General features: G+C 44.2%; 1 protein-coding gene and 1 long non-coding RNA gene across 2 annotated transcripts; both read right to left on the bottom strand.

Moving 5' to 3' along the window:
• Positions 1–7,680: 7,680 nt before the first annotated feature.
• Positions 7,681–14,192, bottom strand: LOC138739791 (uncharacterized). Its single transcript, XR_011342421.1, has 3 exons — positions 13,911–14,192; positions 10,014–10,138; positions 7,681–8,391 (listed from the first exon to the last, which is right to left on the bottom strand). It is a non-coding gene; the product is annotated as an uncharacterized lncRNA (long non-coding RNA).
• A 22,535-nt stretch (positions 14,193–36,727) lies between these two features.
• On the bottom strand, positions 36,728–46,954 carry LOC138738561 (dentin sialophosphoprotein-like). Its single transcript, XM_069889006.1, has 2 exons — positions 46,828–46,954; positions 36,728–39,517 (listed from the first exon to the last, which is right to left on the bottom strand). The coding sequence occupies exon 2, from the start codon at positions 39,484–39,486 to the stop codon at positions 37,996–37,998; it is 1,491 nt and encodes a 496-aa protein (XP_069745107.1). The 5' UTR covers positions 39,487–39,517; positions 46,828–46,954; the 3' UTR covers positions 36,728–37,995.
• Between the last annotated feature and the right edge of the window lie 25,135 nt (positions 46,955–72,089).

Here is a 72,089-nt window from a genome sequence, read left to right as displayed (position 1 = left end):
CGTGCTCCCGATCGCCATGTATGTGCAGAATTCCCAACCACTCCAGAGCCAGGGAAAGCAGACACAGCTACCGTCACTCCCCCAGCAGCAGTTTCCCCAGTACTACGGAGACCTGACGCTACCACTGGTATCCCCCTAAGCCTGCTGCCAATGTCCCAAAGCCAGAGACTCAGCCAACAGCCCCAAGCATCCAGATTACTCCTCCAGCAGACACAAGAGGCTCTACCAGCAGCTCCCAGTACCCCAGGGTCCACCTTTGCTACACTTAAGGGACCAGAGACTGCGGCTTAGCCATGTGCTGCGACCAGACAGGCTGGAGCTCGACCCCAGAAATCCCAGAGCTGGCACGCACTTCGGCCACTGGCAGAGATGCTTTCTGAATTACGTGGAGGGTGCTGAGGCGTTGGATAAAGAGCTATTAATGCTGCTGTTAGCGCAGCTGGGAGACCACCCTTACTCCCTTATACAGGATACCAGGTCCTACCAAGAAGCAATGAGCATTTTACAGTAAGGGGCTTAGCAAACTCCACTCCTGGTACAGACTCATGACCAGGTCACAACAAGTAGGGGAGTCTGCCAGAGACTTTATACTCTCTCTCTCCCTGGCGAGAGGCCGCAACTTTAAAGCAGTATTAGCTCAGGAGTATGCGGAGGACCTTATTAGGAACAGAATTGTTGCGGGCATACGGTCCACTGAGATGAGACATCGATTGCTGGAGAAAGGAATGGTGGGGCTAGATGAGACAGAGACTATTGCAGAAGCTTTAGAAAGCACCAGGAAAGAATTGGAGGAGTACTCACAGGACCCTGGGGCTGGGACAAACGTCACACTGCTGGACTCTCTAGACCCACAAAAAGAAAAGTTTGCTGCCTCACAGGAATTCACAGCAGCAGCAGAATCTTGAGGGTCCCAAGTGCTTTTCCTGTGGACAAAGAAAGGACCCCAGAGCCCTCTGCCCTGCCAGAGAAAATGTCTGTTCCAACTGTGGAAAACGTGGGCATTATGCAAAAGTCTGCAGAAGCCCCAAGACCACAGCCAAGGCCCATTCTCATGCTAATGAGAGGGGGGAAAGCTTTTCTTTCTCCACAGACAAACAGAAAAAAGAAGAATGCCATGTGCAGCCGGCCATCTTGGACAAATGCTACAGAGCAGAGGACACAGTCTTCAGGAGGTGAATATGACGCCGAGTACTATCGGATGGAAGGACACGAAGGACACGCCAGACTTGCTTCCCTACGCATGAATCAGGCGAGTCCACACAATTTATCTGATGCCACTGTGTGCATCAAAATTAATGATATGAGGGTAAATTGCTTAATAGATAGTGGAAGCACTGAAAGTTTTATTCACCAGGGGTTAGTCAACCACCTTGCCCTCCCCACATGTCCGAGTGAGCACCAGATCCTATTAGCAGCCAGCAGCCTTGCGGCTGAGCTAAAACAGTTTTGCAGGGTTACTCTAGAAATCCAGCGCACAAAATACGATGGGTTCAAATTATTAGTGCTCCCTCACCTCTGTGCCCGGTACTATTGGCATTAGATTTTCAGTGTCAGTTAGAAAACATTACATTAGTGCACAACGGGCCTCACCCCCCACTACGCCTTAAGAAGAAACAACACTGCAGCTTGTCTGTCCTGAACATAGAACCCCCTCCGCTGTTCACACACCTGAACCCAGAGTGCACACCTAGCCACAAAGAGCAGGAGATACAGCCCGAGGGACAGAGCCTTCATTAGGTCAGAGGTCCGCAGGCTACTACGGGAGGGCATCATAGAGCAAAGCACCAGCCCCTGGAGAGCCCAGGTGGTTGTAGTAAAGTCAGGAGAAAAACTGCGCATGGTCGTGGATTACAGCCAGACAATCAACAAATTTACACAACTAGATACCTACCCCCTGCCACGCATAGCAGACATGGTCAACAACATTGCGCAGTATAAGGTGTTCTCCACCATAGACCTGAAGGCAGCATACCACCAACAGCGATTGAATTTACACAGCATTGAGGCAGACGGCAAGGTGTATCAATTTCTGCGACTCCCCTTCAGTGTCACCAAAGGAGTGATCCTGCTTCAGAGAGAAATGGACCGAATAGTAGATGAGTTCCAACTGAAAGCGGTGTTCCTCTACTTAGACAATGTGAGAATCTGTGGCCACACTCAGAAGAATCATGACTCGAATTTAAAACACTTCTTCCAGGCAGAGGAACCTAACATACAATAGGGACAAATGCATCTTTAGCGCCAGGAAGTTACCAATCCTGGGCTACATAGTGCAGAATCGGGAAATCAGCCCAGACCCAGCCTGTATGCGCCCTCTCCCAGACCTCCCAGTGCCACACACGCTAAAAGCACTAAAAAGGTGTTTGGGACTACTACACCCAATGGGTCCCCAACTACGCCGACAGGGTCCGCCCACTTATATAAGCCTCAGTTTTCCCACTGTGCCCAGCAGCCACCAGAGCATTCAGGGACATTAGGGACCATATCTAAAGCTACCATGCGGTCCATTTCTCTCTGAAACAGGGACATTCCATTGGTGACACCAAAGGGGAGTCGATCCCGTTTCAAGTAGAAACGGATGCATCCGATGTGGCTCTCTCTGACAGCCACCCTAAACCAAGACGGACGACTGGTGGCCTTTTTCTCGCGAACCCTACAGGGGTCAGAGGTAAGACACTCAGCAGTAGAGAAGGAAGCCCTAGCCATTGTGGAAGCAATAAGGCACTGGCGACACTATCTGGCGTGCAAACACTTCACCCTCGTCACGGACCAATGGTCTGTGGCTTTTACGTTCGATAACCAGAACAGGGGGAGAATTAAGAACAACAAAATCCTGTGCTGGCAGATAGAATTTAACAACGACATTCTATACCACCCCGGCAATCTCAACGATTCCCCGGATGCGCTGTCCAGAGGCACTTGTGCCATCCTTAACCACACGTCCCAGTTGCAGAGCTTGCACAATGAGCTGGGGGGGCGGGGTCGCTAGACTGTTTCACTTCATTAAAACCCAAAACCTCCCATTTTCGGTAGACGAAGTGAGGTCAGTGAACAAGAGCTGCCCCTTCTGTGCGGAATGCAAACTGCAATTTGACGGCCAGACAAAGCCACCCTGATAAAAGCTACCAAACCTTTTGAGCGCCTCAGCCTTGATTTTAAAGGCCCGCTCCCGTCCAACAATAGAAATGTCTGTTTCCTCAACGTAATAGATGAATATTCCCGTTTCCCCTTCGCAATCCCGTGTTCTGATGGATCAGCAGCCACTGTTATAAAATGCATCCAACCCACCTTCACCATATTTGGGTACCCGAACTACATACACACAGGCAGGGGAGCTGCATTCATGAGCGCAGAAGTACAGCAGTACCTGCACGAGAGAGGGATTGCAACCAGCCGCACTACGAGTTACAATCCCAGGGGGAATGGACAAGTCGAAAGGGAAAATGCCACTATCTGGAAAACAGTCCTCTTGACTTTAAAAGCAAAAGACCTGCCTGTTACTAGTTGGCAAGAAGTGTTGCCAGATGCCCTACACTCTATACATTCTTTGTTGTGTACTGCCACTAACATGACCCCACATGACCGTATATTTTCTTTCACAAGAAAAGCCACGACAGGCACAGTGCTGCCTAAATGGATGATGACACCAGGACCTGTTCTCCTCTGGAAGCACTGCAGATCCCACAAAGTGGACCCGCTGGTGGATCAAGTGGAGTTGAGGCACGCGAACCCTCAGTATCCCTTCGTCACATTCCTAGATGGAAGAGAAGACTCGGTGGCCTCCAGGGATCTCGCGCCGGCCGGATGTGTGAACAACGCGGAGGAAACGCAGATGTCTACGGATCAACAAGGAGCACAGCAGCAGTCACTAGAACAGTCGTCCATCGAGTCACCCCAGAGGACTATTCCACCCACCCCGGAAATCAGGACCCTGGGTACGCCCACCCCACAAAATATCACCACCCTAGACTTGATGGCAGGACCTAATCCCATACAAGAGGATCCCCAGCCAACACGGCCACATGGTCATCAAGTACTTCCCACTCCCACACCTCCACTAAGAAAGGCCGAAAGGCAGACCACACTCCCTACCCCTATACCACTACCGAGGAGGTCCAGAAGGCAATGGAAGCCACGAAAAATTTTGGACTTATGAACTTACAAACAAAGGAAGGAGGGTGGGGGGAATAACAATTTTTTTAAGGCGGGGGGTGACTGTGGTGATATGTAATTACACCACTAGATCACCAGGGGTCATCTCGGTGGCCTTGTCTATAAAGCAGTCCAGAGCTACAGTCTAGCCTTCCAGGTTTGCCTTGCAGAGAGACAAGACCTCTTCGTGTACATATTAGTTTATTAAAGCTGTCTTATACTCGCACTGCTGGTGTGGTTATTGTCAGTAGAATAAGTAAAGGACTCTTCTTCCTCAGTGGATGGACATAAAAGGCAGCTCAACATAAATTCAAAGAACATTTGTTTATCCCTGGTGTTGTGACTGGAATGGCTCAATCGACAGACAAAGGTATCGGGCATCGTCCTAATGAAGCTTTGACCTTCCTGTATGTCTTCCTGCACTGTTATAATGAGGCTCCAGTATAAATGTGAAGAATACAAAAATGCTGGAGGAACTCAGCTGGTCTCGTAGTGTCCAAAGGAGGTAAAGATATATCACTGGTGTTTCGGGGCTGAGCCCTTCCTCAAGGTATGGGAAGAAGGAAGTAGTGCCTGAATAAAATAAATAACAGTGGGAGTAGCACAGACCAATAGGCAAATGGTGATAATTGAATAGGGAAAAGAGCAATGAAAGGTGAGAATTGATTGGGGTGGGTGTGGGGGGGGGGTTGGTCTGTGAATGAGGAGCTGAGGTAAAGGAGAAAGAGGACAAAGAGGGGAGAGAGAGAGAGAGAGAGAAAGAGAGAGAGAGAGAGAGAGAGAGAGAAAGAGAGAGCTATGAGATGAGGGGGTAGGGGTTGGCTAATAGAAACAAGAAAATTTTAAGTTAATGCCATCCATTTGGAGGGTTCCCAGATGGAATGTGAGGTGTTGTTCCTCCAATTTGCAGGTGCTCTCAGTCTGGCAGTGCATGAGACCATAGACAGATATCATCTGCATCTAATGGTCCTATTATGGTCTCCTCTACATCAGAGTCAAGGCACAGACTGGGAGATTGTTTTGTTGAGCATCTCAGCTCTGTCCATCACAATAACGGGGAAGTTCCAGCGGCCAGTCATTTCAAGAATGGTTGATAGCTAGGGATTTTCCTCTTTAGATTAATGGAGGATGAGGGACAGCTTAACAGAGAAGGATAAGATTATGAGAAGCATAGACAGCCACACTTTTTTACCAGAATGCCAATGTTCAATAACAGAGGACATCCATTTAAGGCGAATGGATGAAAGTTTAAGGGAGTCGTCAGAGGTAAGTATTTTACACAGAGAGTGTAAGTATTTTACACAGGAGCCTGGAATGCATTGCCAGGGGTGGTGATGGAGGCTGTAAGAATAGGGACATTCAAAAGACTCTTAAATAGGTACATGGATGTAAGAAGTATAGGGTTATGGGTGTGAGGGAGGAAAGGGTTGATTCATGGAGGGTACAATATTATAGGCCAGAGGGTTGATAATGTTCTGTAATATTCTATGTTGGCAACAATTCATCTTCTAGCTGGGCAAGTTCTAACCTTCTGGACTTGATTAGGAATTCTTCAATGTTTGGTCATGGACCAGCATAGACAGACTGAACTGAAAAAAATGGTGCTGTGGTTAGTATGGAGTGAAGCTTACCAAATTTGGCAGAGAAAGCAGCTGGATGCGGCCAGCTTCAGCTCGGACAGCGGCCAAAGGCCTTTAGGCAGGCCTCAGTTGTCAACGGCTTCCAATGGCTTCAGGGATATCAGATCCAAGAACCGAGGAGGTGCGGTGGAGTGCAAGTACCTGAATATGGGAGGTCAAGCTTGTTGCCCAATCCACTGGACAATAGGCAGGGTCAACGGACAGGAACAACTCCAAAAAGAGCGGCGGAGGTAGTCACATTAGACGAGGCAGAGAGATCCTCAACCACTCACACTATCTAAAGGGACTCTTTGTTTTGTATTTCCTTCTTTCTCTTTGTAAAATTTCATTTCTTTATTTTTATTTCCTTTCTTTTATTATTTCCTTTCTTTATTTTGCAAAATGCCCTCAAAGCACAGCAACTCTGCTTGCCTTTGATGGCACAAGAAAGAAATCTTTTTCCTGTACACCAGTGAATAATTACAGAAATGATGTCATCCTAATGAGGATAGGCGCAAAACATTGTATGGGCAGAGTTCTACACTGAACGAGACCCACTATTTTTATGTTGTTTCGTCTACTATAATTTTCCAACATAACACCACCATTGGAAACCATGAGTCAGAAAGCAGGATGGAGATCAAGAATCTGGTTGTGTGGTGCCAGGACAACAGTCTTGCTTTCAACTTCAATAAGATTCCACCTGCATTGAATTTGCCCATCGTTATTGAATGAAGATCTACCGGGACCAATGCCTGAAGAGGGCGCACAAAATCAGTGAACCGGTGCGGACTCGAAAGGCCAACATGGCCTGTTTCCGCTCCGTAAATGGTTATATGGTTATATGGTTTCCGACTCCGTGATAACATAAGATTCTTGTTTGTCAGATTGTGCATGGTGTTCTATGTTTTCTGCAACCAATCTGTTTCCAAACTACTACTGTAATGAGCATAAGAAATAAGAGCAGTTATCGGCTATTGTGCCCATGGAGTCTGCTCTACCATTCAATAAGGTCATGGCCCATCTGGCCGTGGACCAAGCTCTTTTTGACATAACCCTTCATTCCCCTGCTTTGCAAAAAGCTTTCCATCTGTGTTTTAAATTTATTCATCTTCACTGTTTCCCTGGGCAGAGAATTCCACAGATTCACCAATCTCTGGAAAAAGCAGTTCTCAGCCCTGTCCCTTTGAGGCTATGTCCCCAATTTTTAATTTTGTTTTGCACTTTTGTTAGACATGCAGCAAATTAACAGGCCCTACCAACCCAAGAGCCCATGTCCGCCCCCACCAAATGCACCAATTAACCTACAAATCACTGAATGTTTTTGAAGGGTGGGAGGAAACTGGGGCACCTAGAGGAAGCCAGCATGGAGAACATGCAAACTCCTTACAGACAGCAGATTTGAACCTGGGTTGCTGGCACTGCAATAGCTTTGCGCTGACTGATACACACTCCATGTTTCCCGTATTAGCATTTGATAAAGAAAGGCGACATGATTTTTTTTTTTCCATTTCGTGCTGGGAGGAAAATATTGGCATGAATTCAAATGGATGAATTTTATTTCACACTGTTGGAAAGGAGAGTGAAATAACAAATAATTTTCTATCCATGTATCCGTGCATCACAAACTCTGTTCCATAATTGTTTCAAATAACCCATCAACCATGCACATGGTAAATATCCATCAGTATTCAGCTCACAAATATAGCATCTATCTTCAAATGTGTTAACACAGTCTGGAGAAAAAGGATCAGGTATAACACTAATATTGAAAAGATGAACTTTTTAGAAAAATCAGAGAAAAACATGCATCTGCAGCATTTTAAATAATGGATAAGCCAGTGACCTGGATGGTCCTGATGATAAATGATAATGTCCAAGGCAAAATTTTAATCATGGTCACATACAGATAAATGAGAACAGAGAGTGAGTCACATTTAATGAATCACCTTAGACTAGTCTGAAATCAGCTCCTTTGTGTTTACATTCACCTCTAATTACATTGAAATAAGGATCATTTTCTCATATTAGAATTAAATTGTCCAGTCGATGAAAGGGTGTTGCAGATCAGATCTTTTCAGATACAATTGCCTCCATGTGACAATGCTAATGGTCTTCCCAGCCGAGGAAGTCTTCTGAAAACAGCGCCAGATTTTCCATCTCCAGTGTTCTCGTCTTAATAATAATAATGATCTTTCTCCTTGCTCAAGGAAGGCTGATGTGGATATCAGAAATTGGTTTCCATGTGTAGGGTTCAGGGAGAGTCCCACAGCAGCTTGGTCAATGGAGGAGCAGCGATGCCCCATTGTTCATTCTGCATCTTCCCAAGCTTTCCTGCCATGGGGCACATCTTTCCCTGCCTATGAAGTGAAGACAGGCAGATTGTACCTTTGACACAAAGATTGGATTGGCAAACCTTCCAATTGCCTTTTGTAATACAGAATCCTCGGAGGCAGGCAACCGCTGAGCGTGGATTATTGTTTTAAAGTTCCAGCAGAGCATCACACTTGACCTGGGCACTGCTCAATGCAGGTCTTTGTTGGTGATTGTGGTCCCATTCTGGTGTGCAGCTAGCAGGTCATTCCATTTCTTGATACTCTGTTGACAGTTGATCTTATCTCTGGTCAGATTGGGAGAAAAGAGAGGGAAACAGAGCTTGAAACTTGGCTTTTGCAGATTATTTCCACATAACCCTTCATTTCTTATAAGGTTCTTTATAACTAGTTATTTTACCTCAACTAAATAATAGCCCACGTTTATGAGCCTGCTTTTGTGATTAGGGGAAAAGTTTAGTGGCTTCAAGAAGTAACAATTCCTGGGAACAGTTCATTAACAAATAGTGGTCTTTATTTACACACTCTAGCTTTCCATCTTGGTCAAGGGCCTTCTTCTGCTTGTACCTCCTAATGCACAGGTTCCACCACAGAGGGACAAGACCAGCAAACAAATGGAATCAACCATTCACCACCTGACGCCTCTGTCAGCATTTAGTGTCAGAGTTAAGTCTAGGTTCTGGAGCTCCTAACCAAATATTTGAATTGATCAATGGGCTAAAGACCCCACATGGAATTTCATATTCATTTCTGGTCACCTCATTACAGAAAAAATGTGGAAGCTATAGAGAGGCTGCCTGGATTGGAGAGTCATGCCTTATGAGGATAGGTTGAGTGATCTCAGTCTTTTCTCCTCGGAGTGACAGAGACACTTCATTCTGAATGGCAGCACCCGTATCGGCCGAGTGTGACTCATGGTTTCAGACAGCAGGAAGACCAGCTCTGCCTCTGTGGTCTGTGTGCCCCTTCAGGAATTTTTACATGAGGTGAATAGAACATGGTGAGCCCATTGGTTCCATTCTGCATTCTGATAGAGGTGTATAAGATGCTGAGAGGCATTGGTTTTGTGGATGGCTATACACTTTTTTTCCCAGGGCTGAAATGGCTAACATGAGGGCCAGAGTTTTAAGGTGCTGGGGAGTAGGAAGAAGGGGGATATAAGAGGTAATTTTTTCACAGAGTAGAGGGTGTATCGAATGCACTTTTGGCAACAGTTGTGGAAGCAGGTACAATAAAAGAAACTATTAGGCAGGTATATGAAACTGAAAAAAATGGAGGGAAATTTTAGCCCATTGTTAGAGTAGGTTATTAGATTGTCACAATACTGTGGGCCAAAGGGTCTGTACTGGGCTGTAAATTTCTATGTAAAGCATTGAGTTCACAACTATTTTGGCAAAGCCAGCCTAGAATGGGCAATGTGCTGGTCTTGATCATAAATCATAAAAGAATATCAATAGCAATGTTCAGAAAGCAATGTTTTCATTTCTTTGTTTATTGGTATATTGGAAGGAAGATGGATTATGTCCTGTTGGTACATGGGAACATCAGAAATGTGAGCAAAGGTAGGCCATTTGAACCTTGTACCTCTTCCAAATTTCAGTAAGATCTTCAATTTCAGTTGCATTATCCTTCACTTTCTAATTTCTAAAAATCCATTTGTCTTGTCTTGGACCTGCTGAGCAAACACCTCCTCGAAGGAAGAGGATTCTGAATTCTCTTCCTCCTCTGAGTGAAGAAATTTCTTCCCAACTTCATTCTGAATGACAGCACCTATATCGGCCAAGTATGACTCAAGGTTCCAGACAGCAGGAAGACCCGCTCTGCCTCTGTGGTCTGTGATGCCCCTTCAGGAATTTTTACATGAGGTGAATAGAACACGGTGAGCCCATTGGTTCCATTCTGCACTGACCTGCACAGTTCTCTCATGGATCTCATCTCCGAGAAGATCCAACAAAGGGTATCGAGGAGGCTTGAAAAGCACAAACCTTCAGATTCGAAACACTGGGCAACAATTTTTCTCAAAAGGTTCACTTCCTGAAAAAAATGGGGATTATGATCATCAAGCTGAACACAAAGATAATTTCAGATTTGCTGTATCATGTAGGAAGTCCGAGGAACATTGATTTTCATTCAATTTAGTATGTTTAATGGTGACACATTGTCTTAGCTCAACTGACCTAAATATGTTTTGCTTCTGATTTTCTTTAATACTCAGTATCTGATGCCTCTCGTGTCAGTGTCCAACAATAGTTGGCCAGCATTGATGGATTCCAGTTGCACTGATACCTCTTTTCCATGGTCACAATGTCCTGGTGAAACTTTTCACCATGCTCATTACTGACTGCTCCAAGATCATCAGGGAAGAAGTCCAAGTATGAATGAAATGAATTGTCAATGACATGTTGCACATCATGGTTTTGTATAATTGCAGCATGAGCTTCCATGTCAATGCAATCACAAAGAAGGCTCGCCAGTGGCTATACTTAGTGAGGTATATGAGGAGATTCGGTATGTCACCGAAGACCCTCATTATCTTCTACAGACGTACTGTGGCGAGCATTCTGGCTGATTCCATCACAGCCTGGTATGGAGGCACCAACTCTCAGGACAAGAATAAACTCCAGAGAGTTGCTAACTCGGCCTAAAACATAACATGCACCAGACTTCACTCCATCAAGGATATCTACATGAGGCGGTGTCACAAAAAAAAAGCAGCCTCTGTATTTAAAGACGCCCCACCACCACCCAGGCCATACCCTTTACTCTGCTACCATCAAGAAAAAGGTACAGGAGCACTCAGTGGCACAAGGACAGCTCTTCCCCGCTGCCTGAAAAATCAATGAACCTAAGACACTGCCTTACTTTTTGTGCAGTATTATTTTTATTTTTTTTTATATAGTAATGTTACAAGATGGTTATAATATGAATGTTTTCACTATGATGTTGCATCAAAACATGAATTTCATGACTTGTTCATGACAATAAATTCTGATTCTGAAATATGGCAGGAAATCACAAAAATAGGTTATATCTAAAAAGCGGTATGTGATAGGAAAATTTTAAGGTTATTTTCATGATCAGTAGCCCCAAATCCATAAAATGCAAAGTCTTCATTGTCCAGTGATAACAGCTCATTTCCTGCTGTTATCAGACTCCTAAATGGGCCCCTTATTGGTAAAAGATGATGTCCCTGCACTGTTTTAACTCTTCTTCTTTCTTTGGCTTGGCTTCGCGGACAAAGATTTATGGAGGGGGTAAAAAGTTCACGTCAGCTGCAGGCTCGTTTGTGGCTGACAAGTCCGATGCGGGACAGGCAGACACGATTGCAGCGGTTGCAAGGGAAAATTGGTTGGTTGGGGTTGGGTGTTGGGTTTTTCCTCCTTTGCCTTTTGTCAGTGAGGTGGGCTCTGCAGTCTTCTTCAAAGGAGGTTGCTGCCCGCCAAACTGTGAGGCGCCAAGATGCACGGTTTGAGGCGTTATCAGCCCACTGGCGGTGGTCAATGCGGCAGGCACCAAGAGATTTCTTTAGGCAGTCCTTGTACCTTTTCTTTGGTGCACCTCTGTCACGGTGGCCAGTGGAGAGCTCGCCATATAACACGATCTTGGGAAGGCGATGGTCCTCCATTCTGGAGACGTGACCCATCCAGCGCAGCTGGATCTTCAGTAGCGTGGACTCGATGCTGTCGACCTCTGCCATCTCTACTTTGCAGTAAAGTCTGCACTTTTTTTTGAGCTTTAGATTCTGCCTTCTTGATATTGTAAAATTGCATGCTGAACATTCGTTTTATTATAGCCCTACCTGCAGCACTTAAGTATGGGTTGAATTTCTTGATTAAAATCCAAAACAAAGCTTTTCATTGTACTTCAGTAGATGTGGCAATAAGCAGTTCAATTCACTTCCCAAGAGACTGTAGATGCTAAAATGTAGAGCAAAAAAATACAAACTGTTGGAGGAACTCAGCAGGACAGACAGCATCTATGGAGGGAGATGGACAGTCAACATTTCGGGTTGTAACCCTGCTTCAGGAATGAGGGTATCGGACCTTCTCAGAATGTCCAGGTATCAACTAGGGAGAGTCCAATTTACAAATTCGCTACAGAGTTGAAACATAATGATGGATTGAACTATTGATATACATGGGAGATCATCACAGGGAAACAACATTAGCCTGTGTGTGTGCGTTTTATCCTAGACATAAGACTGTATTCTCCAAGGAACGATCCCTGCTCAGTGACAATGTTCTGCCTGATCTATTAGATGCGGGATGCTGCTCAACTTCAAAAGAAGAAATCAAACTACTCTAGTTAATTTTTCCTCACAATTTCAATTTGTTTTTAGATGTACCTTCTGGCCCACAAATTTATGCTGCCCAATTGATCAACAACTCGCAGTATGTCTTGAGCAGTGAGAGAAAACCTGAGCACACAGAGGAAACCACGCAGACACAGGGAGAATGGTGAAACTCACTACATATACCTGGGATTTGAACCCTAGTCCGGATCACTGGTGCTGTGTGGCACTAACCATGCCACCCCAATTAATATTGGGAAAGATAATACTTCAGGTTGTAAAGCATAATGATTGTTAGTGAACTAGAACCTAAAGGTCTGGACCATTGATCAGGAAATGTACATTCAAATCCCACCATGGCACTTAAAGAATTCAAACTCTTCTTATTAAATATAGATGAAATTTAGAATTGATACCAATGGTGGCAACCAAGATGCAATTTATCACTTGGTACATTCAGGGCAGGAAAGCCAAGCCTCCATCATGCCTTCATGTAATATTGGACCCACCATTCCTGTTGGTCCTGAACTCCCTCATCTGTTCACCACCAAGTGGGCCAGGCAATAAATGGTGTCAGTGGCAGTAGCATGCCAAAGAGAATAATCAACATCAAAGCTACAATGGTCAAGAAAGCTCCAACACCTCTACTTTCTTGGAAGACGAAGGAAGTTCAGCATGTCGCCCTTATTCCTCAGTCATGTTTAAAGAGGCAGCACTGAAAGCATACAACATGCTCTGGATCCTGTTCTGCTCAAGATCAAAAGGAAGTGAATGCAGTTCAGAAGATAACATAAACTTCCCTCTGCTCCATGGACTGTGTCTACATCTCCCGACTGCCTGGGAAAGGCAGCCAACATATCGAGGGGGCCAACCACACCCCCAGACTCACTTCCTTCTCCCTCCTCTCATCTCAGAGAAGGCCAGAGTCCCTACCTGCAGGTACAGTGGTTTCTTCCTTGAAGCTCCTGAATGAACCCAATAGCCCTTGTTTGGTGCTAATTGATTATCATTGCACTCCCACATTCTGCAAATTGTGCTCTGTACGCAGCCGTACATAGGTTAGAGATAACTTTCTGAACTGTTCACAGAAGATCCATTTTCTCTGTTCTAAGTATTTTGTGGCATATAAGCTTAAGCAAAAGATCAATGACAATAATTTGAAAATTTGATTGAAAATGTTAGTTCTGTTCCTCAGGCCCCCGTTGCTGCCAGATATGCTCCCAGTATTTTTTTTTTGTTTAGATTTTAAGCATCCTCCTCACCTTGCAGTTGGCAAAATAGAATTTTCAGTTCACTTTTAAATAAGTTGTTGCATTAGGGGTTACATGGCAGATGCATAAAGGCACTCATTTCCATTTTAATAAACCATCCAACTGCACTCTCCAATCATTTGGTAAATCAAAGAAGACATTTGCTTTTAATTGCATGTTACAATTGATTCCAGGTGTTTGATCTGGACTGGCAGGATATATCACTTTCCTTATGCATTATCTTGTCTTTTCCCTTTTAACGCACCCTGGCAAATTCTCCATGCCTTCACTTCTCTCCTATGCAGTCATTTTGATCATTTATTTAGCATACAGCGAAATGAGAAGCTCAAAAACCAGTGACATCCTCAAGTTTATAACTATGTAATCCCTTTAACATGTAAATTTGCCTCCATGCATTTCACGGGAGCTTTATGGCATCAAAGTCTCGATCCCCCAAAAGAAGGGGCTTGTACAAGAAACACCCCTGGAAATGAAGTTTCATTACTAGTGACATCCAGACAAGAGGATGAATTCTACTTCTCTCTCTCTCTCTCTCTCTCTCTCTCTTCTCTCTCTTCCTCTCCCTCCTGCTCTCTCTCTCTCTCTTCTCTCTCTTCCTCTCCCTCCTGCTCTCTCTCTCTCTCTCTCTCTCTCTCACACTCCCTCTTGGCCCATTTTCATCTCCCTTTCTCCCTCCTGATGCACCATCAATCAGGAGACTATTGTGGAGAAACCAACAGGGTTTAATTCACTTGAGAACATAGCATATCCTTCAGTTGTCCTGCACTGAGTTGCAGTGGGCTGTGGAAAGCAGTCTCCTTAAACAGGAGCCTGTGGTTTACAGTGGTTTACCACACCTCCCTCTCTCTCCCTTCCTTTCTCTTTCTCTTCCTTTCTCCCTCTCTCTTTCCCCCTCTCTCTCTCTCCCCCTCTCTCTCTCACTTTCTCTCCCTCTCTTCCTCTCTCCCCCCCTCTCCTTTCCTTTCTCTCTCTCAGTTTCCCCCCCCCCCTCCCTTTGTGATGCGCTGCGGTGAAGCAAACAAACACAAAACTCGAGAAGACTGTACTACAGGCTTTAATCAGCTTAAAGTTGAACACCAGGTTTCTGTAGCCTCTGCTTCCACGTGCCCAACTGATTTAGAAAGGGGCCGGCTCAAGTCTTGATATGGACCAATGATTGACAGCCAGTATGGTGGGGCCAGCCTCCCAGGTTGCCAACCTGCAGGTAGAGTGGTTGCCCCCTGCAGTAGGTTGGTAGGAGTGCAGCTATAGGAGTGGTTGTATCACCACGCCCTTTCTCTCTCTCTTCCCTTCTCTCTTACTCTATGTCTCCTGAACCTTTCTCATCTCACTCTTTCCCCTCTCCCTCTCTCTCTCTCTCTTTCATTCCCTTCTCTCTCCTCTCTCTCTTTTTCTCCCTCTTAGACTCTCTCTCTCTGTCTCCTGACCCTTTCTCATCTCTCTCTTCTCTCCCTCTATCTCTCTTCTCTCCCCCCTCTCTCTTTTCCTCTGTCTCTTTCTCCCTCTCCCTCTCTGGCTCCTGAACCTCTCTCTCTCTCTCTCTCTCTCTCTCTCTTTCTCTCTCTCTATACCCCCTCCCTCTCTCTCTCTCTCTCTCTTCTCCCCCTTACTCTCTATATTCCAATCTCACACTCTCTTTCTCTGTCTCTCTCTCCCTTACTCTCTCTGCCCCAATCTCACTCTCTCTCTCGCTCTCACTGTCTCACACTAACAGCACTTAAATGTGTTCAAACCTCTGCACAAGTGAAAAAAGTTTGATTCGTTCATTAAAAGTGAATTGCATGCAGAATAAACAGGCCATTGCTATACCCTCTAGAGTTTGAATAATCATTGATTATATGCAAACGTCGGAATTTTGGACATCAGATTTTAGACAGACATTGTGGGCCGAAGGGCCTTTGCTGTACTGTTCTATGCTCTGTGTTCCATGACCTGTATCAGTGAAACATGCAAAATTCATGTGAAGAAAATCTGTAGACACCGTGGTTGAAATAAAAACATAAAATGCTGGAGAAGGTCAGCTGGTCAAACAGTGTCCTTTATGTAGCAAAGGTAAAGATACAGAACCGACGCTTTGGCAAGCAAGTTTAGCAGAAAGCAGAAAAGTCAATGTTAAAGCCATCTGGCTGGAGAGTGCCCAGACAGAAAATAAGGTGCTGTTCCTCCAATCTGCGGGCAGTCAGGGTGGAATTGTACATAAGGGCATGGACAGACATGAGCTTGGAAGTGTGACTCAGAATTGAAATGGTTGGCTACTGGGAGGCCGCTGTTGTTGCGAACGGAAAGGAGGTGCTGAGCGAAGCGATCTCCCTATTTGCGACCAGTCTCTCCGATGCAGAGAGGCCACAAAGGGAGCATATGAAGCTCCTATTCGTGTGAAGCTTGGCAGGGAAAAGGCAGGAAGAATGTACTCCCTGGCTTGAGGATCATAAGGCAAGGGATAAGAGATAATGATAACATGTTTATTGTCATACCCATTGCACAATCCACACATATACCAAAAGACTTGCTGCAGCTGAACAGGTAGTTCAAAAATAACTACATAATATGAATTGAAAAGAGACAGTAAATACAAAAGATAAATATTCACAGTTCTCCTCATGCAAACAAAGAGGTCAGGATTGAGTTGAGGTCATTTCATCACCTGAAGGGTTCTGAATTATTGAGAACGTCGAATGAACCAAAGACTTGTTAGCTCAAACCAAGGCTTTTATCAACAAAAGACTGGAGCGTATTACACCACGGTTGACCAGTCCAGACTGACCTGGGCCTGGTTAGGAGCATCCCTTCATGACCTGCCAGTAGACGTGGCTACGACTTTCAGTCAATCACAACAGCTGTAAGCAAATATATACAAATATACATTGGTGATAGTATCCTGTACTGATGTGTACTAATTGGCTGATGTGAAGGTCAATAAGGGCCTCATCCTGTTTCTTTCACTTGTTAAACCAAGACAAGGTGGCTCAAGCAGCAGGTGAGACACAAAGCTGCTTGGCACAGTGTTCTGATGGAAGGAGGGATCCTAGCTCCTCATAAAAGAATGCAATTGTATCATTCTTTTTTTTTAATACTGACCTGAAGTGAACAGATTCAGCTTTTAGTGTCATGACCCATCTGAATGGCAGAACCTTTGATTTGAACTGAATTGGCTGAATGACTGAGCGCTCAGGTCTTGGGAGGTGGGCTGGAAACATTCACATCTGCTCGGACCTAATGCCTCCAATGTGACTGATCTGAAGGATCACTCAGGCTGTGAGTGACAGGTGGAGTTAGTAACGCTGCCCCCGAACCTACCCAGTGACTGCAGGTAATTGAAACTACCAGCATGGTTCAATGTTGATCATTTTGTTTTTAATTGGGCCTTGCTTAGACCCATAAATCATAGTGATGGCTTTGACAAATGGTGCAAGAGAGTGAAAGCTGTCGGATGATAGATCAATTGCAATTGGTACAATAAATTTGGAAATGGATTTAACACAATAAGCTTCCCTCTGCAAGATTAAACCTGTGTTCAGTAACTACCTTCAACTCCTTCCTTCTCCCTCTTGCTTTAATTTCCACCAGGGTCTCCAGTTCCACAGCTCCAGGTTCCTTGTCAATACAATAACTAGTGTCGGCTGTGTATTGGTGGATAGCATTTATGTTGCTCAAGTTCAAACTCTAAAGTTCAGATTTATTGTCAGAGTACATACATTCATGATTCAAGATTCCTTTATTGACTTTTACAGTTCAGAACATGTAATATTACACAAATTGCCTTCTGCTTGCCATAAGGCAAACAAAGAGTTGCTATTAATGTCACCGCTTGCAGTAAGAGAGAAAGAGAAGCAAAAGGGAGTCCCTTCAGGGTCACTGAGTGTCTATAGATTTGCCTCCAGCGCTTCCACAGTCTCTGGAATCATACAGACCCCCCTCTTCTAACCATTGGCAAACAGACCTGCAGATCCAAACCTCCAGCACCATATGGAACCCTTCAGCACCAGAGCCTTTCTTGCCCTCACCACCCTCTCCAATCCTGCCTCTGATACTTGGATCCCATGAACCAGTCTCCAGCATGACATCACATACAACCCTGAGATCCCTTTTCCTGTGGGCCAGGCAGCATTTCTACTTATTGGTAACTACACAGTTCTCAAGGAAAAGTCATGTATACAAAAGAGAGAAATGTAAATAAAGAAAGAAATGTAAAGAAACTGTGCAATATGGAAAAGAAAGTAAATATTCAGTAATAAATAATCTCGTCAGGTTCATACCAAGCATTGCATGGTAAAGATGAGATAGTGTTTCTCCAGGACCATGGAGAATATTTACATAAATTGAAGACATAGACAGTAAAAGTCCACGGTACACTATCCACCTGTTCTGGGAATTTCCACTACACATCTGTAGAAGTTTGTCAATGCTTCCAATGTCATAACGATACAATGATGTCCGCAAATTCCTCAGGAAGTTGAGGAGCTAATGTGCTTTCTTCACAATGACATGAGTCTGTTGCATTCAGGAAAGGTCCTGAGATAGTGACTCCCAGGAATTTAAATTTGTTCCACCTCTGATCTCCTGATGATCACTGGATCAAACACTTCTAGTATTCCCTTCATAAAGTCCACAATCAGCTCATTGGTTTCAATGACATTGAGTTTCAGGTTGTTGTTGGTGCTCCATGCAGTCAAGTTTTCAGTCTCTCTCCTGTATTCTCACACATTCCCACTTTTTATTCAGCCCACTACTATGGCGTCATCAGCAAATCTGTAGATGATGTTGTCATACTGAGTCACACAGTCGTAGGTGTATAGGGAGTAGAGCAGGGGGCTAAGAACACAGCCCTATGATGCTCCAGTACTGATGGAGATCGTGGAGGAGATGTTCTTACCAGTCCTCACTGATTAGGGCCTGGAGGCGAGGAAATCCAAGATCCAATTACACAGTGGGGTGCTGATGCCCTCACCTGAAGCTTGCTGATCAGATTTGAGGGGATGATGGTGTTGAATGGCAAACTGCATTCAACAAAGACAATAAAGGGCATGTGTCCAGGGCTTTGTGTAAATCCAGTGAAATAGCATCTATCATAGACTGTGTATTGGGAAGGGTTGTGGCTGTCATGTGACTGCACTGTCCCCTCCCTAGCTGGAGGACACACCAGCTGCCAATCAAGGTTTGGTTCTACCCCACCCATTAGTGCACATTTTGCTGTTGGGTCCATGTAAATTACCTGGTCTACACTCACCAGCCTGCCTGTTCTTGGCCTTGGGCCATTGGCAATTTTAATTAGATTAACCCTCCTGCCTCCAGTAACTGATGTGGGCTTGTCCCTCCAGCACTCTAAAGGTGCCACGTGCTCTTTGTTCCTCTCTTTGCCAGCTTGGGACCACCCTGCTTCACTCCCGGCCTAGAAATGCGGAAGGGTGCTGGAGAAACTGTTGGAAAGATGTACACTGTTAAAAGGGTTGGGACCGTTTCATTAATGTCCCATGTCGCATAGAGCCATGCCTGCACTGTGTGTGCGTGCGCACACGCGATCTGCATCAGTTACCATTTTCCCAAACTTGCCTTCTGTAAATAAAATCCTTCCCTATATCAAAACTGTGTTCAGAGGCCTTGCCTTTGAGACCCGACCAAACTGGTTTCGGCCACTCACAACACACCTGTTGCTGCAGAAAGTGAATTAGAACGGGTCCATGTCACCGCTCAGACAGGAGCTGATATGATTCAACACCAACCTCTCGAAACACTTCATCACTGTGGCATCAAAGTGCCAATGGTCAGTTATCGTTCAAGCTGGTTACCAAAGTCTTCTTGGGCACTGGTATGATTCTTCTTCTATTCAATCTTTTTTATTAATCATATTATAGGTGAATAATATACAAGGTGAATTGGAAGACATAACCAAAAAAAAGGAAAAATATCACTATATAACATATTGCACTACACCACAATTAATGAATGTGTTCTCATCTCCTCAAACTGAAATCTTCAAAAAAAATTTTAATTATATAAAACCCGCCTAATCTTTAAAAAATCGAAAAAGACTGGGCAGCCTATCCTGAGAATTTATTAATAAAATTTAATCCTCTGGTCTTCACCAACAAAGAGAAAAGAAATGAAATATAGTCCGGAAGGGAAAATAGTTATACTCACTAAGTCATGCGGGAATAATTTATAAAAGGTCACCGAGTCTCTTCCAATTTAACAGGAGTATCAAATATACGACTCCGAACTTTCTCTACACTTAAACATGACATAACTTGAGAGAGCCACTGAGTCAAGGTAGGTGGATTGGAATCTTTCCATTTCAAAAAAATGCTCTTCTAGTCAGTGATGTGGCAAAGGCTACAACCCGATATGTGAAAGCAGGAACTCGTCTCACTTCAGGAAGTATAATTCCAAAAAGAGCAGTAAATGGGTTAGGTTGCAAACTGATATCCAGAATAGCTGGTAAAGTCGTAAAAAATATCCATCCAATACCTCGCCAACATAGGGCACGACCAAAACATGCGAGTGAGAGAAGCCTCTTCTGATTTACTCAGAGAGTGGTAGACGTGTGGAATGAGCTTCCAGGAGAAATAGTGGCGGCGGAGTCAATTGTATTATTTAAGAAAAGGTTGGACAGGTATATGGATGAGAAGAAGATGGAGGGTTATGGGCATTGTGCAGGGAGGTGGGACTAGAGAGGGGTGTTTGGTTCGGTGCGGACTAGAAGGGCTTAATGGCCTGTTTCTGTGCTGTAAATTATGTTATGTTATGTTATGTTACATCTATCATCACTAGGACTAACGTTAGAAAAAATACGGGCCAATTTGTCTTTCGATACGAGCCTAATGAACCACTTTGAACTGAATCAAAGAATGGCGAGTGCATATTGAAGAGGTAATAACCAATCCAAAGATCTTCTCCCATAATTCCTTTGGAAGATGCAACTGAAGTTCCTCTTCCCAGGTCCTTTTGATTTTATTATTAGAATTTGATGGTAATTTTAAAAACTTATTAAAAATTTTGCCTACAAACCCCTTATGAGAAGTTGGAAATGAAGGCAGTAAAGAAGGCGATGGTAAGATTGAGGCCTGCTTGAAACATTATTTTAAGTTCAAGCCTCACTCCAGAAATCTGTGCAGCAAATCTTTGCAAGTCCAGAAGGATAGGGCAAATGTGGCCAAAGCAAAGCTTCACAGAGATTGAACATGAATATGCAACTTCAACTCACTGCCCCAACTAATGTAGCCAAGAATATTGCACACCATCCTATCTACTCCTATTGCCACTTTCAGGGAGCTATGTGCACCCTAAGATCTCTCGAGAGTATCAATGCTCCTCAGGCTCCTGCCATTTACTCTGTACTTTCCCTTTATATTTGACCTCCCAAAATGCTACACCTCACACTTATCCAGATTAAATTCCATCTGCCATTTCCCTGCTCTTATTTCCAATTGATCTACATCCTGCTTATCCCTTGACAACACGCACAGCTCTGCCAATTTTTATGTCATCTGCAAGCTTACTAACCATCTCCATCTTTTTGGCCTTCTTGAAAATATCTGCATACCTTTCTCTGATCTCACTGACCTCCATGTCCTTCACCTTGGTGAAAACTAATTTAGTATCTCACCGCACTTTTTCTTTTAGACATTCAGATCAGTAACAAGCCCTTCTGACCCACAAGTCTGTGCCATCCAAATACCCCAATTAACTTACAACCCCCATACCTTGTTTGAAAGATAGTAGGAAACTGGAGCACCCGGAAGAAACCCACACCAGCATGGGGAGAATGTACCAACTCCTTAGAGCAGTGTCGGTTCCTTGGCGCTGTAGTCTTCTTTGGCTTGGCTTCGCGGACGAAGATTTATGGAGGGGGTAAATGTCCACGTCAGCTGCAGGCTCGTTTGTGGCTGACAAGTCCGATGCGGAACAGGCAGACACGCTGTAGTAGTGTTGCGCTAACCAATACCCTAACTGCTTTGCTAAGACGTTTTTTTTTCTTACTTCTCTCCTAACAACTACATAAATAAAACATAAACAAAAACAAAATTCATCCTCCATGAGGTGAAAAGAAAACAAGGCTTTTACTTAAATGTGCTGTGGCCCTATGCTCTCCCCCCCCCCCAACCCCCATTGAGAACGGCTGTATTTGAGGATATGCATTTAAGATGGGGGGCAAGTTTTATTACACAGAGAGCAGGGAGTGCCTGGAATGGACAGTTAGGGCTAGTACTGGAAGCAAATTTAATAGTAGTGTTCTAGAGCTTTCTGGAAAGACACATGAACATGGTGAGATACGTATGATGCATAAGCAGCAGAATTTTCATTCAATTTGATCATCATATTTGATGCAGACGTTGTGATTTGATGCAGACGTTGCTCCTGTACTGTTCTATGTTCCATGATCCCTCCTTCCTTTGTACACTCATGGAGTATCTAAATACCTCTTAAATTATACTGTAATAGCTTCTTCCACCTTGACCCCTGGCAAACTTTTCCAGGCACCCACCACTCCCTGTGTTAAAAAAAACCCTTGCCCCACTCTTTTCCGTTCAAAAGAAGGAGAAAGAGCAAATGAGGAATGTCAGATCGGTCTCGATCCTATAGAGTGGTGGTACTGACTCATGGGGGTGAATGGCCTACTCCTTTTCCCAGTGCCTGTCATCATACGAGCAGTCAAATAGTCAAATTGTTTATTGCCATGTGTCCTGAGATGCAGTGAAAAACTTTGTTTTGCATGCTATCCAGGTGAGTCAACCCATACTTAGTTACGGCAGACAGTGAGCATTTAAACAAACTGGCAGAGTGTGGTGTCACACAGATATAGTTCAGTTAAAACAGTGCAAGTGAAACACTATTTAATTAATGCGAGATCCATTCCATAGTCTGATAACAGCAAGGAAGAAACTGCCATTGAATCTGCTGGTGTATGGTTTTTAAATCATGTACCTTTTGCCCAAGAGGGAGCCAGGGAGAAGAGAATGTGACTAGGGCAGGATGGGACTTTTGACATGCTCATGTGACCAGTGGAGGCAACCTCAATAAACATAATGAAGACAGGAGTAGTTAGATGTTTACATAAAATAGTAGGGGAATTAAGGGATATGGGGAAAAGGCAGGTTGGTGAAGACGAGCCTATTATCAGATCAGCCATGATCTCATTGAATGGCGGAGCAGGCTCGACTGACCAAATGACCAACTCCTGCTCCTATTTCTTATGTTTTCCCAAGACAGGGGGGGAATGGAGGAGTCAGAGGAAGGGAGGTTGGTTTGTGTAATGGTGTGAGGGAAGGGGGAGGTGATTAGAGGAAGATGATGGGTCAGGAAAGGACATTAACAGTGGATAAATGAAACACACTGGGGATTCTAGGCCCACTGATTGTGAAAAAGCAATGCTGCTGCTTTTCTTTAATTATTTTACCTGAGGCCAGTGTTTGTAATTATTTCAAGTCCGTTTCATTCAATTTTAAAATGCTTAATATTTGTACTTACTTCAATTCTATTTAACATCTACAACAGGAGATGTCCTCTACCCTCAAGGATCCTCGCCATCAGACCAGGCCCTCTTCTCACTGCTACCATCAGGAAGGAGATACAGGAGCCTGAAGACGAATACCTCCGCCAAAAGACATCTGAGCAGACAATGAACCTCAGACACGGCCTCACTTTCCCTTCTTCTTGCCCTAATATATTTCTTTTTAAATGTAATTCTTAGCAATACAGAAAAAAGTCCAAAAATACAGACGCTATAAATCCAGACTGCCTAAGAATCCATAAACTCTCAGCTGAAATCAGGACGACCCAAGAATCTGGACTTCTTGAAAAGTCACGGATTTTGTGCGTGTGTGTACGCTGACCACTACAGAGACACAGCAACAAGAAGTAACAATTGCAGAAATGTAAGAAAAATATACATTCATTTTTTATACTTGGTATTTTTTTATGAAAAAATGTTTCATTAATAAACTATCAAAATTTATGTTTATTTTCCTTAAATTTGAATTTTAAAAGTACTCCCCGAGAATCTGTAAAATCTAAAAATCCGGAATGACCCAACCCCTGAGCAGTCCAGATTTTTAGGTCTTCTACTTCTGTAAAGCTGCTACAAATTTTGTCACGTGTCATGAGAACTGATTCTGATTCCAAAATGTCAAAGTCGAGTTGCTCTGGGAATGCATGGCTCTCCCAGCCTGTGGGAGATCATCTTTGTCTATCCTAATCAGGTGAGACAGCATGCAGTCTAGGAAGCAGTTCACGCCTCGATTAAACGATAGGTGGTCACCCTGAAGACAACACTGCAGAAAAGCAATGTGGCATTTTGATCGTGCAAAATCAAGATGGTGGCCATGGTTCCCAGGTAACAGAGACTATCTAGCTAATTAAAGCTTGTTGTTGTGGAGGAATGTAAATGGTGGCATAATGAATCGGGCAGATAGAGGGGAAAGAGTTATCGCATTGGGTCTGTGAGATGCAATTGCTGGAAAATAAATATATTACATTTAGCCCTTTCTGCCCACGAGCCTGTGCCACCCAATTACACCAAATTAACCTACAACTCCCGGTATGTTTTGAAGGGTGGGAGGAAACCAGAGCACCCAGTGGAAACCCACACACATGGAGAAAATGTCCAAACTCCTTACAGACAACATTGGATTCGCAGCCTGGTCGCTGGCTCTGTAAAAGCATTGCGCCAACTGCTACCCCAACCTTGCTGCCAAAGAACAAGCATAAAAAGAAATGTGAAGGGATGTGCTACATTTCCTGTCCTCAGCTTTCCTGTTAGTCCCTCCTTGAATTTTGATCCGAGTTCTTGTGGATCATTTTCAGTCCCTGACCTTCACTATTGCAGAATATTCTCTTTATTCCTCCACTGGTGCTGCACCTTTGGAAGCCTCATCAGTTTAACTGTGCAAAGCCCTCGATACAGGGATTTAGGACAAAGGGGCTTCAGCACACCCCATGGCAATGCAAAGTGGATATCAGAGGTTGGAGGCAATATTAACTGAGGCTCCATCTGCCAAACAGTTGGAGATAAGAAGGGTGTTAAAGCTTTGGAGAGGGTGCAGAGGAGATTGACCAGAATAGACTTATGACCAAGCTCAGACTTTTCTCTTTGGATCATCAATCGATGAGATTTAATGGAAGTGTTTAAGATTAGGAGTGACATAGATAGGGTAGACAGCCAACACCTTTTTCCCAGGGTAACAATAACAGGTCCCAGAGGACTTCTGTTTAAGTAGAGTGGAGGAGAGATAAGACAAGAAGACCAGGAGCAGAAATAGGCTATTCAGCCTATCGACTCTGCCCCACCATTTAATCATGAGCTGATCCATTTTCCCACTCAGCCCCACTCCCCTGTATTCTTATCATATCCAATCAACACCTATTGTCTATTGGCCTGTACCCCTCCCCCTCTCACTCTTCACTTTTCATCAGCTTTTTAATATAAGCCTCATGCCTGCATCTTGAGGAAGGGCTTGGGCCTGAAACGTCAGTTACATACCTTTACCTTCTATGGGTGCTGTGAGACCTGCTGAGGTCCCCCTGCATTTCTGTGCTTTTTCCACAATCACAGCATCTGCAGACGTTCGTGTCTTAAGCCCTGAGGATTGATCATTTAGTGTGCGCTTGGTCTCATAAGACGGAGAGACAGTCATCTCGGAGGCAGTGAATGGAGTGGAGGAGTTGGACGTGGATCTTTGCCTCACCTGGCAGGGCTGATTAGGTCCCTGGGATGGTGGTGAGGAAGGAGTTGGAGGGACAGGTGTTGCACCTCCTGTAGTTGCGAGGGATCACGGAGATGTGGGTGGGGAGGGATGAGTGGACCAGGCAGTCACAGAAAGAGTGATCCCCACAGGAGGAAGGGAAGAGTGAAGAATCACCGGTCCATCATCCTTCACCCCTCCTCCATCCACCTATCCCCTGCCGACTCCCGTCTCAGCCCTCCCCCTCGCCTCTGTGCTCACTACCACTCTTAGTCCTGATGCAGGGCCCCTACGTTGCCAACACTTTTTTGTTCTGCAAAGCAATATTTTAGCGAACAATAGTTGACCGATACACGGGAGAGGCAAGAAGTCTCCTGAAATGCTACAAGATTGTAAATCTCCACAAACAAGCTGACAACCACCAGACTTTGTTTCTCAGCAGAGTGCCGCTGTTCGGTGTCGATGCTTGGAAATAAATCAATGCAGAACCCACACCCTATAAAACTGTGACACCTCTGGGCTTCAAGGATGCATTTTGTAACTCAGAATGGCATTGATTCAAATGGTTACAAGCCCATTTCTTTATTCGATCTGTCAGGAAGATTTCACTGCATCTTTATTAGAAATGCTACAACTGCAAGGGCAGACTTACCAACACAAGTGCAGGCCACAAGGCTGTACCATCTGGAGATCTGCGTGTCTGTCTCTAATAGGTTAAACACTAATTACTTTCTTGAGATGATTGATGAAGGAAAAGTGTGGAAAAGGATGACTGAATCCCTGCTGGCAGTAGCTCAGTGTTTACCCCAGCCTTTAGAAGGCTGTGTATTTTCTTGCTTTAAAATGCCTTTCTCAGGAATGGGAAACATTAGATTCAAGAAACCTTGAGCACATGGCTGGTTCTGTCTTCTACTGGACAAAGTGCAGTACTGCAGCCTGTAGTCCGAAGCCCCTTTTGCACAGAGCTTGAAAGGTGGGGATTATCTGCCTTTCAAGCGCTCTGTGAAAGAATTGTAAGGTGAATTGAAGGCGCCTACACTTGCCCGTTCTTCAATCCACCTAGGTAGGTAGTTGCAGTGGTGGAGCATATTTGACTCATGCAGCTGGCTTTGTTTGGTCTGTGTGAACACACAAGCTGGCTTCCTAAAACTGGTCATGTCTACAGGAATACTGCAGCTTTGCAATATAAAAGGGGCGAGAGATTGAAAGGCTCTACTCATCTCTGCTATCCAAGATACCCATCTGAGCTTGTCTCATTTGAAAGCTCATATTCTAATAAACATTTCCTATCTATGTACCTGTTCAAAAGCCTTTGAAATTTGTTCCCATCTCTACCACTTCTTCTAGTGGCTTTTATTGTGTTTTTGGATGTATAGTACAATAACAGGCCCAGTTACACCCAATTAACTTACAACCCCCATACACTTTGATGGGTGGGATGAATCACAAGATATAAGAGCAGAAGTAGACCAATCAGCCCATCGGGTCTGCTCTGCCATTTAATCATGAGCTGATCCTGATCATTCAACCCCAGTCCCTGGCCTTCTTCCTGTAACCCTTGATGCCCTGACAAACCAAATACCTGTTAATTTTTGTCTTAAATACACCCAGCGACATCGCTTCGACTGTCACCTGTGGCAACAAGTTTCACACACTGACGACCTACTGGCTAAAGGAATTTCTCTTCATTTCACTTTTAAATTGACACCCTTTTATCTTGAAATTGTGGCCTCCTGTCCTAGACTCCCTACCATGGGAATCAACTTTGTTATATCTACTCTATTGAGACTATCTTCTTTTATTGCCTGGACAGTATGAAGACGCCGTTGTTTTGACTCATTAAATGAAAAGTCCATTCCTAAGTAGGATAGAGTTTTCCACTGTTTATTAGAACTTTATACGATAAGAACTATGTTAAAACAATTAAAACTATACGTAAAACAATTAATAAAATGGGCAATAAAATGTTACTTCATTAATATATACAAAAGAATGGTCAAAAGAATTATCTTCCAAGAGCCGATAAATGTTGCTCATATGCTAACCCTTTCATTCCTGGTATCATTTTAGAAAATCTTCTCTGAACACTTTCCAATACCAGCAGATCCTTTCTCACATAAAGTGCCAAAACTGTACACAATACTCCAGGTGATGCCCTATAGAGTCTCATCATTAGATAGGAAACAGGACCACCCAGAGGATACCAATACAGACATGGATAGAATGTTCAAACTTCATACAGACTGTGCCGAATTTGATCCTCAGTTGCTGGCGCTGTAACAGCTTTGCACTATCCGCTACGCTAACCATCCATCCCTATGGCCTGCTTGTCCAAACCATACCTTTCAGGTCCCCTTTAAACCTTTCCCCTCATCTATCATCTCCAGTTTCAGCCTCAGTACCCTGTGGGAAGAATTATGGCCATTCACCTGATCTACACACCTCAAGATTTTATATGCCCTCCACTTCTTTCACTCCAGGAAAAATTGACCTAGTGTTTCCAGCTTTCTGGTGATGGTAACATGCTTATGAGTATTTTCTACACCCTGTCTACCTTAATCACACACTTATCTGATATCTACAGCTCATCTGATAAAGAATTAAGGAAAGGTAGAATCAAGACTATTTTATAATACTCCGAAATTAAATGCTGGGGAAGCAATTAATCTTTGGCCATGAAGATGAATGGGTATGAGAATATTGGCCATAGCTTGCACTTATTTTCTTACAATCTCAATATTGATTTGACTGGGGCCAAATATTATTAATGGGGAACAGGCAACACCAGCATGTCTCTTGACATTGGCAAGCAGGCCTGTTTGGTCCTTATCTCTCCAAACGTTTCCTATCCAAGAACAATACAGGATAGAGATTGAGAATCTAGTTGGGTGGTGCCAGAACAACAACCTTGCTCTCAATGTTGCTGAGAGAAGAGCTGATTGATGATCTTAGGAAGTAGAGATTGAGGGTCCATGCACATGAAGGGATGGAGGTGAAGAGAGTTAGAATCTTCAAGTTCTATATTTCCTAGGGGCAGCAGCCATCATCAAGGATTCACACCACCCAGCACACACTCTGTTCTCGCTGCTACTATCAGGAATGAGGTATAGGTGCCACAAGACTCACACCACCAGGTTCAGGAACAGCTGTTACCCCTCCACCATCAGAGTCCTCAACAACAAACTCAGAGATTCATTTAAGGCACCACGAAAAAGGCACACCAACACCTCTACTTCCTCAGAAGTCTGAAGAGATTTGGCATGTGGTGTGCTGCACTTTGGAAGGACAAACCAAGGTAGGGCATACACGTAAATGTTAGGGTACTGAGGAGTGCAGTATAACAAAGGGATCTGAGAATACAGATAGACGATTCTCTAAAAGTAGCATCTGGTTAGAGGGTGCCCAGATGGAAGATGAGGTGTTGTATCTCCAATTTGTGGGTGGTCTCAGTCTGGCAGCGCATGAGACAATGGACAGACACGTCAGCAAGGGAATGGGGTGGAGAATTGCTTCAGTGAGAGCCAGCGGCAGTGTGTGCTCATTAGAATGCTGGCATTTTAACAATGACTGCAGGTTACAAGCTATATTCAGATTTCTGGGCGATATCAACTTGTGTCATGCCGAACTAATTGCTTTGAATTAATGACTATCCTGAGAGGTGATTGGGGTTTTTTTTAATTCCATTAAAGGATCATCGAGAATGTGAGTTGCTGGTTTCTGGGAATGTGAGCAGTTGTGTAATTTAAAAGTTTCTTTCATTTGCCTCCCATTTCTTTGAGGCCAGTTATCGCAGTCGGAAGATGTTTATGGTGAGGAAAAAGGAAAAGCACTAATTGCTTCCCTCTACTCTGACATCAGATCAGCTCAGTTCTGGTGTACCTTGGAAAGTCATTGACATGAACTCTGTTTCTCTCACAACGGACATTTTGGACGCATCCCACATTTTCTCTTTTCATCCCCATTGGTATGGAGCTCAGCGAGACCGAAGAGGACTGAACTAAAATGAGCCCATACTTGCTTTGTACCAGATGTTAAAATCAGCCCTTAATTGAGTCAGTAGAGGAATGAAAAATGGCCACTTTGTTAAGGTGTCAAAGGAGAGAGAGAAAAACAATCAAAAAATAATGTTCCAAAGGTATCAAGAAGGATCAAGATTGAATCTAATTGTTGACCAAGAGAAAAAAATTAACACAATTATCATTAATGAGATATGTATGAGTTCAGACATTAACAATTTCAAATATATATTTATAGAATTTTAATATCTAATATCCAAGAACCTTTGTCATATTAATTTATTACAGCTATTCAGTCACTCATCGCTTACCCTAACTATAATCTGCAACTGAAAAGAAGTTTAATGATGGACAATATTTTGTTAAGAAATTGCCAGGACTGATCACATCCTTTCAAGATACTTGAATCTTTAAAAAGCAAGAGATATTTTTTCCACTGAAGGAGAGTTATGGCAATGCTTTCCTGAATGTGAGAGTCTAATTATTCAGTGGTATTGTGGGTGTTGGTGAATCCTGCTGAGGTAAACTATTTTGCTTCAAAGCTCAGTATTAACAGTATTTACCCTGGATCAAAGTTAAAGGAAAGTCAGTTTTATATTATATTGTTCATCACTCATTCTCAAGTAAGAGCATGACATTTGGGATTTAGAGCTGCAAGGATTAGATCAATCTGGGCTCGAAGGTTCCTTTCACGTAGGTGAGAGAGGAACAGGGATGTTGTAGAATCAGTGATTTTTAATTTTGGAGTGCCCCTTTTCCTCTTTGCTTCCTCACACCCCTTTTTATGTGGCCCACCAAACAGGACGATCCTATTCTCGACAAAGGGTTTCGGCTTAAAGCGTGGACCATTCTTTTTCTCCCACTGACCCACTGAGCAGAGGGAGATCCAACACCTGCAGATTCCTGTCCTTGCTGTTCCCAGTGGTGCAGAAGAACTTAGCTGAAGACGTGCAAATGCCTGGTTTGATGTGGGTCAATTAAACATAAACCCATTGTTTCACATTTGGCTGATGAACGTGAAAAACATCTCACAGTCACGTCAACCTACATTTCCTGAGTGGACCCACTACAGCCAGTGTGATGTGTGAACACGTCTGTTTGTGTAGAAAACTATCCTTTTCATTTCAAACTGACAACTGCTTGTAATTCACATTTGAGCATTTCTTTGTCGAAGGCTGTGTTCTGTGCTTTCTATCCACATAATTCCAGAACTCCCAAGTATTCCCCAACAAAGGGAAGTCTTTGGTGCTTCCTGTAAAAGGAGAGGTTACAATATTTTATTTATCTTGTCTAAGACAAACAGCTAGAGGGTTTCTTCAGACTGCACTCTTCTTCAAGAAACCATATCCATACCCTTCATCTATGTGTGCTAATGAGAAGCACGGGCTTTGCATTTCAAGGTTATATTGCCCTCTGACAAGACAACTTGTAATTGAGATGGTGACTTGGGAGGACAATTGTTGTGTTGACTTGTGAATTGATAACAAATTAAAGATAAACACATGTACAGTTCATCAGCATCATTCTGACACCATAAATTAATTTACAATGTTGTCGAAAAATTAATGTGGCACCAATTTTTGAGACAATAGCTAAAACAATAGCATTATGACTCAATGGCATAAATTATTATTTGAATAGGTAAACACAGGCTCAATTCTGGCATTTAAGAAAAGTTTGGAGGTACATGGATGGGAGGGGCATAGGAGGGATATGGTCCGGGAGCAGGTCAATGGGACAAGGCAGAATAATAGTCTGGCATAGACTTAAAATGCCGAAGTCCTCTTTAGTACTGTAGTGTTCTATGGTTCTGTACATGCACCACTAATGGGGTGCTGTCTGTCAACTCTACCTTACAAGTTCAAATTCAAGTTTATTATCATCTCACTCTACACATACAACCAGATGAAGCACCATTTCTCTGGACCACGGTATGCACAGACCTGAATACACTATTATCACCAGCCCATGTAGCGGCTCATCAGAGCCTAAATCGAACCAGCTTGGAACATGAGACATCACAATGCGAAGACATCATTTGGAACACGTACATTCACACATAGTTGGGTTTGATTTGACTAATGTGTTATATTATTAGTAGTTATTAATAAATAAAGTGTTTTAAAAGAAAAAAATAACTCTGCCTTGGTGAATTTCTATTGCTCCTGGTCCACAACATAACACAATATACAGCACATACTAACCACATATATGCAGAAAGATATAATATATAACTATATAACATATAACAATTACAGTACAGAAACAGGCCATCTCGGCCCCTCTAGTCCGCACCAATTTAAGTGAACTCTTCTAGTCCCACCTACCCGCTCCCTGTCAACAACTCTCCAATCCCCTCACGTCCATATACTCATCCAATCTTCTCTTAAATGACAAAATTGACCCTGCTGCAACCAACCACCTGTTCTAGAAGGTCATTCCACTCAGCTACCACTCTCCAAGTGAAGAAGCTTCCTTTCATGTTACTTCTAAACTTTTTCCCCCTAACCCTTATCTTATGGCTCCTCGTTCCAATCTCACCTACCCTCAAGGAGAAGATCCTATTCACATCTACTCTGTCTATTCCCCTCATAATTTTACATGCCTCTATCAAATCTCCCCTCAACCTTCTACACTCCAATGAATAAAGACCCAGTCTACTCAATCTTCATCAAAGATTTTCTCTGGACGGGTTTGTGTGATAAATAACTATTTTGGTATAATTTACTAATTTCATTAATAGAGAGCCGAGGTTACATGATACCATCTGTCAATCTTATAGCCTGTGAGAAGACACTATTTCTCTGCCTGGCAGTCCTGATTTTGATATCACTCTACCTCTTTCCTGATGGGCAGTAAGTTAAAATTCTGTGTGATGGATGGAAAGTGTCCTCAAAAATTCTTTGAGCCCAATTTAAGTATCACTCCCAGTGAATGTCCTCAATAGAGGAAAGGGAGGCTTGAGTGATCCACTCTGCCACTTTAATGATATATCACGACTGAGGGATACTCTGGTCTTCCAGCCTGTTGCCACCATGTGGCTATTGGCTGCATGTTATATAGTTCATCAGGAAATAAGGATAATAAAAGCAGGAATGGAGAAGTCGCTCGAGCCCACCTGTGCTTAGTCATTCTACTCTCCTCTGATTCTCGTTTCCAAAAATCTATCAGTGTCAGTCTTCATACTGAGCACCTGCAGACCCCTGTCTTATAAAAAATAGAACACAGATTATCACAGCACAGTAAGGCCCCTTGGCCCACAATGTTGTGCTGACCTATATTTTTTAATTGTCTCAACAATCTAAACCTTCCCCATCTCACACCTGATTTTACTTGCATCCTTGTGCTTGTCTAAGAGTCTTTTAAATCTCCCTATTGTACCAGCCTCAACCATCAGCCCCAGCAATAAATTCCAGGCACCCACTACTCTCTGTATATAAAACTTACCCATGAACTTTCCTCTCCTCACCTTAAGCAGATGTCCTCTGGTAATTGCTAATGTATCCCCAGAAAAAAGGTGCTGGCTGTCCACCCTATCTATGCCTCTCATAATCTTGTCAACCAATATTAAGTCACCTCTCATCCTTCTTTGCTCCAAAGAGAAAAAGCCCTAGCTCTGCTAATGTTGCTCATTAGACAGGTTTTCCAATCCATGGAACATCCTTGTAAATCTCCTCTGCACCTTCTCCAAAGCTTCCACAACCTTCCTGTAATGAGATGACCAGAATTGAACACAATATTCAAAGTGAAGTCTAACCAGAGTTTTATAATTACCTCACGGCTCTTGAAATCAGTGCTCCGACTAATGAAGACCAGCATGCCATAAGCCTTCTAAATTACCCTATGAACCCACATGACAACCTGGAGAGGTCTAAGGATCTATGCATTTGGATGCCAAGGTTGATTTGTTCTTCCACACTGTTAAGAATCCTAATAAACTTATTCTATACTGACTTCACGTTGACCAGTCTTGATGAAGGGTTCCAGCTTGAAATGTTGACCATGCTTTTTCTCCCACCTGCAGACTGGATTTTACTCGTGAAACCATGCCTCTCCAGGTGGATGATCCTAGCTCAACCCTGTCAGTTCCTCTGATAATCTCGTACGCTTCAATGAAGGTGTCATGGCCGCATGCCCACGTGGGCTTGGCATGGGGAAGTCACCGCTGGTGACGCACTGGAGGCAACTCTCAAGTGTGAAAATGATCCTGCGCGGGCCAACAATGGGATCGAGGACAGCGGCGCTGTTACCTGTGGGGAAGGAGTGAATCGGGCCACGCAGCGGCATGGTAGAGAAGGGCAGGCTGGGGAGTTTGAAAAGGTTGGAAATGGAGAATAAATGATGCCAGTTGTGAATCCTCTTTCTTTGTACGGTGAGAGCTTAACAGTTCCTACAACTGGTGACCCTGATGTGATTTAAACACGCAGCCTTCTGATCTGGAGTCATTTGCCAAACTTTATAATATTCTACATTGAAACACAGAGATCTGAGACCCTCTTCATCCCCCTTGAAACTGGATGCTCACTTTTTTCATCAGAAGTTAAAGCAAGAATGCAGGCGTTTTATTTCTCACCACTGATATCCACAATGGTGAAGATGGAAATCTACCGCACCAACTCATCGCTTACCCACCACTCCACACACCACAACTGAGATCATCCAGCGCCTGTCTACTTCACTGGTAATACAACATCTCAGTAAAAGCCACCACTTTTGGACATGAAACCATACATTCTGAAAGTGAGTGGATAGATTGGCAACTCAAAACGGGTTAATGAGACACAATACTATTTGTTCAGTCTGCCTGAAAATCATTGCTTGTGGCTATTGATTCCCTGCCATCTTTTCTGAACTTATTTGATAAGACTTTACGACAGTTGTTAGTTTCCACTGAATAACCTCAGCATGTTCCCACATCTGCAAACTCCATGAAATTCCTTATTAAGCACTGAATTACAATTTATTTTGTCCTTGTTATAGCAAATGGTTAGCACTAAACCATGCCTGCAATTAAGCAGTGAAATAAATTTGAAGTCACTGTTATGGATCTCCTTTCTGTCTGTTTGACTTGAAAACTAAAGCTATTTGTTCACAGTTTGCCTGCTGTTCCATTGAAGTAGCTCATCAACATCAGAAAGGCAGACAACACAACATGTACCCATTAAGGAACATGGGTTGTATATAAATATCTCAATAAAAAGTTTTCTGAGAACTTGTAAGTCCAGCTACTTATTGATCTGTGAATCAATGAACAAGGCTCCACAAAAACTGAAAGATTAGGTAATTTACTCATTTAAGAAATACATGTAAGTTCATTGAAATAAATTCAATTTCACTGAGTCATAGAGTTACACAACATGAAAACAGTCATTTGCCTGTGTTCGTCCCACATCTCTCTCAACCTTTCCCATCCATACACCTGTTCAAATATCCTTTAAACATTGTATATTGAACATCCTATGGGGATTCCGGATGCCAGATATGCAAATTTTCCCGCTTGCCTGAGACACACTCTTACACCTGCATTAAGAATAAACAATTTAAAAGACAAAAGGCAGTGCAAAATGTAAAGTAATTTGAATAAAATTAGTACTGTAGTCCTTAATTATATAAAGTACACTTCAATCAGGTAATTCCCATAACTTACAAAATCTTAATTTAAATTCGAACCCTGGTCACTGGTGCTGTAATAGCATTGCACTAACCGTTGCACTAAACCTGCCGCCATCATAATGAACCTCCCCCTCCCCACCTCAAGTTTACAGATAAAGCCTTACTAATATACTTAATAATATACTAATAAAGATAAAAACTCTTACTAGTAATAGGGAGACACTTTGGGATAGTCACCCCCAGCGTTGAGCAGCATTGGCCAACTCTTATCTCTTGGAGCCGAATGCTGACGACTGCATACAGGCACCCCAGGCTGTCAGGGGGCCCAGTCACTGCACTGCAGTACCAGCCAGTACTACAATGGTCACAGCAGATATCCAAGCCGCCCGAAAGACTTAAGTTGTCATTGTATCGTCATCAAAAACAATGGGTGAATGTGGTAAAGTACTGTATGGTTTCATGTCCAAAAGTGGTGGCTTTTACTGAGATGTATTACCAGTGAAGTAGACAGGCACTGGATGATCTCAGTTGTGGTGTGTGGAATGGTGGGTAACCATATACTTATCTGTTTGGCCACACCCATTGGCCGACTGTACCTGTGGCTCCTGAATAAAGGTGACTGTTCCACAGCCCCCTCCTAAGTTCAGGACTAGTTGACCAGCATGGATGTGCCTTCATTCTATTGCTAATAAAAGCCTATCAGTTTTGCTCAACTTCAGCCTTTTAGAGTCATTAGGGCCCTTTCAAACTATCATGTAAAATGGGGTTAACAGGACAATTTTCTCAGTTAGCACCCCAGTTACGCAGCAGTTAGTAAGGGTCTGGCCCAGTCAAGCCTGTCGGAATCCAACCGGGTCCCTGACCTACCTCAGCGGTAGTCAGGGAACCCAGTTAAACTTACCTAGGTCGCGTCTGCAGGCGATTTGAAAACTAAAATGGCTGACCTGCTTATTCCAGTGATGTCAGCCCTTGCATGCGTGCATCACTGGGCAGCACCCAAAACATCTGAGCATCTGGCAGTACTTCCAGTGAGTACGTGACGCATCATGTGGGATCCCCCCTGCAATTTGAAAAATGCTTCCAGCACCTTTTCCCCAGTAATGGCAACTGTCTCCTAGGAGGACTACCCAGATGCTGCAGTTTAAAAGAGGTTATTGATGGTCCATCACCTATTGTACCTGACTCAACCATGACCCTTGGCAATGCATTCCAGGCACCCACCAGACTCTCTGTGCAGAAAAAAAAACCTTACCTCTGACATCTCCTCAAAATTTTTCTCCACTCACCTTTAACAGCTATCCTCTGGAGAAAGGTGCTGGCTGTCCACCCTATCTATGCCCTTTATAATCATAGATACCTCTATTGTCACCTCTCATGGGAATAAAGATTGACTTACATAAAGTTTCATGTATGTCAGTCACGTAATATTGATAAGTTTCCATTTTATTTGTTACTCCATATAAATATTATTACCATCCAAGACTTTTTCATCTCACCTAGCTATCACGAGACCTTTCTGCTTGTGACAGAATTGACTCCAACCCATGCGGACTGCGAACGAAATGCAAATAGTCCTCTACCTTCAATGTCCTTCCCTGCCCCTGCTTCCCTTTCAACCGTGGACAGAGGAAATGGTTTTGGAAGCAGCCTCTCCCACCCTCCACTCCTCCCTCCCGTCGTCACCAATTTCTCCCCCAATGCCTGTAGTGCTGGCCAGTGGCTCCTTATGAAGGGACCCCTTTCAGTTGCCATGCCACCATTATAAAGTTCAATTTATTGGAATGGTTGCAAATTCATGCATTCTCTTTGTGCTTCCAGTTATTCTCACAGCAGCAGTGTTCTTCTGTGGACATGATAGTGAGCAGAAACGCACATGCTCATGGCCGCCTTATATCCCAACTTCTCCTGGTTGTTCAAATCTTCCGACAGGCATTCGTTATTCCTGCAGCTTCAGGGTGCCAGTATTCTGCATCCTTCCCGGGGACCTGCGTTATGTATGGACTGCACCTCTCTGCATGTCTGAGGATCTGAACTAGCGCCTGCAAAGTGAACTTGCGTTGTAACAGAATTCATTGGACCAGTCATTTCCTGACTTCCAGCAGCCTTTCCACCAGCAGTTGGTTGCAAGCCCACAGCCTGAATGAGCACTGCTTTCACACCACTGAAGGTGCTCCCCAACATTCAGGACAAAGAAGTGTGCCCGATGAGTGAGCCATCCACATTGCTGGGCGTTCATTCCCAAAGCCAGTCATGGATCACGCCTCCATTTTCTCATCCAAGCTGCTCTGACAGCACCCCCTGGATGGACAAGGGCATGAGATTGACCTCCAAGCCAGCATGATGACTGGCAAGCCTGCTTTGATGGGGTGAAGACCCTAGAAAGTATCATAGCAGGAGTCTCATACATTCCCAACAGAATACACTGTTGAGCTTGCTCATGCAAGTCTTGGCAGCTGGCAAACACTCCCTCAACTGCCCTCAACCTCACCCTGTGTGCAGCAGGCAATGCCCAGTGGTGAGCCCATGTGCCAGCTCACTTCAAACAGTCATGAGGTGGTGCCCCATGCCCTGGCACCAAACCAGCAAGCAGACAGCTGTGAACTGCTGGCTGTAAAACCCTACAACTGGGAGCGGAGTCCCAGGTGGAGCAAGGGCCAGGGTAACAGAGGGAAATGGTGACGTGGACAACCGGACTTTAAATGTGGCCGCAAATCCCTGCACCTACCCGGCAAGCCACCACAACGGACCTTGACTCTCTCACGTGCGTTCTGACACGTCGGGGAATGTGTGGGGTGGGAATGGCCTCTGATGGGCTGCACCAGTCACCTGTGGGCCTGGTGGCTCAGGTTGGTACGCAGAGGGCATTCAGCACTGCCATTGGTTCTGCTGGAGCTGGTCGCACTTGTGCTGGAGTTGTGCCTGCTGCGACCAATGTTATTCCTGCTGGTGACGGTACTTCTATTGGTATTAGTGTTGTCCTTGGTGATGATGCCCTTGCTGGTGATGGCACTTCTGCTGGTGTTTATTTGCTCTTACTACTGTTGCCCTTGCTGTTGTTACTCTTGCTGGTGTCTCCGCTCCTACTGGTGTTAATGTCACTCTTGCTGGTGTTATTGCTCCTACTGGTATTAGTGTTACCCTCGCAGGTGTCACTACTTTTGCTGGTGCTGCTGCTCCTACTGGTGTTAGTGCTACTCCTGCTGGTGCTCCTGCTGCTATCAGTGTGTGCGTTGATGCTGGGAATGGCCTCGCTCCTGACGGTGTCGCTCGTGTTCCCCTTGGAGTTGGGGTTATTTTCATTTCTACTACTGCTGGTATTTTTTCCATTGCCATTAGTGTTTGTATCGGAGTTCATGACAACCTTGCTTTTGCTGTTGGTGTTGCTTTTCTTAAAGCCGGCATTTCTGATCTTCCTGGTGAAGCTGAAGTAAATGTTCTTTCTCCTTTTAGGGGTGGCATTGGTCTTACTTCTGCTGGGACTGATGTTGGTGATATTGGTGTTACCCTTGTTCCTGCTGGGGCTTATGTCAGTGTTAACCCTATTCCTGCTGGGGATGGTGTCGGTTTTAACCCTATTCCCGCTGATGCTAGTGTCACTGTTGACCCTGTACCTGCTGGGGCTGATGTCAGTGTTGACCCTGTTCCTGCTGGGGCTGGTCTTGATCTTGTTCTTGTCTTTGCTGGGGCTGGCTTTGGTGTTGGTCTTACTTCTGCCTGGGTTGCTTTTGGTGTTGGCCTGACTCCTGGCATTGACCTTGGTCTGATCAGTGCTGGAGTTAATGTCGCTCTTGATGGTGACGCCCCTTCTCCTCCTGGTTCTGGTGTTTGCGTGGCTTTTGCCGCTGGTGATGTTCCTCCTGACATCGTTGTTGAGGCCAATGGCAGCTTTAGAGCTGATGCTGGGTTTGCTGGTGAGCTTGGTGATTCCGCTGGAGCTGCTGCTGGAGCGCCTGCTGGAGCTGCTGCTGGAGCGCCTGCTGGAGCTGCTGCTGGAGCAGCTGGCATTTCTGATTTTGCTCCCAATGCCACAGCTGCCGGTGTCTTTCCTGTTGCCATTGCTCCTGCTAGCCTCATCAGTGGTATTGGTACTGCTGGTGCTAGGTTGGCCCTTGCCTCTGGCGCTTTTGGTGTCACGGTTGCTCCGTTTGGTGCCAGTCCTACTCCCGTCAGTGCTGCTGCTATTGCTGTCGATACTGCAGCCATCCACTATGAGCCTGCCGGCACTGATAATGGGACTCGTGCCTGCGTTGCACCTCCTGGGGTAGATGGTTGGACTGTTGTCGAGGCTGGTGAAAGGACTGGTGCCGAAGTTGCGTCGGCTCGGATTCTTCCTGCTGAGGCTGATAATAGGGCTGGTGCCAGTGTGTCGCACGGCTATGTTTAGATTACTTTGGCTGATGATGGGACTGGTGCCAGTGCTGTACCTGCTGGGGCTGCTCCTGCTCCGACTCCTGCTCCGACTCCTGCTTCGACTGATGCTCCTGGTGCTCTTGGTCTTACAAAAGCAAAGCATCGTGGAAGCTCAGGCAACCCGGACCCTGCAGCTGGAGAACAGAAACCTTTGTCAACCATGCAGTAATCAGTCAACCAACACATTGAAATATTTAGGCCGGCACGATTGTCGTAGCGGTCACAGTGCCAGCGACCAGGATTGGGGTTCAAATCCCCCGTTGTCTATAAGAAGTTTGCACGTTATCCCTGTGTCTGTGTGGGTTTCCCCAGGGGCTTTGGTTCTTCCTATCATTCAAAACGTACTGGGGGTTGGAGGTCAATAAGGACCAAATGGGCCCCACGGGCTTGTGGCCAAAAATGGCCTGTTTATCGTTGCTGTAGGTCTAAATTTTAAATTTAAAAATGTCTAAGAGTCTCTAAAATGCCCCTTATATTTCACCATCCTTCCACCACTCTGGCAAGGCATTCCAGACACCCACATCTCCCTGCATAAAGCACTTACTCAAGATGTCTCCCTCAGTTTCCCTCCCTTCACTTTGTACAAATGTCGCCTGGTGTTTGCTCTTCCTGCCCTGGGAAATAGGCTTTGGCTCTCTACCCTGCCACTCATAAGACTTTTGAACAGGTACATGGAGAGGAACGGTTTGGAGGCCAGTTGGCCAAACGCAAGCAAAGAGGACTAGCTTGGTCAGTGTAGATCAGTGGCTCTCAACCTTTTTTGTTTCCACTCACATAACACTTTAAGTATTCCCTCTGCCTTCGGTGCTTAAGGTGGTATATGGGTGGAAAGAAAATGTTTGAAAACCACTCTTTTAATTGTATCTAATTGACTCGTTATGTGCACGGTTTCATAACTCTAAAGAAAATGGGTCAATGCCAATTTTTCTCAAGCAAAATATTCCAGTAACAATTGGGTCTAGAGCAGTGATTCTCAACCTTCCCTTCTCACTCACATACCACCTTAAGCAGTCCCTTACTAATCACAGAACACCAATGGCATAGGGATTACTTAAAGTGGTAAGTGAGTGGAAAGAACAAGATTGAGAACCACTGGTGTAGATGATTTGAGCTGCAGGGCCTGTACCATTCTGTAGAACTCTGGGACTCTATGACAGAACAACATTATGACAGGTTATCTGCTGGACTTCTATAAAGGTAAGAGAACTGCCCATTGAGAATCCAAAATGGGAATAAATTGGGAAGGCATTTAACAAAGAATGGCTACAGCAGAGTCTCAACTGACCTAGTTTCAATCCTGACTATCTCGTGCTATCTGTGTGGAGTTCATTCACCCTGTGAACCGAACGGTTTCCTCAGGGCCAAACCACTTTGCTCCAACGTCCCAAAGTTATGAAGACTGGTACGTTAATTGGCCACTGTAAATTGTCCCCAGTGTGCAGGTAAGTGGTAGAATCCAAAAGGGAGATGGGGGAATGAGGGAGCTGATGAGAACACAGGGTGAATAGAAATAAAACACAGAAGTCTGCAGATTGAAGTGAAAACACAATGCTGGAGAAACTCAGCAGGTCAAACAGGGTACTTTATGTAGAAAAGATAAAAATACATAACCAGCGTTTCGGGATTGAGCCCTTCATCAAGGTATGAGCAAAATGTAGGGAGGCGCCCAAACAAAATGGTGGAGGGGGAAGGAGCAGGGGGAGGAGCACAGTCCCACAGGCAGGAGGTAATATGTGGAAAAGGGAGGGAGGTGCCACCAGCAAACAAGGGGATGGGGGACAGCTCTGTGAATGGAGAGGGAAGGGAGAGGAGAGCTAGAGGAAAGGAGACAGAGGGATGGGGAAGAGAGGGAGAACGAGGTGTGGTCTAGCAGAGACCGGAGAACCGATGTCAATGCCATCTGGTTGGAGAATGCCCAGACTGAAAATTAGGTGTTGCTCCTCCAGTTTACAGGTGGTCTGGGTATGGCAGGGTGGTTGGAAGATTGGTTTAATGTAGGCCTCGTGTACATTTGTCTTAATGGCCAACAGAAATTTAGTTGACTGAAGGGCCTGTTTCCATGCTCTTTGTCTCTGTGGTTCTTTTTTTCATTCTGCATTGCAATCACAATGGCTAGTGATTTGCAAATATTCTTGGCTGGTTCATGTCTACAAGGTCGAAAAGTCCAGCCAATAATACTGTGGATCTGTCATTGAGTTTGCCTCATGGACCATCACTGAGTCAAGCATGCATGCCAAAATAAGCCCCACTCACAAAGCAGAGCTGGTAGTCTTCAAAGGACAGAGAGGAGGTAGCAAGGCTCGTAAAATGCCGTGAGAACAACAACCTGATACTCAATGAGGATAAGACAAAGGAGATTCTGCCTGGAGGTCAGTGACTAGTGGAGATATGGAAGGATATCTTCTGAGGCTCCTGCTTTTAGTGATTTTTATAAATGACCTAGATGAATAAGTGGAAGGATGGGTAAGTAAGTTTGTGGATGATATGAACGATGGAGGAGTTTTGGATAGTGCTGGCGGTTATCATAGGTTACAAAAGGATATAGACAGGATGCAGCATCGGGTGGAAAAGTGGCAACTGGAGATCAATCTGGAGACGTGTGAGGTGATGCATTTTGAAAGGTCAAACCAGAAGGCTGAGCACATGGTTAATGGTCAGATATTTAACAATGTGGAGGATCCAAGGGACCTTGGGGCCCAAATGCGTACATTTCTCAAATTCACGGTCAGCCCCTCAGCCTCCTCTGCTCCAGAGAAAACAAGCCCAGTCAATCCAAACTCTCATCACAACTAACGTTCACCAACTCCCGGATGAATCTCTTCTGCACTTTCTCTAGCACAATCACATCTTTCCTCTGGTGTGCAACCAGAACTGCATGCAATATTCCTTATCTATGATGTGACCAAAAAGGTTTATGCAGATGCTCTTGGAAATTTTATACTTTTATACACAATTCCTGGACTGAATATGGGCTAGTTGAACCTTAGGCTCAAAGGTCCATTTTGTCCACCATTATTGGCAAATGAGCATGCTGCCTACAAAGAAATGTGCTAAAATTAGATCTCTGATCCAGCCTAAATACTAATGACCAGGTTATCTAACATATCTCTGGAGAATGGGTAGCACAGTTAACACCAGTGACCTAGGTTTGAATCCCACTCTCTCTGTGAGGAGTTTGTACATTCTCCTCATGTTTTTGTTGTTGTCCCAGATGTTCCAGTTTCCTCACAACGTTCATAACATACCAGGGTTATAGATCAATTGGGTATAATTGGCTCGTGGGCCAAAATGGCCTGTATGTCTAAATGTAAAGATGGGTAAATCATTATAATCTTTGGCATTTCTCATCTGCGACATTAAGGTTGTTTCAGGAGGAGGAAAATGTAAAGGAATTACATCTAAGTGAGTTGTAGTTACCTACAACCACCACCCCACCCCCCCCGCCTTTCAGCCACCCTTCAATGTAATGCACTTTTTTGAGCGTCTGAAGCAATAATTCAGGGTCCTTGTCCAATTTGCAGCAATCTCTCAGTAAGTGAAGGGGGAAAAGTCAGAGGATTTTACAATGGGCTGCAGTGTGCTATTTTTACCCACCCTCAGCCAGTGTGATATCTGAAGTTGGTGACGTTTAATGGCAGTTTGTCGATGCTGCATCAGCCATCATTTTCTCCTTCCACTGACAGGTTGTCCAATTTGGGTGCCTAATTGGAAAACCAATGTTCTTACCATGCCCCGGATGCATAGCCAAGGTCTACCTCTTCAAAGGTTTACAGCATCGTGCAACTGGTCCCATTGACTTCCAGCAAAGACAGCATGAAAGAAATCAAGGCACCGAATGGAAAAAGTGGGGAAAAGAAAATCGGATGTCCTTAACTTGTACTTGCATCCATTGGTGGACTCTTGCAGGATCCATGGACTTCTTTTCTCCATTTCCTTCACCATTCTACATCTCAAAAGTCTATCCAGAGTTTCAAGCTTGCAGGAACCTAACCCAGTCATTCCCCCGCCACCACAACCTCAACCAGTCAGGACAGCATATAAAATGGTACTGCACAGGAGTCTGTCACAGTCCCTGTTCAAGGTCTCAAATTTACTCTGCATTTCTTCCTCCTTATTACTTCATATTAACACAGATCCTTTTAGAAAGTTGCTGCTAAACCCACTTCCACCACTTCGGCACACAGCGATCATCAGAATTCACTGTGCTAACAATACATATATACTTTTCTCAAATTCTTCTGTCAACTACCACCTATTTGATTCCTGACCTTCCATCTGGTGGAAACTGTTTTCCCTGAGGCTGCCCAGTACAACAATGCAATTCCAAGAAGGGTGCCAGTGATTGTATCATTCCTCTATCAATTAACCTTGGCGACTGCTTTGCTTGGATGTGACTGAGATTGATGTGCATCCCACAATTTGGATGGAACGGGCTCAACTCAAGTTTTTTTCTTGAGAGATTATTCAGCCATTTTGGGAACAGTTGTAATTTCTGTTTCTTCAGCTCTTGAAGTCTAGTTTTCTGAATGAATTGATTTTTCTGTTTCCTATGACACCAGATATAAACATTCTCTCCACCAACAATAGCTTTCATCTCAATGACTGATACCGTGTGGTCAATCCTGACAGTTTTCCTTATTCATTACATTACAAAAAGCCGGACAGTTCTAATTCCTCCTTTTAGCTTCCTTGAGTCTAAGGATTCTGAAGTTTTTAAGCATCATACTTGATGCTCAGGAGTTGTCACAAAGCTCCAACTGAACTAGCTCGTTTACATCCCTGCTCAAATTTCCTGCATCAATTCTGTTGGCATGTTACTTTGGAAAGGGCCTTACACTTGGATCCATTGCCTCAGTGGCACCTGAATCTCAAACAAGAAGTCCCCCTAGCCTCTGAGATTTGACAGTTAGGCAAAGTAGGTCAAAGTTATAGTACGCAAGGGTCAACCAGGGAATTTTTGACTGACACGGTGTGGTAGCTGGTACATCTGTTCCCACAGCACCAGAGACTTGGGTTCAATCCTGACCTGGGGTGCTGTCTGTGTGGAGTTTGTAATCTCTCCCTTAGAAGTGCAGTTTGCTTGGTTAACTGGCCACTGTAAATAGTTCTTGGTGTACAGGTGAGTGACAGAACCTGGAGCTGGTTGAGAAAGAGGGAAAAATAAAATAATGGAATTGGTGTAGGCTTTGTTTAAATGAAGGCAGTGGGCTGGAGGGCCTGTATTTCTCTCCAGCTAGATCAGTGGTTCTCAACCTTTTTATTTCCATAGGGGCTCTATGGTTAGTAATGGATTACTTCAGGTGGTATGTGAGTGGAAAAATAATGTTGAGAACCATTGCTCTATCCTGTTGATGACTTGGTGGCTGTGGCGAGTGAACAAACACCTGCCGGCTGGTAAGACAGTGATTCATATCCACTTTGGTGTTCAGTCGTCTATCATTTCCTCTGGTCCTGTGCTCAGCTATAAGGCCATTACATCACAATGACCCTGTGATCTCCAGTTGCCTCAGAGATGTGTATCAGCATTCCAGAGGGAGGTCTCATATCAGTGGCTGACCATGCACATGGGGATGTTAAATATATCGAATAATTGAATGACAACATGTTACAGGAGGAGAGTATTGGGCCCATCAAGCCCACAATATTAGATTGGAGGTCAGTCCAGAGGGTGATTAAGATCACTGGTGTCTCCCTTCCTTCTTTCAATAATATATACAGGGAGCGGCACTTAAAGAGGTCTCATTGAGGATCCTTACCAATCAGACTACAGTATCTTTGAGACATTACCTTCAAGGAAGAGGTACAGGAGCATTAAAAACCAGGATTGCCAGGCTGGGAAACAGCTCTTTCCCACAGATGGTGGGACAGTTGAAGAATCCCAGAAACCCACAAATTATTTTTGTGCATGTATTTATTTTGGATCACATATATCTATCTATAGATGCCATTTGTGTACAGGGTGTTCTGTGTGCCTGTGTGTGTGTGCACTATGGTTATATATGTCACAGAAATGCTGGAGGATCTCAGCCAGTCTTGCAGAATCTATCGGAGAAAAATATATATTACAGACGTTTCGTGCCTGAGCCCTTCCTCAAGGTTGTCCTCGACCTTCCTCAACCTTGAAGAAGGGTTCAAGCCTGAAATGTCAGTGATGTATCATGATCTGCTAGGAATGCTATGAGACGGGCTGAGTTTCTCCAGCATTTCTATGCTTTGAATGCAATCACAGCATATACAGACTTTTGTGTTTCACTAAATATAATCAAATGACAACACACTTGATCTTGATCTGATTTTGCCGCATTCCCAGCAGTTTATCTCCAGCTCTGAAAGTTCCTCTCCTTCAAGGATCCACCACCCATTGTGAGTGTGAGGTGGTGAGTGTTCCCTGACTTCTTGAAAGAATGAGTGTGGCACCATGAACATTTGCATAAGGTCACCTTAAATCACCTTGGATTCTTTCGGCTACCACATCAAATCTATGGCCTCCTGCTTTTTCATAATGAGGAAGAGTTTCTCTTTATTCACAAAGTCTAGGTCGCCCAATCTTCAACGCCTTTACCCTCTCACTCGAGATTATCCTCAGCTTCTCTAATCTATCCACCCAGCAGGCTTCCCTTCATTCCTTGGGCTGTTCTGTCTCCATCCTCACTCGTATCTTCACGTACTCCTGGCCAGCACGGTTAGTGTAGCAGTCAGCGCAACACTCTTATACAGCACCAGTGACCTGGGTTCAAATCCAGCACATTCTCCCTGTGTCAGTGTGGGTTTCCTCCAGTTTTGTCCCCCCTTTCAAAAATGTAAAGGTTAATTGGTGTATTTTGGCAGCATATAGGCTAATGAGTAGAAGATATACAGCACGTTAAAAAGCCCTTTCGGCCCACTAGCTCATGCCACCCAATTAACCGGCAATCCTCGGAAAGGTGGGAGGAAACCACAGCCCCCGTGGAAAACCCCACACTGACGTGGAGAGAACATACAAAACTCCTTACAGACTTCGCAGGATTCAAACCCGGTCCCGATCGCTGGATCTGTAAAGGCGTTGCGCCAACCGTGGCGACAACCCCAGTGTTTCATCAAGGTTCAGTGAAGCTCCCTCTTTTTTTTTTTTTTTTACAGGGTTCCTTGGAGGTTATTTTTTAATCCTGCCCTTCCACGGTCAAAAATATGCACACAAGGGGTCTGTACTCTTGCTACCCACTTCAGATTATTTTCATTTTTTCCTCTCTACCACCCCTGCTAAAATGCATCCCTTTGCAATATGACTTTCATCTCTCCACCTCACCAACCTGCTCACATTCTCTGGAAGTCTTTCACCATACTCCTCATTACTTACCACAGCACTTTGTCTGGCTTGTTACTCTTTGCACTAAATACAAGAGATTAGCATTTATTAAGGAAAGGAGTGGCGAAGGGCCAGCTTTTGGGGAACACATCTGCATACCTTATTCCAGTTTGGGGAATAATCAACTGCTGATGCTCATTCCATCTGCCTTTATGCCACCAACTTTCATTGTTGCTGTTAAACCTATCACTTGGCACTTTATAACTTTTTTTTTAAAGTTTATGTAACCATCACCTGCATTGCATTAGGCCTCATCAACTCTCTCTATTACCTCATCAAAACAACAAATCAGTGAAGTCTGATTCGCCAAAAGCTTGCCTTCATGAAACCCCATCCAAAACACTTCATTTCGTCAGTCATGCAGTCAGTTTTAACCGCACAAGCCCAGTGGTTGCTGGGTTTATATTGAACAAGGGTGTCTTATTTCCTGTGTCTACATTTAAGGGCTGTACAGTCAGCGTAGTGTTGTTACAGCACCGGTGCACGGGGTTCAAATCTGGTGCTATCTGTAAGGAGTTTGTATGTTCTTCCATGTCTGCGTGGGTTTCCTCCAGTTTCATTCCACTGTTCAAAAAGTACCAGGGGTTAGAGGTTAGTTGGGTGTAATTCGGCAGCATGGGTCCGTGCACCAGAAGGGCCTGTTATGGACTGTATTGCTAAATTTGACTGCAACGCAATGCCAAGAAAGGACTGAAAGAATATAAAAAGTAACAGTACAGTATGCACTCTTCTCTCAATTGCCAACTGAACCTTACCTTACCACTCCCTGTCATTTCACACTTTAACTGTGCAATAAGATAATTCCCTGCACGTTTGCTTTATTGTAACAACATTTTTTTAACATTCTTGCACAACTTGTCAAGTCAAATTCATTGTCATCTGATTGTACAAGTACAACTTGATGAAACAGCATTTTCCGGTCCTCGGTGCAAAAACACGCAGACATCATCCACACATAAAATGCACATACAGACAAACAATGCATATGCATGATATGTATAGCTATAAAAATAAATAAATAAATGTTGTCTTGTACCAATGAGAGTCTCAGATAGTTAGTGTGAGCAGTTCCTTTGGTCGTTCAATATTCTCACTGCCCGTCGGAAGATGCTGCTCCTCAGCATCTGGTGGTGCTGGCTCTGGTACTCCTTTACTGTGTCGAGCTTGACTTGCTGTTCTGAGTAGCTCAGTGTTATACGGAAGGTCACCTGGCAGGTCGGAAGTCATCTCACCTTCCAATCAAGGTGAAATCCACTCACAGGTGAGGATGCCACGCAATTGGTTCTCACTACACCTTGGGTCACATGGGCACCTGAGCCACTCCCCCTCAATCCCCCCCCCCCCCACAAATTGACCATCTCTTTTGCCCTTTTGCCTGTACAGACCATCCCTGAGCTTCACTCCAGGTTGTGAGCAGTGGCTGACACTGGAGAACTAATTGCTAGGTATATGCCGGTAAAGGGTAGGGCAGCAATTCTCAACCTTTTTATTTCCACTCACATACCACTTTAATTATTACCTATGCCATGGGCACTCTTTGATTAGTAAGGGATTGCTTAAGGTGGCATTTGCCTGGAAAGAAAAAGTTTGAAAACCACTCTTTTAATCTTACCTAATTGACTCGTTAAGTGCATGGTTTCATAACTCGAAAGGAAATGGGCCATTGACAATTTTTCTCAAGCAAAGTACTTCAGTAACAATTGAGTCCAAAGCAGTAGTTCTCAACCTTCTCTTCCCACTCACATACCACCTTAAGTAATCCCTTACTAATCACAGAGCACTGATGGCAAAGGGATTACTTAAGGTGGTATGTGAGTGGAATGAGAAAGGTTGAGAACCACTGGAGTAGGGGCTATTGTAGCTATCACTGGAAGAGACTGTCAGTTCTCACTTGTAAGTAATAGTTAATTTGGGTTCCTTTGCTAATCGGCCACCGTGTCTACTTATTGTAGAGGGGATGGCGGGTGTCATTTGTTTAACCCTTGCATCACCATCGAGAGTTGCGATTATCTGAAGTTGTGGTTATCAGTGATTAACCAGTGTCCAATGTGCACGATTTACTTATTGCTTTGTCTCTAGCCCCTTTCACACTTGCAAGTGATTCCAGGAATCTAAAGCCAATCGGTCTTTAAAGTGGCAAGTGTGAAAGTAAAATCTGCTCAATGCTGGCACTTGTTCAATGATGTCACCTCATGCCAAGGATTGATGGCCTTGACCTCTGGTACAATCCCCGGCGTCTGAAATCAGGCCAATGTGAAAAGGGCAATCACTTCTCTCTTTTGCTTGCTGCGTCATGCATGCACTTCCTATTAAAGGTAGAACAGACCAAACACCGGGGATAGACCTTTGCAAGTGTCCCGGTTAGGAGTGGTCTAGAACAAAAGGCTAACACACCCACCCTCATACCTATCCTGGGAGACTGAACGGCTGATTTAGTGGGATGCGTGGGAAAGGGGCTAATATGTGTGAGTGTTGCAAATTCCCCATGTGTAAATAAAAGGTATAGTTTATTAGAAATTATCATGATCTCCCAACATTGCAGAAAGTGAGGGTGTTGAAGGGAGGAATTGTTTACTGAAGTAGATGAGGAATGGGGGCTGGTGGGTGGGAAATTAATTGATGCAGGTGAATTCCAGATAGGTGAGAGGACTGAAGTAGTAAAAGGATCATCACTGAAAGGAGGGAAGAGATACCCCGCCATAAGGGCAACATTCTTGTGGGAGTGGTCTGGCAACAAGATCGAAGGGGTGGAAGTAGAGAGGTGTTGAAGAGCAAGGGAAAGGAGCAGAGATCAACGAAAGGCAGAATGGAAAAGGGTGAACTCGCAGAAAAAAACATTTACAAATAGAAAGACCTCAATGATATTTTGAGATAAGTGGATCTTTCTTACGTTTGCCCTCTGGTGTTCCTGTTAAATAGCAGAGAGAGAAATGTGATGCCAGTGTCCAGTCAAGTCAAATTTATTGTCATCTGATTACACAAGTACAACCCTGCAAAACAGCATTCTCCGGTCCTCGGTGCAAAACATGCAGACACCATCCACACATAATGCACATACAGACAAACAATGCATATGCAGGATAAGTATTCATATAGACAAATAAATAAATAAATATTGTTTTTATGCATACGAGAGTCTCAGATGATTAGCGTAAGCAGTTCCTTTGGTCCTTCAGCATTCTCACTGCATGTGGGAAGAAGCAGCTTTTCAGCCTGGTGGTGCTGGCTCGGATACTCCCGTATCCCTTTCCTGATGAGAGCAGCTGAAAGATGCTGTTTGTGGGGTGGAGGGGGTCCTCAATGATTTTGCATGCCCTCTTCAGACAATGATCCCAGTAGATCACATCGATGGGGGTAGGGAGACACCAGTCAGCCTCTCTGCCACTCTTCTGGTCCTGTGGATTGACCTGCAATCCATTTCTCTGCAGCAACCGTACCACTGAGATTTTGTGAGAATCATTATATCGTTGGTGGACTCGGGCAAGATTTATCCTTGCACTGTCTACCCAACAGCCCTTCCCTTTTACTCCTCATCAACCCACTGTGCACTGATCTGGTCACAACTGTGTGTCTTTGTGCAGGATTCAAGTGACTTCCAAGTGAAGCAACATTTCACTTGTGAATCTGCAAGGGTCATCTACTACACCCAGTGTTCCTTCTGTCGTCTCCTTTACATTGGAGACACTGGACGCAGACTGGGAGATCGCTTTGTTGAGCACCTCAGCTCCGTCTGCTGCACCAGCAGAGATCTCCCAGTGGCCACCCCATTTCAATTCTCCATCCCATTCCATTGCTGACATGTCTGTCCATGGTCTCATGTACTGCCTGACTGAGACCATCTGTAAATTGAGAGAACAACACCTCATCTTCCAACTGGGCACCCTCCAGTTGGATTAATATTGGCTTCTCTGGTTTTCATTAAGCCACCTCCCCCCAAACCCTCTTCTTCCCTCATCATTTCTCTATTTCCCTGGCTCTTTTCACACGATAAATTCTACAGAGCCCCTTATCATATCCAATTAATACCTTTTGCTGGTCTGGATTCCACCCCCTTGTTTGAATTCTGAGACTTTCTGATATTTCCTGCTTCTACCTTTTCTGATCTTTCCTTGAAGAAGGAATCAGGCCCAAAACGTCGGCGATAGATCTTCTACAGATGCTGATAAGACCGGCTGAGCTCCTTCAGCATTTTGGTGTGTTTACTACAATCACAGCATCTGCAGCCCGTCATGTTTCACCACAGGATTCCATGGTTCAGTTTGATCGACAGCAGAATTCCAGGTCTGGTAGGACAAAACCCCGCTGACAGACCATTGTCCTAAAACCATTGCCCTCTCTCCTCACTCTTGCTGCCAGAGGATTCTCAGTGCTTTCTGAATGATTTTTTTTGGACAAAACCTTGGAGGATTGATAATGACCTGCTGGTTCCTGACACTCCACACCACTCGCCCTCCCCACTGCCCCCATCATCCCAGTCAGCCACAGGCACATAACCCTCTCACAATTATCTGCTCAGAGTGGGCTCTCCACCAATCAGAAGGTTAGTCAGAATTTGATGAGTTGACTCCACAGCCAAAAAAAAACAACAGACTTTATTTATTTAGTCCTATGTTTTCCAACTAATCTACAAGAGTTCTCCAAGAGAAAAAAAAGAACTTTGGAAATTCTGCTGAATTCTTTGTTCCTTCCTTCATTGCTTCATCTTCAATACTTAAAAAAGGGCTACAGGGCAATCGTGGAAAGATAGCAGTGGAGACAGAATAGCACATCTCATTGGGACATTGGAGGTGGAGTACCACCATGTAAAATGAATTGATGTTTAGCTCTGACCTTGTCCCTCTCTCTTCAATGAGAAATTGGTATTCTCATGGCCATTGACCCAGGTGTTCATCCTGCACATCGCTAGCATCAGGGCTCCTGGCCCAAGATGCAAGGGTCTATGCCAGGTCCCAGGATGACATGAAGGTACAATCATTGAAGTGCAATCTCACAACATCGGAGACCTGGGTTCAATACTAACCTCGGCTTGTGTGGAATTTACTGGTTCCCCTTGTGACTGCATGCTCCCACACCCCAAACACGTGCAGAATAGTAGTTTAGCCACTGTACATTGCCCAGAGTGTATGGAGAGTTGTGAGATCCTATGGCTACCTTTCATGACTTGGCTTCGCGAATGAAGATCTAGGATGGATCGTAAAAATGGGCATGGCCTTTAAGCCTGCACAATGGATTTTTTTGATGGAGTGCAGTGTGCGCAGTACTGGCCCCACCATTTATACCTTGGGTTTATCTGCCATGGCCAAGCCAGCCGTGATAGTGACACCCATGTCCTCATATCATAGGTGTTACATCGGATGGTGCTTCTCCTAGATGGATGGCCTGACGAGGTTAATGAGCCCCTTCTGCCTGGGTTTGACATCAGAGTTTTCCTTCTCTTAGGCTGGCTGCCAACCAAGGCTAACGAGCCCACCCAAACCATCCAGTTCTACCGCCGGACACTCGGTCGCACGATGACATAGCAAACTCAGTGAAAATGGGGACACCCACGAGAAGGTGTTGCTGCAGATGTAGTAATGGAGGAGAGGCAATTTCCAGCGACCTCCTGCCTGGTGAGCCAGATAGTGGCTGCCCGGCAATTACAACACCAAGAAAAGAGAGGCGATGTAGTACGCATGCATTTTCCCTGGGTGAGCGGGACGTCGGGCCCAGACCTCACCCACTCCACTTATGACAACCTTTAAAGCTGATCTAAACACAAAAACTTTAAAATTAACATCTTTGTCATCTAGGCACTTTGTCATCTTTGGAGCGTAGAAGGTTGAGAGGGGATTTGATAGAAGTATTTAAGATTATGAAAGGGATAGACAGAGTGGATGTGGATAGACTATTTCCGTTAAGAGGAGGAAAGATTAAAACAAGAGGACATGAGTTAAGAATTAAGGGGCAGAGGTTTAGAGGTAACATGAGGGGGAACTTCTTTACTCAGAGAGTGGTAGCCGTGTGGAATGATCTTCCGGGAGAAATAGTGGCGGCGGAGTCAATTGTATTATTTAAGAAAAGGTTGGACAAGGTATATGGATGAGAAGAAGATGGAGGGTTATGGGCATTGTGCAGGGGGGTGGGACTAGAAAGGGGTGTTTGGTTCGGTGCGGACTAGAAGGGTCTAATGGCCTGTTTCCATGCTGTAATTGTTATGTTATGTTATAAGTTATCATTCACAGGGATAGGAAGAAGGATGATGGACGAATCCATTTAAAGTGAGATTTGGGGAGCAGAATATTGAATTAGCAGGTATAAGGCAGGAGGGTAGGGAGACACATGATTGGAACAGCTGCATTTGGAAATTCCAGTGATCAGGGGCCAGCTTCAAAGCCAGACTGGAGATAATAAGATTGTTATCGATAGAGTAAAGAAAATTCAGATTTCAAATTTATTGTCAGGATACATGACATCACATACAGCCCTGAGATTCTTTTTTTTTCTCTGCAGGCGCGGCCAAATAACCACTTATTAGTAGTGCAAAATAAAACAGTACACAGCGTAAACATGTAAACAAAGAATGAATGTAAACAAACTGATTGTGCAATACAGAGAGAACAAAAAGAAAATCAATAAAGTGCACAAGTAAAAGTCCTTAAACGAGTCTCTGATTGAGTTTGTTGTTGAGGAGTCTGATGGTGGAGGGGTAACACCTGAATCTGGTGGTGTGAGTCTTGCGGAACCAATACCTCTTTCCTGATAGGGTGACTGATTTATTCAGGATAAATTGAGAGAAGATTGGTAGATGGTTCAGGGAGCTCAAATTTAAAATTTTGGACAGAGATATAAGAGGTTATGAATCTATGAATTCACTGCCTCTGGGAATTGTGAGGCAGTATCAATCTCGGCTTTCAAAGAGAATTGAAATTCACCCTTCAACCCATGTCCTCTAGTTTAAATTTTAAATTTAGACATACAGCAAGGAACAGGCTCTTCTGACCCTGAACCCATGCTGCCCAATTACACCTAATTAACCTACAACCCCCGTACATTTTGAAGAGTGGGAAGAAACCAGAACACCCAGAGGAAACCCACGCACATACAGAGATAATGTACAAACTCCTTACAGACAGCGCCAGATTTGAACCTGGGTCGCTGGTGCTGCAATAACACTGCATTGATATCAATGCTACCTGTGCCACTCTTTAACTCACCAGGACCATTTTGAACAGCAGGGACCTACCCATGCCTATCCCATTAACCAACATGTCATCAGTCGCTGCTCTGTAACACTCAAGTCATACAAAAGAGCAAATGAATATAAAACACAACAAGCCTCAGAGTTCCAGCAATCTGGGTTTAGTCCTGACCTCCACTGCTGTCTGGGTGGAGTTTGCATGTTCTCCCTGGGTTTGCCTTTGATGCTCTGGTTTCCTTACACTCCCCAAAAGGTATGTGGTTTGGCAGGCTAACGGGCAAAGGCAGGTTGTCCCTAGTGGCTAGCAGAGTCATTCTTAACCTTTATTTGGCTGTGCCACCCCCCCCCCCCCACCTAGGACTTTGCTCAAAGTTTCTCCCATTTCCCAGTGAAGCAGTCAGTTGGTTTCTTCCGAACTTAACTCCTACTGACTACTTTAAAAAAAACAATATTTTATGATGTCATTCTGTTTCCACCCCACCCCTTAAATATGCTGTGACCCTCATTAAGAATGTCTGGTCTAGAGGACTGGTGGAATTGGAGGAGTTGATGAGAATGTGTGGAGAATAAAATGCGTTAAGGGAGGACTGGAGTAAAACTGGTCCCAGCGGGCTGGAAGACCTGCTTCAGGACTCAAAGGGGTACTGGGTTTTATTAACTTTGGCACGGCTGCAATATCAGGGAGGTTTTGCTGAATGTCTATAAATCAGTAGTTTACACATAGCTGCAGTATGTAAACCATGAAAGTCTGCAGCTACTGATAAAAGCACAATGCTTGAGAAATTCAGCAGGTCAAACAATGTACTTTATATACATACATAACAATGTTTCAGGCTTGCGCCCATCATAAAGGTGTTATCATAGCTCATCTTCCATGCCATGTTTTTGGAGTGTTGTTGAGACCCAGGGAAGGGCTCTGGAATTCTACCAGGAACAAGGTACTTATGTGGAGTGACTGGAGAAACTTGGTTCATTCTCCAAAAAGAAAGAAACATTGAGATTTAATAAAGGTCATTCATGCCTTGATGAAGGGCTCAAGCCCAAAATGTTGGCTATGCGTATAACATAAATAGAGTTTTTGGACCTGCTGAGTTTCTCCAACATTGTGTTTTTACTTTTAATTACAATTCTCGTAATCCACGGGTAGTCATGGTCTGGAATGTACTGCCTGAATGGACAAACGATCCAGGTTCAATGTTTTAACAAGGCATTTAAATATTACTGCAACAGATCGATACAAAGCTATGAGACAAGCGTTGGGGCAATGGAACTAATTGGATAGCTCTTTCATTGAGCTGGTATAGGTGTGATATGCAGACTGGCTGTACTCTACAGTGTATTATTTCATGTTAACAAGCACTCAAATAAGAAAAGCAGCATTTGCTTTTCACTGGTGAATTAAAGTATTCCAAGCAACTGAGCTGAAAGAAACAAGCTGTGTAAATTGTACTCCTGCTTCCTTCAAGCTGCTCTCCCTTTGCATCACAAGGCAGCAGTGCTGGGATTAGGAGGAGAAGAGCTTGCAACTCCTGAGCAGAGTCAATGAGTGGGACAAAAGTGAAGGAGTGGGTTGGGTGGAGCCCAGTTGAGAGTGTTCTGTCTGGCTGCATCATTGCGTGGGACGGCAACTGCAAAGCATCAAAAGTCAATACAGAGAATCATTAAAATGGCCAAGGAGTCTCCCTTTCCTCGGGTTAATGGCATTCACTGAGAAAGTTGATTAAATTAGGCTCAAAGAATCATGGAGGATCCTTTCCATCCACCACACAGTATCTTTAACCCACTACCATCATACCTGATGAAGGGCTCCGGCCCGAAACATTGGTGATGTATCTTTACCTTTGCTACACAAAGGCACTGTTTGACCTGCTGAGTTTCTCCAGCATTTGTGTGTTTTTTCACCATCAGGAAGGAGGTACACGACCATCAAAATCAGGACTGCCAGGTTAGGAAATAGCTTCTTTCTGCAGACTGTGAGATGGAGTAAATCATCCTAAAATATTTAATATATTCATTTAAAAATATGTGTATCTGTGATTATTCTGTTCTGTGTATTGAGTGTGTATTTGTTTGCACTGTAGTCTGGAGAAACATTGTTTGGTCTGGTTGTATATGCACAGACAGATGATAATAAGCTTGAACTTAGAGAGCAACGATTCATGGTGCATTCACAAGAGCAAGGCCTAGATTGCAAGGGAAGAAGGGAAAGGGCCAGAAAGTCCCAATGCATGAGTGAAGAGGGGTGAGTGTACAACACAGAGAGAAATCCATTGGTAGTATCCTGCCATCAGCTCCAGTGCCACACCAGGGTTCAACATACGCAGGTTCCTCAGGACACTGGGGTTCAACATACGCAGGTACCTCAGGACACTGGGGTTCAACATACGCAGGTACCTCAGGACACTGGGGTTCAACATACGCAGGTACCTCAGGACACTAGGGTTCAACATACGCAGGTACCTCAGGACACAGGGGTTCAACATACGCAGGTACCTCAGGACACTGGGGTTCAACATGCATAGTACCACAGGAGTCAAGTGGGGGCTCTGGAGACAGGAGCTCACAGACCCAGATGGAATAATTGGAAGAAAGAAAATTAGCACAAACATTTTGAAGGGCAAAAACAGAAAGGTTAGCTTTAGAATCTATTATTCAGAATATAATAGACTGAATATCAATCACCCTAACTTCACTGCTTCAAGCAGTCCTTTTGATATTAGATGTTTCCTACATCAAAAGATTCAGAGAGAAGAAGTAGAGACAGAGACTGGGGAAACAGAATATGTTTCCCAGTCGGCTCACGGACTCTAGTTACTTTTAACATTCTCAAAATGTCATTCATCTGGGTCCATTTCTCAATGACTTTTCAAACTTTGTGGATTGTTCATTTCTACCTTTTTTTTAATGACCCCATCATTATTTTGTAATGCCCTCCTTAACTTGGCCAGAAACCCTCATAGGGAGGGGTTAGATTATTAGATGAGTTGAAGAATATATGGGGTTTTTTCTTCTAGTTTTTTTCCCAATTAATATGTTGGGTTCATATGTACCTTGTTTTTCATTACTTATACTTGTAACATGATATTAACTTCCTTTATTATTATATAACTACGTATTTTGCATGGATTAAAACCAATAAAAAGATTGTAAAAGAAAGAAAATGTCATTCATCTACAAAATAATTGTATGTTTCCATTGTCATATATAGTCCAACAAGAAAAAAACACATTGTTTCCTGCTTAAAACACAATGTGGCAAATTCCTTCATTTTTGGTTCATTGAAATATTCATGACCTAATTCAGTCTATAACGAATTGAGGATTTGTTCTGATTCCTTAGCTTCCCCACTAGGCTTTCCTACTGTATGTCTTTGTCCAAAAAAAGAAATGGAGCTTCAAAGCAGAAATGCACAGAGGATCTGTCAGCTGGTGGAAGTGAAGTGTGGGAGCTGCTTCAGAGGAGGGGGTGCCACAAACTGTAGCTCAATCAGTAACCACAAGGCAGACACAAGGCAAGTGATTAAAGGCTTTAATATCCAGAAACATCGAGAACGTCTCTACATGCTGCTGGCCTAGATCCAAGGCTGGTATGGGGAGGAGTTACAGGGATGAAGACGGGCCAACCTGTACAGTATAGTGAGGTCACACCTGCACCACCATGTTCCACCACACCAAGCGTGCAGTATATTTTCATTTCTTGCATGCAATGGTATGCGACTCTGAACGCCCCATTTGTGATGCACTGCAGTGCGAACAAACAAGCTCAAATGACAAAGGCTGTACTACAGGATTTAATTAGCTTAAAACTTGTACACCAGGTTCTGGCTCCAAATGTGCTCTACTCCTACCCAAGGGCCAGTGTGAGTCTCTATATGGGGCTGGTGATTGGAATGGAGTAGGTGGAGCTAGCCTCCCAGGTTACCTCCCTGCAGATACAGTGAGTTGCCCCCTGCAATAGGCAGGCAAGAATGCAGACAGGCGCAGGCAGTCACAGACAATCCAGTGGTTGTATCATCGCACCATTGCAGGAAGGATGTGGAGGCTTTGGAAAAGGTATAGAAGAATAAACTCAAATGTCTGCAGGCACTGTGACTGAATAAAAAAACAATGCTGGAGAAACTCAGCAGGCCAAACAATGTATTCTATATAGCAAAAATAAAGATACATAACCGACATTTCAGGCCATCGAGGTATGAACAAAATGTGGGCAAGTGCCTGATCAAAATGTTGGTTGGGGAAGAGATGGTGGTAGGGAAAGGGGAGGTGAACAGACCCACCGACAGAGGAGGTAATAGGTGGATAAGAGAGGAAGGGCACACCAACAAGCAGGGGGAATGGGGAAAACGGGGAGTGGGCTAACAGAAATCATAGAAATGCCATCCAGTTGGAGAGTGCCCGGATGGAAAATTAAGTGTTGATCCTCCAATGTACAGGTGGTCTTGGTTTGATAGTACATGAGGCCATGGACAGATATGTCAGCGTGGGAGTGGGACGCAGAATTGAAATGGTTGGCCACTGGGAGTTCCTGGCATTGGTGCGAACAAAGCAAAGGTGCTCAGCGAAGTGACCTCGCCATCTGCGTCCAGACTCTCTGATATAGAGAAGGCCACAACGAGAGCACCAAATGCAGTAGATACTCCCACAGATTCACAAGTGAAGTGTTAATTCACTTGGAAGGACTGTTTTGTGTTCCCAAATGGTGGTGAGGGAGGAAGTGTGGGCACAGGAGTAGCACTTCTGCTGCTGCAGGGGAAGGTGCCAAGAGGGTGACTAATTGGAAGGGATAAATGGGTGAGGAAATCATGGAGGGAGTGGTCCCTATAGAAGGTGGAGAGGGAAGAATGTGCCATTGTGGGTGACTGAAATTGCAGAGTTAATGTGTTGGATGCGAAGCCTGGAGGGTGGTAGGTGAGGACAAGAGGAAACCTGTTTTTGTTGTTTAGGGGGCAAATGGGCCCAGGGCAGATGAGTGGGGAATGTAAGAGATGCAGGTAAGGGCTGAGTTGATGGTGGTGGAGGAGTTCCCTGGATTTGAGGGTATGAGCTATAAGGTGAGGTTGGACAAACTTGGGTTCGTTTCTCTGAAGTGTCAGAGGCTGAGGGGAGACATGATAGTTTCATAAAATCTTGAGGGGCATAAATATAAACTTTTCCCCAGAGGAAAAATGTCACTCACTGGAGAACATGTGTTTAAGATTGGGGGGAGAGGGGTCAGTAGGTTTAATGGAGATGTACAGGGCACTTTTTTTATGCAGAGAATGGCTGGTGCCCGGGACACGCTACCAGGGGTAATGGGGGATGAAGATACAATAGTTGTGATCAAGAGATTTCCAGATAGGCACATGAAAATTTAGAGAATAGAGGGATAGGGATCATGTGCAAGCAGCAGAGTTTGACTTAACTCTGGCACAGATGTGGGCCGAAGGGCTTCTTCCTGCACTGTACAGAGCAGGCATCCAGTGACACATTGAAAAAACCCTGCCTTTTAGCCTCCAGCAAACATTGGCAGGCAACTAAACCCTGCTCCCAGATTTGTCAGCTGGCGAGGCAAGGGTTTCCTAATGTATGTTAATGACATTAAAATATTACTGCAGTCAGATTATTACAAAGATTAACAGAAAGGTAAATTATTTGAAAATATAGTCACTAAAAACAAGAGAAAAAATAAAGTTAAAAAAATTTGTCTTCTTCCTTCCTTAAAATCCATGTGATCTCCATTGGAGTTTTGGGAGCCCTGATCGTGAGAGCAGGTATAGTGATCGAGAGAACATTCCCCATCATAATCAGCAATGGTGACAACAAGATATCAAAAAAGGACTAAATCAAGGTTCTCCCAGCAGTGAAACACGTTGAGAGATTGTAGAGTGCGTCAAAAGAACCAAAGACTTGTTGATCCAAACCAAGGCTTTTATTATCTAAAAGACTGGAGCATATCACAAGTAGGTCGACCAGTCCAAAATGACCTGGTCTGGCTAGGAGCAATCCTTTAAGACCTGCCAGTAGGTAAGGCTTTTTTTAACTAAAAGACTGGAGCTTATCACAAGTAGGCCGACCAGTCCAGAATGACCTGGTCTGGCTAGGAGCAATCCTTTAAGACCTGCCAGTAGGTGGCAAGGCTTTTATTAACTAAAAGACTGGAGCATATCACAAGTAGGTCGACCAGTCCAGAATGACCTGGTCTGACTAGAAGCAACTCTTTAAGACCTGCCAGTAGGTGGCAAGGCTTTTATTAACTAAAAGACTGGAGCATATCACAAGTAGGTCGACCAGTCCAGAATGACCTGGTCTGACTAGAAGCAACTCTTTAAGACCTGCCAGTAGGTGGCAAGGCTTTTATTAACTAAAAGACTGGAGCATATCACAAGTAGGTCGACCAGTCCAGAATGACCTGGTCTGGCTAGGAGCAATCCTTTAAGACCTGCCAGTAGGTAAGGCTTTTTTTAACTAAAAGACTGGAGCATATCACAAGTAGGCCGACCAGTCCAGAATGACCTGGTCTGGCTAGGAGCAATACTTTAAGACCTGCCAGTAGGTAAGGCTTTTTTTAACTAAAAGACTGGAGCATATCACAAGTAGGCCGACCAGTCCAGAATGACCTGGTCTGGCTAGGAGCAATACTTTAAGACCTGCCAGTAGGTAAGGCTTTTATTAACTAAAAGACTGGAGCATATCACAAGTAGGTCGACCAGTCCAGAATGACCTGGTCTGGCTAGGAGCAATCCTTTAAGACCTGCCAGTAGGTAAGGCTTTTTTTAACTAAAAGACTGGAGCATATCACAAGTAGGTCGACCAGTCCAGAGTGACCTGGTCTGGCTAGGAGCAATCCTTTAAGACCTGCCAGTAGGTGGCAAGGTTTTTATTAACTAAAAGATTGGAGCATATCACAAGTAGGTCGATCAGTCCAGAATGAGCTGGTCTGGCTAGCAGCAATCCTTTAAGACCTGCCAGTAGGTGTGGCCACACTCTTAGCCAATCACAGTCATCCTACACTACCATCCGTACATTGGTGATAGTATCTGTACTATCACAGAGATAAAAACCCAGCAAGTGCCAGTGATATCATGACTTCCACATTGTCTACTCAGGCAAGCTTTCTTCCATTTTATGCAGGTAAATGAAGCAGTTCCATGAGCAGCACTGATCATGGAACTGCTCCCTCATGGCACCAGAGACCCTCTAAAATCCTGATCTCTGGCGCTGTCTGCACAGAGTTTGTAAGTTCTTCCTGTGGCAGTGTGGATTCTCCCTTTGCCCCAGACTCTACCCTCATCCCAAGGGCCTGTAGGTCAATAGGCTGGTAACTTAGGACCAGGAAAAACCATCCTCCACTACACATCAACAACTCTGTAGTACAGAGAGTGGAGAGCACCAAGTTTTTGGAGTTCAACGTAAAAGCAACTGCACTTCCTGAGAAGACTGAGGCGGGCAAGGCTACTGGCCACCATTATGTTAACTTTCTATTGGACCTTTATCAAGAGCATCCTATTCAACGTGATCTACCAGGATTGTTGTCTGAAGAGGGTGCCCACAGCATCTTTCAGATGCTCCCAGTGGGAAAGAGATGCACAAGTATCAGAGAGGAGGTTGAAAGGCTCGTTAAATGTAACAAGAACAACAACATAGTCTCAAAGTAACAAGACAAAGGAGATGATTGAGGACCAGGAAGATGAAGGTCAACCATTATCCAAAGGTATAGCCATGGAAAGCATGGTGTGCATAAAAGGGATGACCTATCCTGGGCCCACAACACCTCATTAGTCAGGAAGGTGCAGCAGTGCCCACACTTCCTAAGGAGGTTGAGGAAGGCAAAACTATCGAGCCCCATCTAGACAACATTTTACAGGACCACCATTCAGTGGGTCCTGTCTGGCTGCATCATTGGGCGCTACAGTAGCTGTAAAGCATCAGATTGGAAGTCTATACAGGGGAAAATCAAAACAGCCAGGAGGATCGCTGGGATCTTCTTTACCTCTAACAACAATATTTAGTGGAAGTGCTGTTTAAATAGGAATTATAGATGACCCTTTCCATCCAGCCCACAATATCTTCAACCCTCTACCATCAATGTCAGGACTGCCAGGCTGGAGAATTGCCTCTTCTCAGGCTTTAAGACTGATGAACAGTGTTCAGCAACCATGAAAATCATTCCACAGATTTATATTTTTATTTTATCTTTTATTTAGACATACAGCACAGTAACAGGCCATTTTAGTTCACAAGCCCTTGCTGCCCAATTTACACCCAATTAACCTGCACCCCCAGTACATTTTGAAGGGTGGGAGGAAACTGGAAATCCTGGGGAAAACCTACACAGAAACGGGGAGAAAGTACAAACTCCTAACAGACAGCACGGGATTTGAACCCTAGTCCCGATCGCTGGCGCTGTAAAGGTATTGCGCCAACTGCTATGCCAACTGTGCCACTATTTATTTATTTTGATTATTTATGTGACCTTTAGGTGTATTGTGTGTTTTTGTGCTTGCACCTTGGTCTGGAGAAAGGTTATTTCATCAGGTTGTACATACGCAATTAGATGATAATGAACTTGCACGTGAACTTGAATTGGCCACTGTAAGTTGTCTCCAGTGTCTGAGTTAGTGGCAAGACCTCGGGATGATGAGAAGAAAAAGTGGAATGACAGTAAGTGGGTCAGCATGCACTCACTGGGCTGAAAGGACTGTTTCCCTGCTGTACATCCTGCTCCTGTGTTATGGACACCACAACGTGAAAACGAGTTCCCATAATATTGCTAATCTCAAAGGTCTGACATAAATATTTGCTTTCATTCTTACAAATGCCAGACTTCTCTCTTTCTCTCCATGTTACCCATTGTTCTTTCTCATCATGAGCTTACGATGACATTACAATCCTGTGGAGGTGTGGTTAAATACTGATTGATTTCTTTTGTGTGTATTTTCCGACTTACTGACAAAATCGACTGATATACGTCTGTAAAAGCAGTACCAGTTAATTACCGGGGACAGCCTGTGTCACTCTATAGCTCTATGACATTAGGAGCAGTCGGTATGTATCGGCAAAATCCAGGCAGCCTTTACTGAGTTAGAAGGAACATAGGAATCTGGAGCATGGTTCAGGCCCTTCAGAGCCTACGACCAAATGCCTAGAATTTCCCTCCTGTAAAACCCTCCATTTTCCTCTGTCCACACACCTATCAAATAGTCTCTTAAAAGATCCTGTCTCCTCTCCACCACCATTGCTGGAAAGTGGATCAGCACTTACTGATAGAGGCCTGTGGACTGAAAGCATTAAAAATGATTATGCAATACAGTGCGCTATATAATGAAATAGGATATGTCAGGGAAATGAATGGCCGACAATAGTGTATGACTATTAGAATATATTGTCATATTTTTAACTACAGTATACAAGGAGGCACCAAAATCCTTACTTGCTACAGCCACATAGGTATATAGGACACACCAGTAGCGACAGTATAAATTAACTTGCCACAATATACTGAGACATAAATAGAGATAATAAATATAAAATAGATAAATAAGTATTTGCAGTGGCAGTTAACGCAGAACGGTAAGTGATGTAATAATGCAGACAAATCCTGTGGTCGTGGTGGAGTGGCTTTTTAGCCCTTTCGACTCAGGCCATTTTTAACCTTCCATCATATATACTCTGGACTGTAGTCCATGAATAAACCTTTACAGTAGTTGGGTATAAAACCAGTCCCGGAAAACCGGGACGTGGAGTATATGCACTAGTTGGTAGCCCTGAAAACTTGAGTCTAAAGCATTAGAGTAAAGCAGAAAGGTTCAAGAGCCCAATAGCCATTGAAAACAAACTAGGGGTGCTAGACTTTGGGCTTCTGTACCTTCTCCCGGAAGATGGAGACAAGCAAGGAAACTAGAGACAATTGGGATGAACTGACATCGCGTACAGAGCAGAGTGAGATGTGACTTTCTATACAGGCCTTCACACCATTTTTCCTTCTGCATCAGACAAGTAATCTTGAGGCGAGTGGGTAAACATGGAGAGGTTAAATGGGGTGATACAAACACCCTTTCCTTGCCTACATTTTTCTGACTGTCTCCTAGCAGCGACTAAAATGTCTCAGGAGTGATTTTCTAAGCATTGTGACTCATTATAAAATAAATAGCCATTATTTCCTCTTTACACATTCATGGTTATATGATGAATAGTTTATTAAAATTCATTAAATGCAGCTGCAGACGATTAAAACTTTAAAGTGATTTTTTAAATATAAAAAACAATTGTCTTGATTATGCGACAATTTTTTTCTTTATGAGGCTTCAGTTGAGCAGGGTGCAAAGAAATAAATCTTAATTGATTCAGTTAAGGTATTCAGAGAGGAATAAGAGGATAAAATTTTGTGCTCAAGTTAATTAAAACAGCTTTCAATCAGTTATGTGTTGGAAGCTCCATCTGAATGAAAGAACGTGTACAAAGGCAGTTTCGGTGCTGGGAATAGTGAAGACTATTATCGCCTGGAAGGAAATCAGACAGTAACTCAACTATTTCTCCATGGAAATTAACATGGGAAAGCACAGAAGATGCTGTCCAAATAGATCAGATTTCAACCATGTTTGGTTCACTGGAGCTCACAGATGGATTATGCTCTGAAATATATCAAGAAGTAGAAGGAGCTGTGGCCTTTCAAGCATGTTCTATCACTCATTGAAATCATGACTGATCAGTTCTTGGCCTCAGCTGCATTGTTCTGCCTGATTCCCATAGCGCCTGACTCCCCTACTGACTAAAAATTCATCATTACAGCTTTGAATGTCTTCAACAACCCCCCCCCCCCCCCCCACCACCCCCCAATCCACAAGTCTCTGGAACAGAGGACTGCAAATGTTCACCACTCTCTCAGAGAACAGATTCCTCCTTATCTTTCTTATGAACTTCCAGTTCTGCATCCTGAGACGATGCTTTTAGTCCTGTGATCCCCATGAGGGGAACATCCCCACGGCATTTATCCCTCTCAGAATCATGTTTATTTCAATTGGATTTGGTGGCACAATGGCACAGGTAGTCAAGCCACTGTCACATGATACCACAGACCTCGGTCTAGTCCTGATGCTGTCTATGAGAAGTTTGCATTTATTTCCCGCGGCACATGGATTTCCTCCTGCACTCCAGTTCTTTTCCACATCTCTCAATGCACCTGGCATGTAGGTGAGTGATTGAATGTGGGGGGGAATTTATCAAAATATGTAAAGAATAAAAATTGAATTAAAGTAGAGCTTGTAGAAATATGCACACTGATTGGTACGGTTGGCTGTAGGGCCTTTTTATGCGCTGGTAAGCAAGAAAATCTGCAGATGCTAGGATCGAGGACAGGCCATAAAAGTGCTGGAGAAACTCAGCAGGTCTCACAGCATCCACAGGAGGCAAAAAGGCAGTCGACGTTTCAGGCCTGGGTCATTCCTTGGGAGAGCCAAATATCAGGCAGATGCCTGGATAAAAAGGTGGCAGGTGGAGGCAAGGAGAAGAAGCACAGGCTAACAAGTAAGAGGTGGATACAGATGGGAGAGTAGAAAGAGACTGAGAAGTGATTGGGGGAGAGAGAAGATGGCAAAGAAATGTAGTTCTCTGATAGAAGAAGGGGTTAAGGAGCTGGAGGATGGGTGAGAGACTGGGGAAGGGGTTAACAGAAAGATTAATATTGATGCCATCTGGCTAGAGACTCCCAAGACAGAATACAAGCCATTCGCAAACCAGATGGACTTTAATGAAGTATCTGTTGGTTTTATCGTCATTAATTGCCTGGTGCTGACATTTCTCATTTTTTAATAGTTACTTCGTTTCCTGAATTTAAACATCCCAGCTCTCACTGAATTACTTAAACTCACGTTTAAAGGATGGTATTGAAGCATATCAGCTACTATCTGAGCAGTGACATGGATCCATTCCATTTTGCCCATTGTAGCCACAGGCCTATGGCAGATGCCACCTCACTGCCTCTACACAAAGCTCTGCAACTCCTGGACAGCAAAGATGCATTCTTCAGGGCGCACTTTATCAACTACAGTTCAGCATTTAACACCATCATCAATCTTGGACTCAACTATATAATTAGATACTTGATTTCCTCACCTCCAGACCACAATCAATGCCCTTTCATACAGTCAAAAAACCCAAGTGTAAAGACGGAGAATCTCTGCCCTTACATGAGGAGAGTTACCTCCATGAATGTGCTCTGACCTGCTCCAAGGTGCTGACTGCAATTCCTCTCAAAGCTGACTAAGGCTGGGCTGATGACGTTGCAGTGACACCATCAGCCCGCGACCTATCTTACTCACCACTCTCCCTCCATGGCCCCCTCAGGGCAGGGGGGGCCTGTGGGAGCCATCAGGGCAGGGGCAGCCAACAGGGCCTTTCAGGGGGAAGATGGTGTCGTCTGTGGCAGCCCCGTCGGCTGTTCCGGCACCACACCAGGCCACTTTGACCTTAGGGGCTGCTCCTCAGCGCTAGCGACTAAATACACAACAGAGAAATGGCCGTCTTCCCTACCCATTATCCATCACGCAGCTGGAACCATTCTTGGAAGTGCAGAGTGATTGGCATTTGCATTGCTTTGCTGTGTATTTATAATGGGCAGCGCCATATCAACAGTCACCCCGCCTACAGGGGCTCCAGATGACACATCAAGGCACTGCTCCACTTTAAAGCAGCCTTTTTGGGCTGCTCCATGGACAGATGTTTAAAATCTTTATCTACCTATGCAGTCAGCCTCAAAGCAGAGGCCCAGCATGAAAACACCTAGAGAGGATTAGTAAGAACAGCTCTTCCACAATCAACAGGGTTATGTTCTCAGCCCCAGCTCTTCTCACTTTACACCAATGACTGTGTGGCTTGGAAAGACAACAACACTATCTACAAATTCGCTGATGATACCACAGTGGTGGGTTGAATAAAAAGGGGCGGTGAGTCAGCACACAGGAGGGAGAGTGAAAACTTGGCTGAATGGTGCACCAACAACCTCCCACTTAATATCACCAAAACCAAGGAACTGATTCAGAGGGATGCTGCCGTCGGAGGGAAGCAGCAATCACCACCCAGCACATGCTCTGTTCTTGCTGCTACCATCAGGAAAGAAGTATAGTTGCCACAAGACACGCACCACTAGGTTCAGAGGTGTACAATCCAGTGATCACTGGGGGATCAGAATTGGTGAGGGTGAACACATTTAAGTTCTTGGGAGTCACTACCTCGGAGGATCTTTGCTGGACTCAATACACCACTGGCATCGCGAAGAAAGTATGTCAGCGCCTCTACTTCCTCAGGAGTTTGCAGAGGTTTGGCATAACATCAGAAAGCCTGGCAAATTTCTTCCCCTGCATGGTGGACAGTGTGGTTATCGACTGCATCATGGTCTGGTATGGGGACATCAAAACCCCTGAGCATAAAACCCTGCAACAGGTAGTGGACATATCCCAGGACATCACCGGCAAAACCCACCCCACCATCAAGAACATCTATAAGGGATGCTGCCGTCGGAGGGAAGCAGCAATCACCACCCAGCACATGCTCTGTTCTTGCTGCTACCATCAGGAAAGAAGTATAGTTGCCACAAGACACGCACCACTAGGTTCAGGAACAGCTGCTACCCCTCCACCATCAGACTTCTCCACAACAAATTCAATCATTTAAGAACTCTTACATTTGCACTTTATTGGTTATTTTTCTCGCTGTATTGCACAGTTTGTTTACATTTATTTGTTTACAGGTGTACGTTGTGTACAGGCTTTTTTCTTATGCTAGCAGTAATTCTGCCTTGCCTGCAAAAATAGAAACTCATGAGTGTATGTGATGTTGTGTATGTAATCTGACAATAAATCTGAAATCGTGCAGTGCACAGAAGTGCAGGAAAAATTCAGCAGGTGATGCAGGATTCTCAGGAAGTAAAAAGCAGTAGGCGTTTCGGACCTGAGCCCTTCGTCAGGAGTGTGGAAAATCAGGCAAATGTAAAGGTGGGGGGGGGGGGTGAAGAAGAGGAAGAGGGAAGCGTACAGGCTAAAAGCTAATAGGTGGGAGCAGGAGGAAGGGGAGAAGGGAAAGAAGCTGAGATGAGATGGGGGAAGATGACCCTTCCCCTGAGAGGAATTGCATTCAGCACCTTCGAGCCAGCCAGGGCGCATTCATGGAGGTAACTCTCCTCATGTAAGGGCAGAGATTCTCCGTCTTTACACTTGGGTTTTTTGACTGTATGAAAGGGCATTGATTGTGGTCTGGAGGTGAGGAAATCAAGTATCCAATTATACAGCTGAGTCCAAGGTTGATGATGGTGTTAAGAAGGGTAGAAGGAAGAGTTGGAGTGGGGAGCTGGAGGAAGGGGGACAGAGGAGTAAGGAAAGGGAGAGAATGGGGGAGGGGGTTTATACTCAGCTTCAGAATCTTTTACCTGGGACTCAGTAAGTTAGCCAGCACTCCACCACCCTCCTCATGTGATGGGAAGCAGATAATTAATTTCACTGATTTTGGCTGAGTTTTAATTATTAATCAGCCCACAGTGGGGAGAACCTTATGTTTTCTTCAAGATCAAGTAAAGAGGTGTGACCTGTGTTGCATTGAAGGGGCTGAAAGTTGGTGTGTTGTTTATGCCTGGATCAGTGAGTGGCCATCTCTCACCCAAAAGGTTTTTATGGCTGATATAAATGACAAGGCCCTTTATCTGTGTGCTTGTCAAACATAGAAAACTTCTGCAGCGAAGCTCCTTTTGTCATATGTGTAACAAGAATTGATGGACTGTGTTAGTCAACTGCAATGCTTCTAAGTGACAGGGTTTGTTACTGTGTAGATTTTAAATTGACAGGGCCTATTAGTTTGTACGTGTAACTGGCAAGGGCTGGTTACTTCATATACACCTTATAATGAGCATTGTTATAACTATAAAACTGCTTTGCAGCAATGTGACTCAACCATACTCTAACCATAATGAGAGGACAACCGTCTAATGGAGCAATCTTGCACCCAGCCAAGGGAACACTGTGGATTAACCCTCTCAAACTGTTGGATGCAAGTTCCCATTGATCTGACAAGGCTCAGAACCACATCAGTATTTTTCTGATTACCGACAAGTGAGTGCCCAAAATCGCAGAAATTACCTGAAAGTGTTTTCAGGGGGTCTCGGGAGTGGATAATAAGACACCAATTAGAATAGTAATCCTGAAGGCACAAGCGGCTGCAGGTGCTATAATCTGGAGTGCAACAGTAATTCGGTCCGACAGCTGAGTGTGTGCTGCATTATTAGGACTGCCAATTCCACAAACCACTAAACACAGGGCCCGACTGGCTCTTTAGTAGATACAAAACATCCCATTTGCAGAGAACAGGAACAACCTGGCTGATCTCTCTTGCATAAACAAATTACCTGGCTGCTATTGCAGGGCTACCTGTGGAAGCTTGTTGCAAATAAAAGCTGGGGTTCCTACATGACAACAGTGGCTAAACTGAAAGGTGGTTGAGATGACCTGAGGTCATTTAAGGTGGCGCATTAAGGAAAGTCTTTCCTCCTTTCATCTCTAAAATTAAAATTTTTTTTAAAAATATATATTTTAAATTTAGACATACAGCACGGTAGCATGCCCTTCTGGCTCACGAGCCTGTGCCGCCCAATTAACCTACACCTCTGTACATTTTGAAAGATGGGAGGAAACTGGAACACCCGCAAGAAACCAATGCAGATACGGGGAGAATGCAAACTCCTTATAGACAGTGCCAGATTTGAACCCAGGGTGCTGGCACTGTGACACCGTTTTACTAAACCACTATGCTATCCGTGCCAACATCCCCTGCACCCCCCCCCCCACCCCACAATTGTTTTGGTGACAAAAACTCATTATCTGGATATGAATACAACCTTACTGTGAGATGATGTCGCACAGTGCCTTGCATCTAAGGAGATGGTCACCAGGAGGAAAAAGTTGTTCTGCCAAACTAATAAAGGTCAAGATTACACAGTCAGTAAATGAAGTCCAATCACAGTTAAAGTGTCAGAAGTGTCAATAGATGAGCAGCAAGAAATGTGAGGTCAATCACCTAACACACCTGTTAATCTAATGCAGTGATTCACAACCTTTTTTCCACTCACAAACCACCTTTTACACCTTATGTAGTCCCTTAAAATGCTAAAGGAACTCAATGGTTAGTAAGGGATTACTTCAGGTGATATGTGAGTGGAAAAAAATGTTGATAACCACTGGTCTAATGGTACCAGAGCAAGACTTCCTAATTGCATTTGAACTGGGACATTTTGCATCACCCTGGCAACCGGAGGGTATAGACCATTGGTTCTCAACCTTTTTCTTTCCACTCACATACCACTTTAAGTATTCCCTATGCCATCGGTGCTCTGTGATTAGTAAGGGATTGCTTAAGTGGTATGTGAGTGGAAAGAAAATGTTTGAAAACCATTCTTTTAACCATACCTAATTGACTCGTTATGTGCACAGTTTCATGACTCCAAAGGAAATAAGCCAATGACAATCTTTCTCAAGCAAAATATTTCAGTAACAAATGGGTCCAGAGCAGTGATTCTGAACCTTCCCTTCCCTCTCACATACCTCCTTAAGCAATCCCTTACTAATCACAGAGCACCGATGGCATAGGGATTACTTCAAGTGATGTGTGAGTGGGAAGAAAAAGGTTGAGAACCACTGGCCTAGATGGTGCTTTAACATCTCATCCAAATGGCAGCAAACTTGACAGCTCATCTCCTCTTGGCACTAGGGAGTTCAGCTGAGATTTTATACTCAATTTCATGGGCCACAGGTACCGAATAATGTGACTCAGGATTCTGAATGATAACAGCTGAACCAGAAAGACATTAGACTGAGATTGTGCTGTTCTGGACATCAATTTAACAATAATTAGTGTCCAGAATCTTGAGGTAAATGGATAAGGTCTGTGGAGAGCTGTCAGCACCCATGCAACCAACTTTTCCATCAAGGAAAAGATGTCCTCAGGAGAAAATGAGAGAAAATTAATCTGCGCTAGAGAGACTGAATTTAAACCAAAATGTTTAATAATACATGATCACGTGCTGTTTACAAGACTAGTTCTCACAAAATATATTTTCATTAAATGTTTTTTCTTCCTACAACATATTGAGTTTAGGTTTCACTTGAGCCCATTCTGCTGCTGAGTCATGCAGCACAGAACAGGCCCTTCAGCCCAACTTGTCCACGCTGACCAAATCTGGATTTCTGGCAGAGAGTGAATGGTTTTGAACAAAAGCAGAAAATTACAAAAACACTCAGCAAAGTCTGTGGGGAGAAGTCTTGCCTGACCTCACTTTTCACCGTCTGCAGCTTTTTGTTCCTGATATTGATTAGGTTACTCAATGAGATTCTTCTAAATGAGATGATCCCGTTAGTGTTTCCAGAAGAGGTTTGGATCCCTGACTATTCTTAAATACCTCTATTAAGACACCTCTCTTTCAGTCACCCACCACTTAGAGGAAAGAAATTACCTCTCATTGGTTAAAATTACAGCCTGTAGCAGGCTGAGATGGAAAAAGATTTCAGAGGGTAGACAAATTTCAGAAGAGGATTCTCCAGCAAACCTTCTCAATTGGACAGAATCAAGGATTTTTGTGGCCTCCACTTCAGGACAAGGTCACTTCAACCTCAGTCATCAAGTTGCAATATGCAGACAAGGTTTGCAAATATTTACACTTCAAGGCATCTTTCATCAAAACCTATGCGGTAACAGGCTCTTACCTAAATATCCATTTGACAAAGGCCCCACCCCCCCACAACCTGCCTCTGCTCTATAATGTTATTCCCTGACAGTAAGGGCTTGCAGTGAGATGCTGGATGGCTCAGGAACCACTTCCCTGTGAAGGTAAACATTCACCATCACCTCAAGTGTACCAGCAGAGGCTCCCAGCTGTCTGAAGAATGCTCCCAGATGGAGAACTTAGGCAAGTTCATGGAAATATCCCTGTCCTGTACGCTACTGAAATATTTACTTTCAATAGGCAAGATGAAAGAGTGGAGTCCTAATTAGCACAGAAATCCAGACAGAACTAACTGATCAGCCTCCCCGTGATTTTATCATTACCTTTGCTGGTTTCAAAAGATTTCCAATTCTCCCCATTAATCTTGGTTCTGTCGTTGCCTTTTCTTTGAATTAGATATCATCCTTGACTTACTTAGTTTGTCGTAGGTGGCATATCCTTCTCGATT

Source organism: Narcine bancroftii, chromosome 7 (genome assembly GCF_036971445.1).
Source record: "Narcine bancroftii isolate sNarBan1 chromosome 7, sNarBan1.hap1, whole genome shotgun sequence".
In the NCBI taxonomy this organism is placed as follows: domain Eukaryota; kingdom Metazoa; phylum Chordata; class Chondrichthyes; order Torpediniformes; family Narcinidae; genus Narcine; species Narcine bancroftii.
This window is presented reverse-complemented; position numbering and strand designations above follow the sequence as displayed.

Excerpts from the sequence above, each read along its gene's own strand:
- LOC138738561 (XM_069889006.1), bottom strand. The coding sequence starts at position 39,486 with ATGCTTTGCTTTTGTAAGACCAAGAGCACCAGGAGCATCAGTCGAAGC.